Source organism: Haliotis rubra, unplaced genomic scaffold (genome assembly GCF_003918875.1).
Source record: "Haliotis rubra isolate DU_JTF1 unplaced genomic scaffold, ASM391887v1 Scf500, whole genome shotgun sequence".
Lineage (NCBI taxonomy): Eukaryota > Metazoa > Mollusca > Gastropoda > Lepetellida > Haliotidae > Haliotis > Haliotis rubra.
The window spans coordinates 265,025-333,148 of NW_025767192.1; the positions used below are offsets into that span (position 1 = coordinate 265,025).

The window sequence follows — 68,124 nt, forward strand, 5'->3', positions numbered from 1 at the left end:
CTGGTTCGGTTGGTGTTGATGTGATGGTTAAGGCTTTACATCAGCGCCCCGAAATGGAACTGAATCTCATGGGTTGAACTATGTATATTTCACAGTGCAATGTACAGCTGAAATGACATGAATACATGGAAGAGAAAATACCTTACGTCGCGCTTTCCTAAATATTTTGAATTGATGTACCTTGGTTTCAACCCAATGTGTATATTTCATCTTGGGATACGGGTGGACACACAAGACATCATTTATGCAAAGGGTGGTCAGCATTATAATCTGATGCAGCAACCACCACTCAGAACGATTGAAGTTGACATACAAACATGGGATAAACTCTGGCTATAGAATACTAAACTCACTCCCCCGTCAAACCACTTTGTTGGACAGTGAAGTTTTTATTATTTCTGGTATTTTCGCTTTTTCGGTCTCAAATCCTTGCGTTTCATAAAATGGGTAGTAAAAGGGGTCGGAGTTAGCAATGTTCTTTACCTCCTGTTCTTTCAGGACATTTTTAAAAATCCATTCAATTGAGCTAAAGGATCATTAACTCCCGTCATAAAACTTTGCCGAGCGTATAAATACGATATTTCACTGTCATGTGTAAACAGGCTAAAATCAACGCAATCCAAAGTATAGTCCCATTCAACTAAAATAGTCCACCAACACACATTCAACGATCTATCTTGCAGCTCGCAAATGAATGCACACGTCCCAAAATAACGTATTAACACGTAGTAGGAGAATATTTCTTTACAGAAATGATGTAATGGCAGCATGGCAACTGAACTGCTGGTGGTTATGGAATTTGCGTAAACTCCTTTCAGTGATCTATTATCTCCACATGGAATATCATTTAATATGCCAATAGATGCTGGGAGGTTTCAGCATTTGTTGACAGAACAAGATCCGGCTGTGCAAAATCAATCGTTTCGGTATATTAACAATTTGTCAAACCAGGTTATTGTCGTTAAACAGTAGTTTCTGATCCGGGCGGCTGATGATATCTGACATCAAGTTTGTGTACACAATAAGCAAATATACTCTCCAAAAAATGAAACGTACAGGTGTATTTTCACGACTTTTATCTGCTGACCATAAAATGAGATAACACATGTAATTCTGGGTCAGCTGTAGCCAAATTTCACATTATAAAAGATCAAATGTCTATCGACATGTATATCCTATAAACAGTTCAATACGTGAAGGCGTCCGTTCCCACTTGGGCGTTGTCGTCAATATTTGTTCGATTCCCTAAATGATTTACTGGATGTTCCAACCATGTGCTGCAGTGGTAATTCACGGCCGATCAAACGTAGAATTGGTTTGTTTATATCGGTCCCACGTCCAACGGCAATGATTCCGTAAATGAATTACTGGATGTTCCAACCATGTGCTGCAGTGGTAATTCACGACCAATCAAGCGTAGAATTGGTTTGTTGATATCGGTCCCACGTCCAACGGCAATGTGTCGATTTACAACAGTGATTCTTGGCACAACGGTATTCCTTCCTTTAGCAACAAAATGCCAGTGACCTTCTGAAAGCAAAAACGGCCTTATATAGGCAATGTCCCTGCTCACGATTTCCTGGAACTGCAAGGGCATATTGCGAATGTTTTCTCATTCCAAGTCGACACTGTCGAACGTAAAAGTTTATTAAAGTTTCAGAAGACGCGTGTTTTGCACTGTGCATTCGTTCCATGAACACAAACCAATGGCGACATTATAACAATCAAACACTAATTTTGAAACATATTTGAAATTTAATATATCAACACCACCTGTGCGTTTCATGTTTGGGGGAGAGTATATTAGTCTTCGTTCGTGTTCTCATAGACCTGTCGTTTGTGATGCCACATTTTGCTGAGTAGTTTACTCCCTTGGACGAGTAATAGGTATATGGTTGTAGATTGTGATACTTGGAATGTCATAATATCTTTGTCATGTGTTAAACATAGTTAGCAGATGTTGTAACACTCATCTGAACTCACTCAGTCATCAATTTGTTCGAACAGAATATACAATCGTCATATTAACAAGCAGTTCAAATAACTTACGCCATTATTTAAGAGTACTAAAACGGATGCAATTCAATATCAATCTAAAACTATTAATCCAATGTCAAGACTAGTTTGTTGCTTTTTCACATAGTAAAGGGCCAAACATCATATGAATCAATCATATGGTGGAAAGTGGTCTTGTGGGCAGCCCACAATCAGGCACACGTGAGTGACGCTGGCCAGGAAAGAGTTAGTCATCTTGCATCAGTTGAGTGAGTGAGTTTAGTTTTACGCCGCACTCAGCAATATTCCAGCTATATCACGGCGGTCTGTAACCAATCGAGACTGGACCAGACAATCCAGTGATCAACTGCATGAGCATCGATCTACGCAATTGGGAACCGATGACATGTGTCAACCAGGTCAGCGAGCCTGACCACCCGATCCCGTTAGTCACCTCTTATGACAAGCATGGGTTACTGAAGATCAAAATATTCCGAAACAAACATATGTACAAAAGACAATTATTACATGATATTGCGGAATCTTCATTCAAGATAACATTTTGTGTGATGGGGCCAGGTATCAAAGTTGGTATCAATCATCAAGAGGTTCCTGTACAACATGCAAATTTTACAACCTTGGATAGTTTTGAAATGATGTTTCTCAGTAAACATGTAATTAATACTGATGCAAAACCGCCAACATAAAACAACGCTGAAATTTAATCCACTTCCTTCAAATGAGCTGAATGGCTCAGAGAAAGTATTGATTTGATAATGTCAAAATTATGATAACAGTTAATCGTTTACCCTCAGCAACTCGGCAAGAAATATTTTCAACGGACAATATATTTCTAGCAACACACTTGTTTTATGGATTATTTTGTAGGCGGAAAGTATTTTTATCCTATGAGACTTGACGCATTCGTGGTTTTGTCCATTCTGTCCATTCGTCAATTACGAAATCATTTAGCGGTGAAATATATTTTGGTTCGACATCAGGCATGTGAAAATAATGATGCATGTAATTACCTAGACGCGACAAGACTGTGATGAACCACTTATTCCCTGCATTATACTCGGCTCAAGCATAATTACCGGTCCCCTTTTATATCAAAAAAGGGAAATATCGAATTATGAGAATCAGTATTAAAACTTGTAGTTTTCCCCCAAACAGTTTATGGCATCCAATAATGATGTTACGTACATCAAACAAAAATGGACAGACACGGATTTATGAAGCTCTCGGTTAATAAACAACGATTATCATGAAGATATAACTTCTGAGAAAAAATGGGGCCATGAACCTGATAGCTGCATCATGCTCTCATAAAACTTTCCAATCCAGACAGGAGGCAAAGTTTATGACTGAGCCCATCCGCAAGTCTAACCCTAATTTTCAGCCAAGATTTATTTTCCCATTTTGAATGTTTTAACTGTTCGATCGTGCTGACTTGAGGAGTAAGGCATTTTGAGCCCGTTACGTTATACTTTGGTCTACTGAAACCTTCTACAGCTATTCCCTGTCGATTTAAGGGACTCGGGGGCCTCATGGAAGAGATAGCCAATATCCTTTCCTTTTCGGAGTGACACCTTAGGAGGTTTAACATCTCCCCAGAGCCATCATCCGCACGAATCAGTCGTGGAGACATCAAGTACGAAATACGAAACTTGTCTACTGCAGTTGCCTTAAAGAGTGTCATCAAATTGGTATTCTGTTAATGACCGTGCGTGCACCATGAAAGAAACGCTATATTCCTTCCTGAGATTTTATTAAACGGATCTATTTTATGTACACTGGGTTTAAGAGCGCTGTAGATTCTTGGTGCTGAGGTACACGGACTCCCAATTAAGGAAATGCGTGGAGCGTTCAATGATCCATCGATGGCGCTGGTGTAAATCTCCCGCAAAGACAGTTTAGTCACGACTTACAAAGAAGTGGTTCCCTGAAATGGTGAAACAGCATACAAATCGCACAGGACATTCGCGATTTGAAAAAAGGGATGGTGTTTAGTACAGTGAAATCCTTTTTCCTTTGATGTTGAAAATGCACAGAAATAGAAGCTTAGCAGGTGCCATGTAGAATACTGAACCAATATAACAAGGTGCAGACTTCCACCCAACGACAATTTCATCGGGAGACTGGTCTAACAACACTGTCATGGAAGGGGAATCATGTTACATACCTCAGTTCTGTGGACAAATCAGCCAGCATCCAGTGACAGTGTACTTGACACCAGTGAAATTTCTTCTTTCGTGCGACATGTCTGAAATAAAGAACCAGTCTGTTTGTTATCATAGGTTATCATAGGTCATATAGCATATGTTACATCTGACCATTTTCTAAATGGCCTTATGTATTCAAAGGGTTTCCAGGTGAGTAATGATCCTTAGCGGGAGCTTAATGGATCGGATGGTCAGGCTCAGTGATGTCGTAGATGTCATGTCATCGTCATCTGACGGATTTGTTCTTGGTATCAATCACTGGATTTTCCTATCCAGACTATTAGGCCCTGTTAGTTATCTAAAAGAGCAATATCACGGCTGGGGACACTCGAAATTGGCTTCACACATTTTGGGAATCGAACCCGAGTCTTCGGCGTGACGAGCGGACGCTTTAACCTATAGGCTACCCCACCGCCCCGCGACGGTTGAAATCAACCCCTGTGGTGGTCCTATTTTCTCGCAAACAGTCATGTTGTTTCGGTCTGTGATTATGGAACAGAGACGACTTGTGGGGATTGCAGTGTTCAATGGGTCCCCAGAAACCTATGCTGGAAAATAAAACCAGACCGAAAGGATCAGATAATAATAATAAATAATAAGTCATCTTCTGTAGCGCACAGTCTCCAAACACCAAGTGATTGCTCGCGGCGCTTAATCAGAATCTGATTCTTATTACCCCGGATAACCCAAGCTGCCTGTTAGGTTATAGTCACATGACTTTATCCAACCGGGTACCCATTATCTGTTGGGTGAACAGACGCAATTTGGAACAAACTCACTTGCCTAAGGTGATACCACATACATCACATGTGCTTCGTTGCGGGCAGGACGGAAGTCCTAGAAACTCTCAGGAGTCAACATGGTCAAGCTGCCAAACACGGTCACCCATCCAAAGACTGTCCGAGCTCGACGTTGCTTAACTTCAACTGATTCGTGACCTGAGCTCTGTGCACAGGACCACACGCCACCGCAGGATGGTACGGATCTGTGACATGCCGACGTCGTGAATTGTTACTCACAATATCGATCACTGAATTGTGTGACCAGGTCTCGATTTTTTAAGAGTTTTTCAACCGAAACATTACTGAGTGAGGCCTAACAATACAACTAGATTTAGAGACACGTTTTACTGGATTCCCCAGACCTAACCCAGCGTATTACAAATGATCAATGCTATTTCGGACCATCCCATAGGAGCTAACATTACAAGGAGGAGCTGTCATTACTTCGTGACCACAGTGTTTGCTCACTGCCCAGACGTGGACATTCATATTGTCAATATTATTGATTATGAATACAACTATTGCCCAACGACATCCACAACATACAACTGTCCGTCCATCACGATGTGTGGAGCTCATCGTGCGTCGCAGTTTTTTTGTTTAAACATATTTTATTCACAATGTGAAAAGGATCGGGGACAAGTTCTTTCAACTTATTAAACCCCTCTCCGAAGATATTTACAATAACAAATTACATCACAAGCAATTATTAGAAACAGAGACAGAGAAAGACTGAAAGATAACAGGGGGAAATGCTATAATACAAAAGGTGTGTAGAGAGAAGACTACTGGAATCGTTTAGATTTGCATATATATTGATGTACATTTTTGAATATAATTTCATTTTTATGATTTGTCAGATCTGCAAAGCCGTTTAAAATAACAGATAATGTCATCACAGAATTACTACCACATACATCTTGAATAGCTTTAAGCATGATCTTTCTATGTTGATTGTATAAAGAACATTCTAAGAAGTAGTGATGAGCATTTTCGCATGGGTTTCACATGGGTTTCAACGTCGCAGTTGTAGCTCCTTATACATACGATGGGTGGTCATGTTATTACGCAAATAAGTCATAATGTAAGTGGGACAAGAGTGAGGTTAACGATTGATTGATTGATTGACTGATTGATGGAATGCTGTTTATCGCCGCACCCAGCAATATTCCTGCCATATGGCGGCTGTCTGTAAATAATCAAGCCTGGACCAGACAATCCAGTAATCAACATCATGAGCACTGATCTACGCAATTGGGATACGATGACATGTCGCCTCTTACGACAAGCACGGGTTGGGGTTAACGGCGATAAGACAGCAGTTGAATTGTGGCACAATAAGCACAAAGTATGGTGTGGTAGATATTTATCATTCTTTATAAACCAATGAAAACAAGTGATTTAATGTATCCAAATATAAAATACTTACGAAATATGAATTTGAAACTGTTTGGATGGCTAGTTATGTAGAGTTAATTACTGGATAAAGTCATTCTAGGGACCGGAAAATGCATCCAGTTAGACAGAATGACCAACCACCCGATGTCCAATTATCAGGACTTGATAAATGATAAAACATGAAGGAGTTTGCCTGGACACTAGAGTTAAAAGATGCATAATATTTTTGGCTTATAAATGATGTGCTTTTACACTGGTTCACTTCAACTGACTATTGACTACCTATTATATGCAAACTTTGGACGCTAGTTTACTTTGTATAGTTTCAGGTTGGTTCGAATTAAAAGAAATATTAGCATATCCAACCTTTTCATTTGTCACTGTTAGGGGAGGTAACTTTATTTTCACAATGGCACTAGGTGACGTGCGCAAAGATGCAAACTGACAATACTTTACATGTAATGCTTTTTTACCGCCCGTTAGAGACGGTGACAAATGAATGGGCATTCGCAATACTCTTAAATAAATAACTCCATTGAAGAATATTCATAAACCACTTTGATATTTCATGACCGTCAAAGGAATTAGTTAATGATTGATTTGGGACTTCTGTAAAATATTGGAGTGTCAGCTAAATGAGGTAGGGAAGCACGCAAAACAAAGACAAATTCAAGGATGACACGAACATCTCTGATTTTGCACACTCCCAGAGGAAACATTGAAGATGCTTTTGGAGACGCCCACATCATTAAGGAAGCTGATTCATACATTATAAGACATCTTTACGCCGCCAAATCCAGCAACATGCGGGGACACCGAAAAATGTTGAAGTCTTCGGCGACGAAAATATTGAAGCAACATATTCGACAAACAGAAACTCATAACCTTCCTTCCAGTTTAGAGTGTAAACCAGCGTGAAGTCAGGATCCAGATTAATGGCGTATGGAATTGAACGTCAGCCCTCATTAATGAATCTGTAAAGATTGAAGCGACTTATAACTGAAGTTTACTGATGACAGGTATATATTGCATTGATAGGAGGACCAAACACACTGACAGGCCGACACGGATATGTGACCTAGCACGTGTGACCTTACTCATGATGCACTTGCTGAGCAACGGTAGTTACACATCGGCACGCGGTATTTCCTGAAAGAGCTGATTCTGTGCATGTTGCCCTTGTTATCTTGATGCATGACATTCCCTCTGGGCTGTGGAGGGTATCATGTGATGTTCCTCACAATTCTGCACATGTTTGGCAGCTGAATATAATCCTAGACAACTGCAAAACACGTGCAACTAATTACAGCAAAGACATACACTAACGGTGGTTACATATTCGTGACCTCTTCTCCAATTATTGTCTCTATCTGACATTACGAGGGTATGTAGACATAGACGAGAATAAATTGAATGGTATTTCGCCCTTTCAAGGACCTCTAGTCGCTGTTTTGTAGCAAAGGTACTGTAAGTCCCCATGGTCCCTGGTATGGTGATCTACCTTCAGTTGTTGGTGATCTATGGCCCGTTTTTATTTTGTACTGTCTATAGTGATTATATTTTACGTTAGCGTACTAGTTATAAATTTATATAGCTGTGATGTTCTAGTATTTTTACTGTCCTTCGATGACAGGTATTTATGTTCTAACCTTATTGATTTTCATATTGATATAAACTAGATTGTTCTCGTCACGATATGGCTGAAATATTGCCGATGTACGCTAAATAATAACTCACTCACTCACTCTAGTCGCTATTCTGTAACAACCTTGTTTCATTTATGCAGGCGTTTTATGCCATGTGGTTTGTATTTTAGCTTTCTGAATATTGCCACTGTTTCGTCATGGAATACTATGCAATACAATGTCATATCATATTGTACACTTTCTTTTTCTCCATGGTATAGAAATGACATTATAACATCATTTGTTGTATTCATGTTTGTGTACAAGAGATTGGTCGTTGACGTAGCAAATGTATAATGATATTGCGAGTAAGAAACGTTGTGTCACCACTAGGAGTGTTCCCATTATTTGTGACGGGATATGTCACTGTGTACAGGACATCATATATCCATGAACATATCAGTTATAGAATGGAACGGAGGGGTAGCCTAGTGGTCGCCCTTCATGCCGAAAATACGGGTTCGATTCCCCACACAGGTACAATGTGTGAAGCGCATTTCTGGTGATATTGGTGGAAAATTGCTAAAAGCGGCGTAAAACTAAAGTTACTCACTCACTTTCATAGAATCGCAATACCAAATTTTATAATCGATGGTTGCCAATAGCCGGTTGCATCAACAATCAACATGGTATTACAGAAAGTGATTCCTAAACACATGGTCATACTATAGTCGAAACCGTACAATCGACTCTGGTTTTAGAATAAATTTCCTCTGAATATGGAAAGAGGTTTGTTCATTGCATGTAGTCGCATATAAATGATAACCCACTCGATGAAATCTTGACAGAATGCAGTGTCCCTTTGACATACACACACACAAAAGAGTGAGTTAGTTTTGTTTTACGCCATATTAGCAATATTCCAGCAATATCACGTCGGAAGACACCAGAAATGGGCTTCACACATTGTACCCATGTGGGGAATCGAACCCGGGTCGAGCGAACGCTTTAACCACTAGGCTACCCCATCGCCCATATATTATACAAGGTATCACGTATGCCATGTACAGTGAACGGTAACAAAATCTTGAAATATCTTAATTCTACTAACGAGAGTTGATTATCCTATTGGCGTCATGGCGTGAAGTCTCACTTAGGGTCATTAATCACGTTCCGCCCCGCTTCACGAGTGGTCACGCTGATAGCCATACCCCACCATCCCTTCAAAGACAGCTGTTGGTCATTATGGTGAGGTGAGGTGAAACTGGGTTTAACGTCGTGCTTGAGAATATTTCGCTCATATGACGACGTGCATGCATGTGTATGTGCGGCTGCTTGTACTAGCCCAGACTGAAGCTGGTTTAATAGTGCTAGCCCACTGAGATATCATGCCGCAGTGAAGCATGAATACCCCACTCAGACACATTATACTGACTCCGAGCCGACCAGTCCTTGTTGTACCCATTAATGCCGAGCGCCAGGCTGGGACCAACAAGTACCATATTTTAACGTCTTTTGGTATGTCGCGGTCGGGGATCGAACCCGCGACCTTCCGCTCTCCGGGCGGATGTTCTAACCACTACACCACGGAGGCGGTCTGGTCATTATGGGATAATGGAGAAATATAGTATTTCTTTTCACCATGTGTTCGAATCCCTCATTTCATGAACCGATATATATCCGGACTGTGAGATATATTCAAGGAAACTGAACATGTACAACCAGAGCCACTTTGTTAACCTGATACCCTCATTAAACTGGCACCAAACCCTCCATGGAACACAAATGACTTGAAAATGAACCGTTTCTTTATTTTGGGCGTTAAACGAAATAAATGGAGAGAAATCCGAAGACTTTCATTTTCGTATTTTGTTCTTTTCCAATCGTTATTGGATTCGATCAATCGGCACTCTCAGTCTCGACATTGCATCAATACAGCCGTTAACACCACAAAATGGAGAGAATTTTCAGAGTATCAGATCAAAATAAGGACGTTACATCCGTGACATCCCGAAGTGTTACAATATAGAATATCAGTAAGAACGTGCCTATACAACAAACATCCCCCAACACCTATCTATAAGACAACAAACTTGACTTGCAAAAACATTCACACAAAAAATAAAATAGTATCAAGGGAATTGTTCAAAAGCATTTCTGTCATATCAGAGGCACACACGCCTCGTGAGTATTGATATATTCCTGATATGCATTTTGGTCTGGTGCCAAGCACAAAGCACCAGTTCCAGCACCGTGTGATATGTGTGTTATCATAAGCATCTTCAAAGCCTCACCACAGGCACCACAGTGTCAGAACAAGGTAGGTCTTGTAACAAAAACAAGTATATCTGCAACATGTTATATGTCAAGCTCTAACCAGGAGCCAGGGTATGGTACATTAATGCACTGAGTTTGTTCTGGCGCTGACGTGGAGCGTTGGGAAATCAACCGTTGAATGAGGAGGATGCAGTGTGTTCGTGGTCTTGGTTGAATGGATCCTTATCTTCATCACAGAGCATCCTCCGGTTATGGTTTTGGAAACAGGCTCTGATGTTAATTATATTTTGTCTTTCATTATTGCTACCTTGTCTGGGTTAATCAAGAAATAACAACATCACGCACAAGGTAATACAGGAGTGAGATCTTGTCTGATCCGACACCTTTATCTTGAATAACACTGGAAAAATGAAAGAACCAAAGGATCGTGGACATATGTATTTGTTCTTCAGTTCTTAAAGCTGTTGTTTCTTTGGAATATCGCATTCCACCTCAGAGAAAGGTCACTTAGTCTACGGTTCTCCGTACACAATTGCAAGAATCGTCCCAATTTAGGTCATTGGATTATCAGCATCATGCATAATCATGTTCACTGGTTTCATATAACTTAATACGTTACACACCGGATAAAATAATTTGCAGTTATTGAAACATAATACGTATTACCTTCCTTTATGCAAGCACGATGCCAATGTTGTAGCTATGAAAATGTTGTCATGTGTTGATCATTAACGTGGGAAAATGTTCATGTCAGATCAGCATGATACTCTATGCATATTCCTGTTCAGTAATTGGAAGTGAATCAGTCATGTGGTGATAAGCAGAATGCCATATTCCTAGGGTGAGTAAGTGAGTATTTACGTCGCCTTTAGCAATATTCCCCCACGATCGCGTCAAGTTAGCCTAAAGTACAGTAATCCTTTAAAGAGGCAAGTCTAGATAAGTGGAAAGACGCTTGTCTCTTAGGGGGTTATTTGTATGTATATTTTTAAATTATCATTTAAACTATTAATTATTACCTTAGAGACTTGTACAATTCTAACCTCAAGGGTACGCCAAAATTAACATTACATATTGCACTCTTGGAGCGTTTTTGGTGATCTTAGAAACAGATGCCTACAACTAGTACACAATGGAAGTGCAAGAAACAAAATGTGGTCCAAGATATTTACTGGACGTTAATGTTATAATTTCATGGCTTGCACAATTCCATTGTAACAATCAGCAAAGGTTTTATTTCTCACTTATGTAAAATAAGTGCTTGAACACTGCTGAAAGTGAAGGGCTCCTTTTATCAGAGGTTTTATCATTATCAATTTCGTGATGTCTGCATTTTACTGGACTATGGATTGATATGGTAACACCAAGCTTAAAAACGTAGCATGCCATATAGACAACAATCTAATCTCGAATTTAGTGGTAAATTAACATTCCATACCTGGAAAAAACAACTTCTAAATAATGCCACTCAAAGAATTTAATGTATATTGGTTATTTGAATTGAGACTCATTACATCACGACATCTGACGAACCAACATCTCCTCTCCAACCACCGTCGGCCTGAGTTGAAACAACATGTCGCCACGATATCTTCCACTTTCGTGTTTTGATGTCTGAAGATTTGGCTATACGACATTGGCCCCATTCTTTCACACTAACAGGCTCTTAAACGTTTTAACCAGATAACCAGAGCACCATAAATACACTGGAAGTGTCGTGAAGCTGAAAGCCAGACAGGAGTTTAATGCCCAACATCCACAGAAAGCGCATAAGCCCATACAACAGTGCGATTCATCTACATTTGATGACTAAAACTTAAGATACACAATTTGAAATGGAGAACCTGAAATACACGGGAAAACAATTCAGAGGGACATCACAATAACCGTAAGGGCACTAAAACATACTTTAGAAGAGAGGGAAAACATGAAAGGAAAAATATGCAAACGGTTTCAAAACTTTATCAAGAAAAAACATGCTTGTGTTAAATAGTTTGTAAAAATAAATAATAATGTGTCTACTTATATTGCACTAGACTCTTTAGACAAGGTGCATGGTCAAACCGCTGGAGTATAGTATTGGAGTGTAGTGGTGAGGTGAGGTGAAATTGGGTTTAACGTCGTGCTTGAGAATATTTCGCTCATATGACGCAAGTGTGTATGTGTATGTGCGGCTGCTTGTACTAGCCCAGACTGAAGCTGGTTTTATAGTGCTAGCCCACTGAGATACCATGCCGCAGTGAAGCATGAATACCCCACTCAGACACATTATACTGACTCCGAGCCTACCAGTCCTTGTTGTACCCATTAATGCCAAGCGCCAGGCAGGGACCAACAAGTTCCATATTTTAACGTCTTTTGGTATGACGCGCTCGGGGATCGAACCTGCGACCTTCCGCTCTCCGGGCGGACGCTCTAACCACTACACCACGGAGGCGGTCGGAGTATAGTGGAGTATACAAGATGACTGAGTGCAACAAGTCACACTTTATGTTGATAACATATAATACCTATGAAGGCCGAACGTTGAAATGAAAACTGGCACACAGACAATTAAACACGACACATTTTCGAATATCTGCCCCCACCCACCACCCCAGAAAAAAAATAGTATAAAAAATAAATAAAATAAATAAATAATTAATTAATTAATAAATTAATTAAAATAAATACTGTAGCAAGTCTAGATTACTTCGACTTCGTAACAAGAAGATCCTGTGTGGGCCTCCACTCAGAAATCAACAGGAAACATATTTCAAATTTCAAATATTTACTGATTAGAGACTAAATACTAGTCTAGTGGGACTGAAATCAATTAAGAACAGGAGTATTACCTGGAACATTAGTTCAATGTCAGCAAGATAGCATTCTTTAAGCATTGCTGCCGAATCTGTTGTATATCAAATGAACTAAATGCTCCAGAATCATGGGAAATAACTAACACATGTTTCTTATTATGAGACTCCATGGTCCACCTTCGACTGAATGCTAGTGCAACAAAAGGTTAAAATAACGCCCACGTTTAGCCACTCGTTTTTTGACTGAAAGGTCGCAAGTGAAAGTTAGACTATCTTAAAATAACACATGTGGGCGTGTGTGCGATTACATCTGTCCTTGATTAAATGAGGCTGACTACAGTACACCTCTTACAACATACGATATTTTTTCACAGAACAGCTAGGACATGTACTTCCTGTGGCATGCGTTAATCGATGTGTTTTAAGATAAAGGAGTTATTGACGTAACGAAGACGAGCTTCACGAAACACGGGTATTAAAACCAACCATATGTCCTGAGTAATCACGACTAACAGAAATATCGTTTAGAAATGCTTCTACAGAAAAAGAAAAATGAAACGGAGCCTAGACCAAGGATTAATTTATCCCTATGCCAAGGCAATCTTGACTTGCAAACGCATTATAGGCATAGTTTTGAACTTTTCATTAATGTATTCGCTAGATCCTGGAAGGACGAAAGCCTGGATAACGGTGGGTGACTGTAACAGGCTCATTGTAACGTTCATTTGGGTTCATGATATATCTATCAGTTGATGCATATGAAAAACGGAGTGTTCGGTAGTTGAACTGTTTAATAAATCAAGTTCTTTCCTGAACGTATATCGCGCAGGTACTTGTAGCTTGACACTTAAAGGTTGCCCAATCGTCGAAGGCACAGCAATTTGTTATGTAGAGTTTGCGGCCCTTAGGTGAACCAGATTGCACTGATGCTATGTTCGAACCCTAGATTCAGACTGATTACGAATGTTACATCCTGATTAAAGGTGAGGTGGCAAAATTACTGTACGTACATTGCCATGGTCATGCTCGTATGGCTACGTGTGCTTGTGCTTGTCACGACTTTGCTGGCGTTGCGATGTTAACCGTTCTGAAGTGTGACATTGATAACAAACCCAGACTCAGCATACTGATTGTGTTATGGGAGTGTGTTTTTTGTAATTTGTAATTGTAATATCACATTGATTAGGCGATAGTTTTTATGGGTCACAATGTTTTAAGTTTTGAGTGTAGGTTGTGGCTCGCATCTCGCATTATATGTGTTCAATGGCAACAGTATTTTTAGCGGTACGCATTGATAGCACTTCAGAGTTGCCTCCCTTGGCTGCTTTATTTTGTTATGACTTCAGGGTCTTGTCACGTCTTGTGTTTACGATGGCTTTCCAGGGCTCGCAAATTCCACTCGTCCGCTCGTATTGACGAGTAAAATTTGTTTCGGGCAAGTGAAAAACATAATTTACTGACCCAACTAATTTTCAAAACAATAAGTTCAAGTTTTAACATATCGTCATTCGCGAGTAGCAGTATTTTCAAATTTCCCCAAAACTAACCGCAAAGTTTAGGTCTTGATGTGCGTTTGGTATCCATTTTAACAGACATCATGCAGCGTGGTTTCGTAACCTAAAATGCTTCGATCGGATATCGTGATTGGCTGCTATTAATAAACTGACCAATGAGAAAAGTCATCACAACATGAATGGTACTGATGTCGAATCAGAATAAGCTCTATAATAGTGAATTCCCTGCGTGTTATTACCGATCGTTTATTGTAGTCAACTTTCTTTTGGGTGATTATTTGTTTTTATTATTATACATAGGTAATTTCCAGGTTAGATAAAATACTTGATTTAATTTACCACGTACACTAAACTGCAAATTAGATTAAACAGACAACGAGATGGAAAGCTTAATTCAGTCTAATGTTTTGAAAATTCTGACATTTAGTAAACGCACTTGCCAGGTGTCATTGATATTTTCAACGAGGTAATATAGTTCACTAGTTCATGCTTTGTTGGGTTTCCAATATCCATTACATTGATTTGTAATCCGCTGTTTTCTCAAATATTTCAAACCTTAACTGTACGTGTATCGTCTTGCAAAGCCAAGGGAAGTGACTAGGGATAGTTTTGATGTTGTAAGCGGCCTGTTGCTATTCACGCTGAACTGTCACTGATAACGATGTCGGATATTAAGAAGTTTCTTGTTGGCGGGAGTGATGCAGAGAGGAAAAAGGAGAGTATGTCTGCTAAACATAGAAAACAAAGAAAACTTAGTCAAAAGAAATATGACACTGGAAAACGAGAGCGTTCTGTTCAAACAGCATGGCTGACTGAGTTTGACTGGGTGGAGATGAATGAAGATGATGATGGATGCGAACTGTTTTGCACTGTGTGTCGCAAATATCCAAAGTTATCGGATCCAAAATCAAATCTTGTAGTGGGATTGAAAGGCAATTTCAGGAAAGAGAGTTTGAGATTTCATGATAAAAGCAAAAAACATACTCAATGTTGTGAACATGATAGAATTTTGGAAAAACCTGAAAATGCACAATATGCCATGGTTATGCACAGAGTTGACGAAAAAATACTGTGGCTTATGAGAAACTTTTCACAACTGCATACTATGTGGCATTGGAAGGAGAGCCATTTTCAAAATGTGAACGATTTTGTCAGCTGCAGTCTAAAAATGGTATAAATCTTGGTGCCAATTACATCAACGACCTTGCATGAAAAACATTTACAGAAAATATCGCACAGGTTTTGAAAACAGAAGTTGCCACAGAGTTGAGAGAAAGTAGGTTCGTCAGTGTTTTGTTAGATGGTTCTACAGATAAAGGAATCATTGAGCAAGAAGTTGTGAATGTGCGATATGTGAGTGCTGAAGGTGAAGTGAAGACAAAGCTTGCAGATATAGTCAACCTTGAACATGGTCATGCTAGGGTGTGAAAGCAGGAATTCTAGAGGCATTACCTACTGTAGGTCTGTCAGAAGACAATCTCTCCCAAAAACTTGTGTGCATGAACATTGATGGCGCAGCTGTGAATCTTGGAAAGAAGGGGGAGCTGTGAAGTTGCTCATTGACGACCTGAAAGGTAGACCTGGTGCAGAAGACTGTGACAAATATATCACTGGGGTACACTGCATTGCACACAATTTGGAACTGGCAGCGTGTGACACGAAAAAAGATTGCAAATATCTCAAAAAGTTTGAAGAAGTTTTGAAAGGAATTTTCAAACTCTACTACTATTCACCTAAAAGGAGAAGGGAACTTTATGCAATTGCTGAGAGTTTGAACTGTGATCTGAAGCATTATTGGGGAGTGAAAGAAGTTAGATGGGTGGCCAGTCAAAGTAGGGCCTTGAAGTCAGTGCATGGGAACTATGATGTCACGCTTGTTAACTTGGATGAAATAGCTACTGGGAGGGATGATGCTTCTGCTGGAGCAAGAAACTACTTGGCTGAGATGAAAACGCAACGGCGGCTCCTAAAGATGTTGCACTTTATGATTGACTTCACAAATCTCGTAAAAGACGTGTCCAATGTATTTCAACTAAAGAAGACCGTCATATCAGAGGTTCAGAGACGGATAGAATCTCTCAGGCAGAAACTCATGAAGATGACAACAAAGAAAGGCAAGGCATTTCAGGCATTCTTAGAGGATAGCAAAGGTGGGAAGTTCTAAGGTCACGAAATCAGAGCTCCAAAGCAAAGAGCAGCATCTGCACTACAATCAGAAGATCAGGATGTAGATAAAGAACCTTGACAAGGACATTGACAGCATCTTGGACACGACAGCAGTTGTTCTTCAAGAGCGATTTATCAAACATCTTGGTGGGGAACCACACTCTTTGTTTAATGTCTTCGACTTCAACATGTGGCCAAACTTGGCTACACAACCAGACGAGTTCAGATGTTATGGAGACCTAGAGATTCAGAAGTTAGTTGAAATCTACAGCCCATAACTCACTGAAGAGGAGAAAAACAATGCTCTTGACGAATGGCTTGACTTGAAGATGTATATGAAAGACCTTAAGGCAGGCCAATGGTGGATGCATATGGGTTTACCAGTATGTCACAGACAGCTATGAAGCATATTCTGCCTCTAGTGTCAATCATGTTGACAATTTCACCCAGCACAGCTGACTGTGAGAGGGGCTTCAGTTTAGAACAGGTTGAAGACAAACCTCAGAACCAGTATGAGCCAAGATACACTGAGGAATCTGATGAGGATTACCATGGATGGTCCGTCATTGGAAGACTTCCAGCCCCAGAAATATGTTCTGCATTGGCTGCAAAGCGGAACAAATAGAAGACATATTGCAGGCCACAAATGCACAGGACCAAGAGTTTCACCACACCAGAAATTGTCTAACCCAGAGATAACTGGACCTTCCAGTGCACCACCTGCATCATCAGAATCAGCATCATCTCCAGATCTTGCCATGATGAGTGTCGAGTAGAAGTCCTTGAAGTGTTTACGTTAGTTTTACCACTGACTCTTAAAGTAACCAGTTTGTTCCAGTCCAGACTAAAAGTAACATTTTTCAGCTTTATTACATGGTTAGCAAATTCAATTTTGTCAAAGATTTTGTACAGAAGACAAAGTAAGTAATTTTATTGTAGTTTTATTCCAAGCAAACATTTTGAAATAAGGTAATTTACATTTACATTCATTGTGTTCCATGATCTATAAGGCAAGTACAATTTTAGAAGGACGAGTGGAAAGTTCATATTACTCGCCCTGCAGGGCGAGTGCAGATTTATTAATTTATCGAGCCCTGCTTTCGTGAACATCCTGAGTGGATAATGATGCTGCCTAGTTTTGCTAGAATGCTCTAACTGTGTAAGAGCTATATAAAGGCTGGTTGTTGCGTTGTGCGACACGGATTTATCACATGACTGTCTGCATCTGCATACATCTGTCTGCCGTCATCAAGCTGATACATACTGTCGGCCATCGTCAAGGTTGCTCAACATCGTAAAGACTGACCGTGCTTGCCTATATTCAACTGTTGTCATTGCAAACAACCTTCAATCAGTATATCTGTTCTTATCGTGAATGTTAAGACTCTGGTGAATTAATATTTTATATTTGTGACCCAATATTTTAGATTTGTGACTCAACTGCATTGTACTAGATATCTGTTTTGTCATTCATTGTAGTTTGCTCATTGTTTGCTCAATATATTATTAAATATTTTAGACTTGTCTGTGTTCTATATTGCTGGTTCAAAAGGGACTTTTAAACCTTTTGTCACGGCAAATTATTAACCGTAACAATTGCTAAATGACCGACAGTACTCTATTTTCAACTACTGCCAAGTGCCAGGCGAGGTCACAACAAACATCGACCTAAAGGTCTGTTTGTATGATGCGCCCCGGGATTGAATCAATGACTTTCCGTTCTAGTAACACTATTCACTTGACCATGGCGGCCCTCTTACCGTTTGTGGGTACCATATCCTTTGTTTGAGCAAGAGCTACGTCCAAGGATCATCCGCTCATTCAAGTCTCGCGGAAATAATTAATCTTGTGTTTTCGTGTGTCATCAGCCTGATGATTGGAACGTCACACAGAAGACCCAGGTTCCATTCTCCACATTGGAATAATGTGTGAAGTCCATTTCCACTAAGATATTGCTGGACTATTCCTAAAAGCAGCGTTAAACCATACTCATTCGCTCGCTCAGTGATTTCGCCAAAATAGTGAACATGTACCCTTCTGGTGACCTTCCTCCCACATCAAGCTGACATCTGGTGACATAATCATCACATAATGTTCAAAGCGAGCCCAATTGCTGTTTTCATAGGAATCAGCGCTGAATGGCTTGTATGTTTTTGGCAAGACGTACTGAAGGAAAACTTCTTCTCAAAATATAACGTCGGATTGAAAACACTCTCTGTAATTTGCATGTCCTAGCATAAAGCGTAACAATACTGAAATTGAAAACGTCCACCGGAAGGATCAGAACGAGGCTGCTGAAGAGGGAAATTGAAATGGTTCTCTCTGATTGGAATTCTTGCTATCAGCGCTATTAAAGTTTCTTTGAAATCTTCCTGGAGTTGGGAATCTTGATTACAAAATCTTACAGAATGCATTTTTTCATGCATTTCTGAAAATGTTCTTCGTTCGTTGTTTCTTTCAATTGCATGTGATGGAATAAGATCACAAGAGCTGGAAACAGCCATGAAAATATTGCTGTCGAGAGCAGTGGAGATCTATCACAATATTTTTCGAAGGCAGCTATTACGTAAAAAACACCCCAATATACCTGATGCGACCAACGTGTAGTAACGACGTCAATATATAAAGGACATCGAGACAGCAACATATTACTTAAAGAATACATGGAGCATGTTTTAGTTTTTAGTCTAAATCACGCTTCTTTACCGCAAATTCATTAAGGTGCTTCGCTTCACGCAGGTTGCCAAATCTTTTAGCAAGACGAAACGTTATTTAATGCTTATTAATTAAAGAAATGATTTTACCTGTGTCAGATGTTTTTGTTTTTTGGAGCTACTTGATTTAAAAATAAAAATGTTAATGTAGGCATGGATTTGAAGCTGCTTTCAACAGTATTCCAGTTACATTTCGACAGCTAAAGTGGGTGCAGGTCCCAGGCGTTCAGCGTGAAACCTATAGGATTATGGATCGGACAAACCCAGAAATGTAATTGGTGTGAACAGATATTCGCAATGCTGATAAATTGGACCATAGGTAGGTCATAATAAAGTTTGTTTTGTTTTGTTTATTGTTTAACACAGCACTATTCCAGCTACTTGACGGTGGTCTGTTCTGGACCAGACAATCCAGTGATTGACATCATGAGCTTCGATCTACGCAACTGGGTTACGATGACATGGGTCATGCAAGTCAGCTATACTGATCACCTGGCCCCTCTTAAAACAACCATAGATTGTCGATGACCAGTTCTACCAGGATCGTCTCGGGTAGAACAAGTTATCACGTATTTGAATAAAAACAAGGGCTGCCATGAAGAAGTTTGCATCTCACATGTTTGACGTCTTTTTAACTTTGTTTTTCTTAAGTATAGCCATACTTCACTTCTGGCATTTTATTCAAATTACATGAACTGAGTGAATATAGTGAGTTTTAAAGAATTGTTTAATGTGTAATATGCATGGAGCTTTACAAAATGATCTGATGTGCTAGTAGTTAACGGGTACTAAAACGATTTGCGAGTGATGTTTGACACTTCATTATCTGACGGCTTGCTTGGATCCCAATAGATTGGAATGGTAAAATGTTATGAGCTCACGTATTTCAGTTATCGTAAGTTAGATCTTTTCAAATATTTATCGAGTAAGCAGGCTGAAAACTAGTTCAACTGTAGTGCAACCTAGAACGGTGGTATAAAAGTAGGAGTTTGATGTGGGTTGTTCTTAAAACCCGAGGACAGATTGTTTATTTCAAGCACCATCGGAAACAGATACTGAAGACATTATACCGTTATCCATTAAGCGCCCAAGAATACTTGCCACATATCTCAGTGTGAAACCTACTTTCACGAGTATGGTTGTTCAAAGGGTGAATCATGAATTTGGATGGCATATTCTGAAACAATGAAAGGAGGCAACTATGAACCGCTAACTTATCTTATATAACCTCCCCGACGGGTTGTGTTGAAGGTCAGAAGGTAGGACGTAGCAGTGAGTGAGTGAGTTTAGTTTTACGCCGCACTCAGCATTATTCCAGCTATATGGCGGAGGTCTGTAAATAATCGAGTCTGGACCAGGCAATCCAGTTATCAACACCATGAGCATCGATCTGCGAAACTGAGAACAGATGACATGTGTCAACCAAGTCAGCGAGCCTGACCACCAGATCCTGTTAGTCGTCTCTTACGACAAGCATGGGTTACTGAAGATCAATATTCTAACCCGGACCTGCCTCCGACATGGGTGATATGACGTTGAGCCTAATTGTACATAAACTGATTTCCAGATCCTTCAAGCCATATTAACTTCAATATCTTCTCGAGATCCCAGGTGACAGTTACTGTCTCGCAAATCCCATTATCCTACAGACAGGATCTTGCGGCGACTCTAGACTTTAACAGAGTATAATAACAATTCGCGGTAGTGTCATCATATTGATCAGATTGAATCCAACAACAGTTTCGAATAACAGAACAAGCACAATAGACTTACAGTCCTGTAAGTACCATGATACGTCATACATGTACGTCTGTGATATTATCAGTAAATGCTTTCTGTAAATATTGTAGTGGAAAAATTAAATCGAGGCGACAAAACAAGCTACTCTTAAATGTAATTAGTGACTGATATAAAAAGCAACACGGATGAACTTGTCAATCATCTTGGTCACCTGAGCAAATTGGTCGCCTCTTGGACAAGCACAGATTGATTGGGTGATGTTGGTCTGTCTGCATCATGCCTGTGAAATTAGCTGAGATCGATGACAGTTTGGTTTTTGTTTGGTTTTTGTTTTGTTTTTTAAAAATCACTGGTAAACTACTTCAGTCAGACTGTACATTCGTCTCCTGCAAAAACACGTTTTAGTATGTTTTCAGGTAGAGACGAAAAACATGTTCTGTATCTTACAAAACTCTCCTTGATGTAGTGCCAGCACGACACAAAACTTAACTCTATTAAACTGGTAAAAATAACAGAAAAGGATAGATCAATTGATACACATGTACGCTAGTGGGGTTTACCTAAACAGGAAAAAGGTATTCGTTTGGTTCCTTTGTTAAAAAATAACATTTTGTGTCTTGATTGATTGAGTGAGTGAATTGGCTTTAAGAACATGAACAGTATTCCACTTACATCAAAGCGTGTTGGCTTCCTGTGCATGGAAATCCGAAGTGATGCAGGCGACAGGTGTAAATCTTTGTTGTGAACTATTGTTGGTTTGTTGTCTAACGCCACACTCAGCAATATTCCAGCTATATGGCGATGGTCTGTAAATATTCGAATCGGGACCACACAATCCAGTGATCAAACGTATGAGCATCGATCTAAGTAATTGGAATACGATGACATGTGTCAACCAAATCTGCAAACCCGATCGTTAGTCGCGTATTGCGGTGAACACATCGAGCATGGTTATGGTTCAGGCAAACCTAAAACCTCAACCGCATATTGAACACGTGATTCAACCCACAATTAAAAGTTTCTTGGGTGCACAAGGAACGCAACTCTGAACAGCGAGATGCTGTGCCTTTGACGACTGGCCTGTGCCCCTTTAGGTTTTGAAGCAATGGTAAAAAATGATTCCTGTCTGTCCAACATCCAAACCGGTCGGTGCCACACAATAATCATGAGATACATGGGACCTGGCATTTCGCAAAAACTACTTACGATGACCAGATATCTGTCAAGTTGAAATGCTCATTATCTCAATTGCCTAATACACAAGATGAGGTCTTTCACCGCAGCCTTCTTCAAAGGACACTGGCTCGATCACCATGCATATAGTTCAGATAGGCTCCCGACCAGGTCTGTGTACGTACTGATTACCCACAACATATCCCGATCCCAATAGTTCATTTTCATCACGCTCAATCAGTCTGCTTATTTGCATATTCATGAGTTGAACGCTTGCTAAACGTGCCTTGTAGGTTTTTCTCTTGTCTTAATCCTCCCGGTCAGAGCTCCGTGATATGGGGCAGCTCCCATGGGCTTGTGGGTTATTGAACATCATTGAAACAGGAGATGGTTCACCGGCAGCTGTCACTGAATGAAAGGACCTCCATTACAACAGGATTATTTACCGCACCCGAAGTAGTTGCGTGCCAAGGCGTTAACTCTCTGTCATAAATTTACTTAGTACCTCACCATGCCCGAAGACTGTCTGCACAGAATTAATCACAGGCTTTCCAAATATACTAGAAACCAAAAACAGGCTAGTCTGCCAAGTTAAATGGATATATACGCATTGGGACAAAAACGTTAACTGGGATGCTGTAGGTGCAATGACATATGTTTTGTTCGGATATTTAAAAAAGACATATTGAAAGATTGTGTCGAAGATGAACGGACCAACGTAAATACTTCGAGTTATCCCTGGTTCGACACAATAATGAATAATCAGTCTAAGATTTTACTTGGAGAAAACAGTAAGTTCGACAAGTCCATAAATATTCGACACAACGTTTTTTACTGTATTGATGTTCAGGTGTAATAATAATGATAACAATAGTGCATATTTATAATGCGCACATATCCACGCTCGTAGGCATGCTCAAGGCGTGGAAGCATTATTACCCCGGATATGGCATTACATACCATTTCTGTAAAAGATTAAGATTTCACAGCTCTATAAAATTGTATTCTTCTCTTGAATTGTATTCGTCACATATGACATGTTAAGGTTTATTGCTAAGCTTGGTGTACATTTAGATTTAAATATCACGAGCTAATGGTCAAAGAATGTAGAAAACAAAATATATCAACTTCAGAAGGATCATATCTAAGACACACTGCACCCAGACGGGAAACAGAAAAACGGGTGAGTCTTGGCGCATTGCCCGTTGATATACTTGATTGATTAGATATTTACTCATATACAACTGAACAACTATCAGTAAAACTTTCGGTGACTTCATGCATAAAATACATTTACTTCATGCGGAGAAAGATAGAATGTATAGAGTGGACGAATGTAGCTGAAGGAATCATCTGGATATATTCTGGGGAAGGTTGGAGAAACATTGACAGTGACTAATTATACCCCATGTTTCGAAGGGGAAAAAGTAATGATTTATTTACTTGTTCTTACGAAGTAGCATTTGTTTAGCTTCCGTCATTATATAACTGTGTATCCTGAAACAGTGAACAGAAACATACTGTTTTCAACGAAACTCTCAAGAATACCAAATGATTTATCTAAAGCATGGCGCAATAAACATAGTACGAAAACGCCAGAGACAACTCGGTTTCTTTCTTCAAATTCAGTTTGTACTGGGCTTAAACCGGTAATGTGTTGACCAATATCATGTAAACATTATTAGAATATAGTGAACATGAATTACAAGATATCTATGCATCTTATGACGACCATCAAAAAGCATGTACAAGATCAACTGTGACGTCACAGGTAAATGACATCACATGAATCCGTACAGAAAGGCATAACAATGCACGGCAACTGTCCCTCCAGACTGCAATTTTCTTTTACGAGAGATGACAAATGGTTTCAAATGCAGAGAACAATAAGATGCCAGTCTTTCAAATACGTCTCAGAACCATAAACTTAAGGTAGTGCTTAGACAATCGTAAATCTATTATAAACAATACAGGGATGATTGTCATGGCATTTTACAGGCTTTGCTGATTGGGGAAATCATTATCCTTCCGGCAAATATTTGTCATCATGGTTTGTTTTGCGAGCCCTTCAAATTACACAAATATCAAGAGCGATGACAAGAGTACATAATTGAAGAACTAGATAATGTAACTTTCCAGACGGCATATGAAATTGAAGCTGCTTAACGCCGGGTATTCAAGGTTTATAAATTGTAAGAAGAAAACCGTATCCATTTGAATCATTCATGAATCATTGTGGAAATTGCTTTTCGAAACCCTTAGTCCTTTCTGATATGAAAGATAAATGTTGCGGCTAAATGATGGAATTAATAGCATCTCTGACTATTTCCTTTCATCTATAAACACCTATTTTACAGAAAAATACACCATCAACGTGTCTATGAAATAGTCGTCGTTCTATGCCATGGGCCACAGGTGCAAATACATCAGTCCCATTAGGAAACTCTCTAATATGAGTCTCATAAATATGCATACAGCTCTCATGTTACACGTGGCCAAACTCTCGTTCCGACGAGATTTAGTATTTGAGTTGATGGCACGTGTTATCTACTTGGGCAAGGATCGATGGTGATAAGACGCCATTCTCTCCTTAGGAGGAATTCTTGAAAAGTCAAGTAGAATACTCTGTAGCTGGCCCAGAAAGAGCTTCCTCTATGAGATGTGATTCTGTGTCTAGTGAATGGTAATGTGACACGGTTATTGCACCGTCATTTGATAAAATCACTCCTTCGGAGGCTATCTAATCTTTGCGACTTTAAATTGATATTTTTCACATCCATACCTCACTACGATCATAAGTTTTACGATTGAAAAATATCAATAGCTGCATCTTTTACGGAAGCAATCTTTTATGACAGGTTTGAAAATCTATGAATAGCAAGTAACATTTTTAAAACGTCAGGCCTTTAGGTAACATTGCCAAGTCAGGTTCAGAATTAACTGACCATTCCCCATTTTTAAACAAAAAGAAAGGAATTCAATTCCACGAAAGTTAGGACTATCACACATCAGATTAGCATGTGTATTTCATTGGTCACATTTGATTAGTGACCATTTATCGTGTCCCCACCGTTGGACATGTATTCACACCTTTACAACATATTTATCAAACCTTTCCATTTGTCAAAACACGTGAACCCCATAAAATTTATTCTGAACCCGCATTCTTAAATGTCACTACCTCTTTGAGGAACGGATTCATATCTTGTGTGAGACATTTATGTAAACTGCGGCATCTTATAACTTTCGCCTGAGAATTTATACATACTAATACGATTCTGACACTCGAGACGTGCACATTTTGTAATTACAATGTAGATATTCATGGCCTATATCCAATGTCATGCCGCCAGTTCGGATGTTCAGGAACGTGCTATCAGCTTCATCCGTAGTCACTGTTGGTTTTCAGAAATGATATATTGATATTTTTTTTGCCAAACTGATAAAATGCATTGACGTATTTGATAAATGATCTACTTGTACGACTTAAAGGTAAAACATGTGTGCCTATCCGTTGAAAGACTTATGTTGCTTTCGCGCACTGAAATCAGCACAGCTATATACATGTCTCTGATGTTTACGTAGAAAAGTTTTCACCTACTCAACTCGATAAAATTGTTTCATTTCTTCTCGTTGTATTTTTTTCGCCATGGTATGTGATATTTTAAGGTGTACTCAGTCATTGCACTTCTCAAATAGAAGCCAGTTCATCTGGCCTTCTCAAAGATGATCGTAAATCCCCGGCAGGTCTACAGCAGACTAATAACTCGGTCAAAGTTGATGATAAGTACTATAACAGACATACACAATTAGACCGGCTTTTTCCGCGGAACCAGATTTAATTTCGGGTTACCTTTCAAACCAATATCCATCCATTTCAAATGTGTTACTTTTGGTTTAGTGGTGAGATGTTCCAGCAGTTTGGTGAGACTGATTACCGTGGTTGTTGAAAAAGTAAAGACTTAATTTTAGACCTGGGTTTAAAAATACACTTGAAAGCCAGTTTATTACTTTAAAACGGGAAGCAAGAAACATGACATCTTGTAACTGTAAACATGCTGCGTTTTATGGTGTTCAAGAGTAAAGTTAAACTGTTGAGCATGTGGTTTGGAAAGACCTTTGACACAGGGGAGAATCCTGACCAATCACAACCTACAAACACATATAAGTCTGCAGAGCTCCAGATAAGATTTAGCTCATGTGGGTACTGTACCCACTGTATTTTTTTGGAGTGGGTATTATGAATGTTGAGTGGGTATTTTTATTTTCCGTTACCCACTGCTTTCAAACATGTGCGTATTTCAGTCATTTACTCACCTAAGTATTATGTGACTGAGTAAGTTTACTAAGCAGGTATGTTCTGCCTTATGACTATGTCATACCTAATCAAAACCAACTTAAATATAATGGAAATGAGTTCATAAAAAAACACTCATCCTAAATGGACAGTACAGCACTTGTCCTATACTAACAGTACAACTTGATATGTCGATGTTTTCATTACGCAAGCGATTTTTATAAATATATTCCGTACGCATTTGTTTTAAACTTTTTGCGTATCTAACATTTTAAATGCGTAATTGGTACGCAACAATTATTTTTCAATGCGTAATTGGAAATTTTATATGCGTATTTTACCCGGATACGCAGCTTATCTGGGCCTCTGATTAATTTAAGTAATAACACACGTGGAAGAGGAAACAATCTTACACACTGCGTGCGATGATGGTAACTCTGTGAAGAGTGGACGTACCTGCAGGCGATTGGTTAAGGTTGTCATGGTATGTACGTCTTCAAGAAAGCCGTTCTACTCGTGTGTGGGACGTCCAATCCAATGGTTGAAGGGAAACGCTTGATGATATAAATATGAGTCGGTACTAAGGAATTTCTATTGAAAACAACGTTTAACACCTGCTCAATCCCCATCTATGTGCTGAGTAATTCCACCTACATCGTAGGGATATGCATATGTTTCTAACTACTGGAAGTCTATGCTGTCAGTACTGTCAAATAAGCGAATCAATTATATAGTGTTTATTCAGGAGGCTTGACTAAATAGTATATCTCAAACAATTTACATTTACATAATTACAAACGACATAAAGTTATTTATACCCACCAAACACATTTGCTAAAAGAAGAGGTCATTGTAGGATTTATACTATATCATGAGCATGTGTTTAGGAATCACTATCAAATAGTGATGATTCCAGGTGTTCGTGAAAGGGTAGGTGTGACTGCCTTGTGTCACCAGTGATAAACACATGCAAATGCAGAGCAATAGTTTAAAAAGACAACGTTACATGGGGAATGGCATCGTACGCCATATAATTTGAGATGCCCTCCACGCGTCTATCTTGAAGCTTTATTAAGTTTTACAAATAAAATAATTTAATCTCAAATTGGTATAAAATTCCTTGGTTTCCCGAACTTAATATATAGTTGTAAGTGTTAAACGTTGGGAACCAAGCAATATATATCCAAGAGGGATGAGACGGATAAGTGAGTGGAAGGCCCATTAACGACATTGTTGCATGTCTTTCAAGGATCTCACGAGGACAGATATATATTACCGACAGATCACAAAGTATTAAAGATCATATGATCCCGTCACGAAAAACGGACACAACCGTGAAGTCATATGTCTATATATCACATTAACCATACTACCATACCGATAACCTCTGACAGGACGAACATGTTTAACGGACTTGCAGGCAGCTCTACATTCAATGCGTTAGACCAATAAACCGATCTGAACACTCGCTCCGACCATCATCAAAGAAACGATTCCTAAAGTACCAGGACCTTACCATTAATATGCACTAGACCCTACACTAAAACGCTGACGAATGGGCATATCATTTACAAGTATGGGGACATGTAATCACCTATGTGCAAATGCTTACGCGATACCAACGCAGGATGCTTCTAATTGTAATGCTTCCCGAGGGAGAGATGTTACATGTTCTGGTTTCCATGTTACAAACGCGTTTACTGTGTTCAAGACATTCCCAGGTTTCGGCACAAGCCTGCCATTATATTATATAAGCGTTATCGTTTGTGATTGCACACAGGAGACGAACAGCCGTTATGAAGTTTCTTGGAATAATATATATGATTCTCTTGTGCGTAATGCTAAAGTGTTGATGTCAAATAACATTAAATAGCTTGTGTTGGGTCGTGTGTGGGTGTAAATAGTTTTTGTTATGCATCGTCCTTTGAAGCATGTAATAATATTTGCATATCGCATATGGACACCAAACCAAATTCATGTTGAAATAAAAATGAAACATTAACAATAATGAATTTAAGTGTGTTTTAATCGGTATGGTAGTTTGGATGACATACAAATAACTTGCACGAATTAAACCTCCCATCCTCTCTAATATTTTACTGTGTGACCAGCCTAACAATTCCCTCCTTGCCCCATTGAATAATGTTCGCAGTTTACTTAAACTTGTACACTGACCTGGGGAACGGAAAGATGATTGGAATATAATTCAATTTTATGCCTAGGTTTGAAATTATAGGTCGGTGAATACCGAAAACATCGATTGTTGTTAAAACACATCAATCGTAAATGTTTCTAGTTGTGATAATATCATCCCATGGGGTTTAAAACTAATGTTTAGACTTAAATAATGTTCTCCAAATTCAGATAACGAATAATTTCAAATATTGGCAGAACAATCATGTTGTCTTTATGTTGCGGAGTAAGATGTCAGATTGACAACTGTAAGCCACGTAAGCAAATTTACATCCCTTTTAGATCTTAGTTAGAATGATGTCATATTGGCAATTTATCAGCCATGTGGTTCAGAATTTGATAAAACTGCCATAGCATTACATGTGCACATGGCCAGTGTGGTTTGATAATAAATACTCTATCGTCGGTTTGATTTTGTATTGAGGAATTCTATGGTTATAAACGCACTCCCTCGGTATCTGTATTATAATATTGTGTTTAATCGTCTGGACGAACGAATGTCCGAGTTGGAACAGACCCGTCAGCATGTCCGAATGTCAACTTACCCAACTATCAGTTGCGGATACATGTACAATGTCTAAAACATGTTCTACATAAGATAAAATAGACAACAACTTTATAACTAACGAAAAATGGATTCATACATTTACGCAACGTAAATTGATTCGTCAGACCCAGAGCCTATTTTCAATAAAAACTGATAGAATATATATCACTATGACAAGCATAAACTATATGCATGGAAATACACATTGTAAAGTATTTTGGCCGTTCACTTTTCTTTTAAGATACTTTTTTTTCTTTTAAGAATAAAATATGAATCCACAGTTTCTGATATCTATGGGAATACACGCAATGTGCCGGAATCTTGGGTCTCCGTGTCGTCACAGAGATTGCGGAAATGTCTATCAGCAAGACATCACGACCGTGACTGAAATCAAGGAATCCTGTGACATATATCCGTATAACAGAAAACGTTTCCTCCGTGTCAGGGCGGGTGGGTTAGTCCAGTAGTTAAGGGTATTCCTCATCACGAAGACAGGTCTGGTTTGATTCCCACAAATGTTCAATGTGCAAAGCCATTAATGTTAGGCCCACCGTGACATTGCTGGAATATTGTTATAACCGGCGTAAAACCACACTCACTCAGTCATACTGTAGACTTAGGTCACTGATTTACACTGCATTAATCAAGTCTGTTCAATAGAATTCAGTTGAAGGGCAGCTAAAAGGTAGATCAATTTGTCTGGATTATATTACTGTACAATTGACTGCAGGGACAGAAAATACGTCGCCTGAAGTGGTGTCGGATCTGATGTCTGGTAAATACCAGTTAACTAGGGATAATGGCGAGAAGGATTCCCAAAGACCTGATAGGTATGTCCACCTAATGATGATGTCTTCTATTCTAACCTTCTGGTTATTCGCAGTAAATGGTTTGAAGGTTGTACACAGCAATTGCTGATAACAGATGTTTCCAGGAGGATGTTGTTCGTGTTAACCGGGTTTGACTGCCAGACGCTCTTTCTCTCTTATCGTGATTCCTTGACGTCGTGACAAAGACGAAACCAAGGTGTGACGAAACTGGGTTTGACGCCATGTCCAAAACAAATGCATTCATTTAACAGCGTGCATGCACGTGCATGTGTTTTGCACGAGTCCGCTGACGTATCATTTCGCAATTTTTCGTCCCTTGTAGGGCACTCCAAACTCAACAGACATTTTCCCTATTGTATCGAAGGTCTTTTTCACACTGCGATCACAAGATCGAACCTACCGACCGCTCTTGTGGTGGACGTTCTAACCACTAAACCACGGCCTTCCAAAGTATGCATGCCAACGACGTGTGACAATGTAGTGTCGATAATGATAGTTTTCTGCGTGCTGTTTTTAGCTTAATGAAAGACGTCCATGCGATATCATACACGGTTGGTTGGTTTGTTGTTTAACGCCGCACTCAGCAATATGCAAGCTATAGGTCTGTAAAAAATCGAGTCTGGACCAGACAATCCAGTGATCAACAGCATGACGACCGATCTACGCAAATGGGATACGATGACGTGTCAATCAAGTCAGGGAGCCTGACCACAAGATCCCGCAAAGAGCGTTTGGCGACACGTATCGGTTACTGAAGATCAATTCTAACCCGGATCTTCACAGGTCCGTTATATAGGGTTGTTAAGAAGATGATTACGTAAATACATGTAGATATATAGACAGACAGATAGACTGACTGACGGACCGACCGACCGATAAACAGACGCACACAGATAGATAGACAGACAGACAGACAGACAGATATGCAGGTAGGCACGGAAGCACAACATATGTAATCCCGTAAAGAAGATTTGAGAATCTGGACAAGAAACTCAGTCTATATCAAATCGGTTGAACAATCGTTCCACACCATCAGGACATGATTATTCGACATCAGCCAAAACATTCACCATGACCACATTACGACTGTAAGTGCCAACAGAAGATGCATATAATATTGTTGTCTCTCTTGAATGAAACCAAGCACTTGATAGCTGGTCAAGGTTGTTTATACTAGAAATCCAATTAAACATATTCTTAAAATTCTCAATAATTTCTGGTCATACTATACATTAGATTATATACAAGGAGCCTGCGAGATAATGTAATAACAGTTCACTGTTCAAAACACGTTTCTGTAGACTTTGAATATAATTGTACCGTTGATACAATAATACGGAATTAAATGATAGCTGACATTCACGTGGCATCGCAGAAGCATCAATTCATATAATTTTCTTCACGGTGTTTGCCTCTTATGACCTCTGGAATCTGTAGCGACAGATACCCGCGACTCATATTACCCGGAGCAGACATTTTCCATTCATAATTTGGGACCTTGTAAGGCTTGATTCAAATATATCAGAAACAAAACAAATCTTCTTGACCACATGAATTCTTTGTTTTCTTCAACCTGAGTGCGTGGGTCGGTGATTGATTAATTGAGCGAATGCGGACATATTCGTGTGGTTTTAGGTCATGTGTAAAACGATATAGCAACATCACGGCGGGAGAGTGTAGAAAGGGCCATGTGCGGGGAACAAACGGGGTTAGTCCGCGTAACGAGTGAACGCTGTAACCTTCAGGTTACCCCACCGCGATCCTGCAGCAAAAAGACGCCTCATTTCGACGTGCAGAGTTACGCCCCTCGTCTGCGCCAAAAATTTGTTTCGATTGTGTTTTGCTTTGATGTAATTGGACGCAAACTTAAATCCAAACCCTACAATGGTGTGTTTAATATCGTTTGTTTAGCTTTATTGAAAAAATCCTCCTTAGACAGTGAAGAACTTAAGAATTTCAGACCAGTGTCCAATCTGCCTTTTCTGTCACCACTCTGCCGACTTCTGAAACACTTTCTCCCTAATCCGACAGATGCTGTGGAAGCTCTGGAACAAACACCCCTCTGTTCTCAGGACATTAAGTCCTGGATGTTGAGAAACAAACTCAAACTCATCGATGACAAAACGGAGTGCCTCATAGTTGGACCCAAGCTGAGGCGGTCCAAAGTTGATACCACTTCCATACCTTTTGGGAGTTGTCTCATTAAGGTAGCAGAGGTAGTCAAAGATCTAGGTGTCCATCTTGATTCTGAGTTATCCTTGGAGAACCATGTCAACAACTTAAACAAGAACTGCTTCCTCCAGCTTAGAAACATTGGAAATATAAGGAAGTATCTCAACAAACAATCGGCAATCATTCTTGTTCTTTAGTCAAACATTTCCAAGGTAGATTACTGCAATAGCCTACTCTGGGGGGACTCCTCAGACAACAATAAATAAGCTCCAGAAAATAAAAAATACTGCCGCAAGAATTGTGACTCTCTGCCGAAAATATGACCATATAACCCCCATTCTCCAACGTCTTCATTGGCTTCCTGTGAAAGAACGTATTTCCTACAAAGTCCTGTGTCTTGCGTACAAATGCATTGCTCAGTGACCTACTGCAGCCTTACAGACCACTCACTCACTCACTCACTCAGATCCCAAGCACAACATCTCCTCTGTGTCCTGAAAACTAAGACTGAAAGCTATGGGCATCGCTCTTTCTCTTACTCGGCAGCAACAGAATGGAATCAACTTCCTATCGAAATAAGACTTGCTCCAACATTCAAATCGCTCAAAACATTTCTGAAGACCCGTTTGTTTAAAATAGCATTCCTTAACTAGACTTTAACTGTGCGCTTCGAGCATGCATTGAGCGTGGAGTATCAGCGCTATATAAATGCACTATTATTAGTTGTTTAACGAAGCAGTCAGCAGTATTCCAGGTAATGGCTCCGTCTGTAAATACTCGAGTTTGGTCCAAACAATCCAATGATTCACATATTGAGCTCCGGTCTAAACAATTGGGATGCGATGACATGACAGCGAGCCTGACCAACCGATCCCGTTGGTATTTTCTTACGACAAGGGCGGTGGTTAAAGCGTAAGCTCGTCATGACAAAGACCTGGGTTCGATTCCCCACATGGGTACAATGTGTGAAGCCCATTTCTGGTGTTCCCCGCAGTGATATTGCTGAAAGTGGTGTAAAACCATACCTACTCACTCGAGAACAAAGACACGTCAGCCGAATATTTTTGTAATGATATATGAGCTATGAAAATAAATGTCATTGTCTAGATGCTATGCACTTTATATCGACTATTGAATAACCAGCTGATATAAGTCAAAAACATGCATATCTCAAGATACCAAGTACAAAGACATCTGTCTGTTCCCTCCACATGAACTTCCTCTCTCGATGGCCATCTTTACAGGAGGTTGCATCCAACCGATTCCAGAACGAGACCCATGATAAGTTTGTCCGTCATTCAATCGGCAGGCGAAGATCTTCAAAGGCAGTGCACTACACGTGTCGGCATGCCTGATCGACGGATTATAGCTATGCTCTGTATGTTTATTTTTACAAGTTACATTATTTGTAGAGTTTTGACTCAGCAAACAGCAAGGGTTATCCACGGTCAGAACGACTGAGGCAGCCTAAGCAGGATCGTGCACTTGTTATTGTAACAAGGTGTGAGTCTTTCACAGTGCAAAGTGCTTCAGGAATTTTGGGGGTGTTAAGGTCATTGTCGAAAACTGGTGTTGATCTCGGTTGAAAAATCAAACAATAGCTGTTGTTAAGCACAGAGCAGGCACACTTTCCTACATGTTTATATACAGTAACAGAATTGCCGTCGCACAATGGGTTACAGAGAGGACACACCGTGTTTATGAGGGTCGACAAATGAGATCAACTGGCAATTACTGCGCTATAACCGCACTTCAATCCTAGCTCCTTCCATCGATCACTGATTTGCTCGCTCAAGACCACCGTGACATGAAGGGAATAAATTTCATTCCACAAATTTCATTATAAATATATGTGTGTGTGTGTGTGTGTGTGTGTGTGTGTGTAAATATAGATGAATATAACTTTATCTGTACGTGTTGTGTGCACATACCAAGCAATCATATAGAGATTGTTTCCAACCTCATGACGTTTATGTCCAACTTGACAAATCTAGTATTCTTTGTATTTGAATTGTATTTGGTTGTGGCACGTTGATGCAGAATAAACGCAGGCGAAACCTGATCAGAGTATATCAAAAATGTCCCTTCAACTATACATCGGTTTGTGCCAATAATGCCCCCATATTTCACAGTTTCTATGAGTTAGAACTTCAATGTTTCCATACCCTGAGACCTACTTAATGACGTTTGCGGCGCAACGTCGGAAGATGAATGGATGTTGTGGGAGCACTGTTTGTTCAGGAAATTATCGTGCCGGTGTTTGCGACTGGTGTAAGAGTCTGCAAGGAGGACACTGGTGAAACGATCTGCTAGTGTTGAAATAATTTCTCTTAACATGTTATTTACAACATGAAAAGATTTATGCATGAAACAAATGGACTATAATTACACTGTCTTCATCAACCCACCCTTGTCGTAAGCCAATACCTTGCAGTTACAGACCAAGACTGAAAGACTACAGACTTGAGAATAAATAGAGATTATTACACGAGCAAGTGTGTCATACGACTTATACGAAATGAGTGTGAAATTGTGTATACACAAATTTTGTACGAGTTTCGTATAAGTCGTGTGTGGCACACTTGTGAGTGTAATAATTTCGTTATTGACCATTATATTCATGTACATTTGTGCAGTAAAACACGGTAAGCAAGTGTGACTGCCCTGTTCATTGAGGTCACGTTCAATTGTGTAACGACGTCACAGACAACGAAATACAGAAACAATGGTTGCTGGGCAAAAGCGATATGTGCACATATGACACACATGACACTGGCTATGTTTCACCATATGGATAATAAATATGATCCACGTCGTGTTCCAGATTACTGTGACGTCCGCGGACAGAGAGAATGTTTGTATGCGCTTGTCCATACCGATGCAAGTTTTATAGTGCTATCTCATTGGGAATCCATGCCACAGTTTGGATCGTGCACTTGTTATTGTAACATGCCACAGTTTGGCATGGGTATCCAACTCAGACGGAGCATACTGACTGAAATGCGATTCATTATATCACCCACCTGAACCTAGACGAACCAACACTCACTCTCTCTTCTACAACCACCGCTGGCCTCAGTTAAAACAACATGTCGCCACAATATCTTCCACTTTGGTGTTGTCTTGTCTGATGATTTTGCTACAGGAGATTGGCCCCGTTCTCTCTCACTAAAAGGCTCTTAAACGTTGTAACCAGATAACCAGTGCTCCATACATTCACTAGAGGTGTCGTGAAGCTGAAAGTCAGACAGGAGTTTAAATGCCTAACATCCACAGAAAGCACATAAACCTAGACAACAATGAGGCATCTACATTTACTTACTAAAACGTAAGATACACTAGGTTTAATGGAGAACATGAAATACACGTGTAACCAATTCAGGGGGAGCAACACAATAACCTGATGGGCACGAAAACATACTTTCGAAGAGAGGGAAAACATGAAAGGAAAATAATGCAAACGGTTTTAAAACTTCATCAAGAAAAAACAAGACCTATGTCCTTTGAAGCGAGGCTTGTGGTAATGAAAAAATAAGAAATAATGTGCCTACTCATATTGCCCTGGACTCTTTAGAGAAATTGCGTGCTCAAACCGCTAGTGTTATTACCCCGGTCAATGGTTCAGCGTGCAGTCCATTTTCTTTCAAAGCTCCCAGTAAACATAATATATTTGAAGACTGAGATTGTTGAAATGTATACTGGCATGCAGATCCTGAAACATAAGAAATATTCTAGCATCCCCTGCAAACCATCCCTCCCCTAAGTAAGTAGTCGATACTATAGCAGGTCTAGATTACTTCGGTTTTGTAAAATCGATATATTCTTTGGTCCCTTAATTATTATGTATCCGCAGACAATTCAACAGAAAATATTTCAAATTTTGAATATTTTCATATATGAGACTTAATACTAGTAAAGAAACAAAATAAGGGTATTATCTGAAATATTAGTTCAATGCCAACGAAATAGCATTCTTTAAGCATTGATGCCGAATCCGTTGTACATCAAATGAACTAATTGCTCCAGAATCATGAGGTGTAAGAACACACATTTCCATAATGAGATTGAACGAAAGCATTTACTTCCTGCATGGCACTCCTCAACTGAATGCCAGTGCAACAAAAGGTTAAAATAGCGCCCACGTTTAGCCACTCGTTCTTTGACAGAAATGTCGCAATTGAAAGTTAGACTATCTTAAAATAACACATGTGGGCGTGTGTGCGATTACATCTGTCCTTCATTAAATGAGGCTGACTGCAGTACACCTCTTACAACATCCGATATTTTTTCACAGAACAGCTAGGACATGTACTTCCTGTGGAATGCGTTAATCGATGTGTTTTAAGATAAAGCGAGTTATTGACCTAACGAAGGTGAGCTTCATGAAACACAGATAATAAAAACAACCATATGTCCAGGGTAACCACAACTAACATTTTGTACCAGAAATATTGTTTAAAAAGGCATCTACAGAAAAACAAAATTCAAACGGAGCCCAGATCAAGGTTTAATTTATTCTAAAGCTGTGGCAATCCAGACTTGCGAACGCATTGTAGGCTTGAGTTGCACTTTCCTTTAACGTATTCGCTTGATCCTGGAAGGAAGAAAGCCTGTATAACGGTGGATGACTATAGCAGTCTCAATGTAACGTTCATTGGGGTTCATGTATATCAGTTGATGCTTATGAAAAAGGGATGATCCGATAGTTGTATTGTTTAATCAAATGTTGAACATGCACCCTTCTGGGACCTTCTTCGCCCACCATGTTGACATCGTATGTTCAAAGCGAGCCCAATTCCTGTTTTCATAGAATCAACACAGAATGGGTACTTGTAGGAAAATTTCATCTCAAAAATACAACGTCTTTGAATTAATTGAAAAGGTTGTCCTAACAATTGTCAAACTGAAATTGAAAACATCCATCTGAAAAAGAAACTATTCAGAACGAGGCTGCTAAAAGGGAAATTGAAATGGTTCTCTCTGATTGGAATTCTTGCAGAAATCTTCCTTTGAATCTTTGATTTACGAGAAATATGGGTTGCATGGAGTGGAATGAAGACCAGTTCTAGATACCTAATGCGACCAAAGCTATATCGTCTATTTCATAGGATGGCTTTGTTTTCTTTTAACATTACTCTTATTTACAGCAAATACATTAAGGTGCCTCGCTTTAAAGGAAACGCTCAACCGATTTACTTGTGTCAGACTTTTGATTTTCAAAAACTGTTTTTGAAACAACAACAAAGAGAGTAAACGTTTTGACAAGACGTACACCTATATCGTCACGGATGGCCACATAAAAGAAAAAGACAACAAAGAGAGTAAACAAGACGTCACACATGTGAGATGCACACTGCATGCCAACCCTGGATTTAATTTCAAATTACATGAACGGTCCCAGCGTGAGTTTGAAATAATACTTCCCGTGTGCTTCGGGAAAGTTCTGATGCGTTCATGGATGCTCGTACGATTTGCTGAGAGATATTAAACACTTCAGTACCCAACGGGTAGCTTGGATCCCAATGGATCGGAAATATACGAACTGTTACGAACTTTCTCATGTATTTCAGTGATCGTAAGTTAGATCTTTGCAAATATTTATTGAATAAGTAGGTTGAACAGTAGTTCAACGGTGGTGCAACCTAGAAAGGTGGTACAAACCTGAATGGGAGCTTGATGTGGGTAGTTCTTAAAACCCGAGGACCTCAAGCATCATCGGACACAGATCCTTTTCAAATCTCAAGAATACTTGCCACTTATCTCTGTGTAACCCACAAAAAAGGGTACGGTTGTTAATAAGGCTAATTATGGTTTGGGATCTATGGATGACGTATTCTGCAACAGTGAAAGGGGGCAAGTATGAACAGCGAACTGTCTTTCCTATATAACCATCCCGAAAAGTTGTGTTGATTGATGATTCAGAAGGTAAGATGCAGCATTTGTGATATCGATTGACATATGATAAAAGACGCCCGTGATGTGTGATGTGACGTTCAGCCTAATTGTACATTAACCGATCTCGGGATCCTTCATGCCATATAACCTTCAATATGTTTTTGGGAGATCCCAGGTGACATTTACTGTCTCGCAAATCCCATTATCCTACAGACATGATCCTGCGGGCGACTCTAGACTTTAACAGAGTATAATAACAATCCGCGGTAGTGTCATCATATTGATCAGATTGATTCCAACAGCAGTTTCAAATAACAGAACAAGCACAATAAACTTACAGTCCTGTAAGAATCATAATACAGTATACTTGTACGTCTGTGATATTATCAGTAAATGCTTTCTGTAAATATTGTAGTGGAAAATTTAATTCGTGGCGACATAATAAGTCACACTTAAATGTAATCCGTCATTGATATAAAAAGCAACGTGGACGAACTTGCCAATCATCTTGGTCACCTCAATCAATTAGTCGCCTCTTGGACAAGCATAGATTGATAAGGAGATGTGGGTCTGTCTGCCTGTGAATGTTGCTGAGACAGATGTCAGGTATCTTTTTTTCCTCAAAAACACTTGTAAAGTATTTAAGTTAGAATTTGACTGGACATTGGTCTCCTGCAAAAACACGTTTGGTATGTTTTCAAGTAAAGACGAAAAACATGTGCAGTCTCTTACAAAACTCTCCTTTTAGTGCAAGCACGAAACAAAACTAAACTATTGTCGAAATAACTCTATTAACATGGCAAAAAGAAGTAATAGATAGGGGATCGATCAATTCATACACATGTGCGCTATTGGGGTTTACCAAAAAGGAATATTCATTTGGTTCCTTCGTTGAAAAATAACACCGTACATCTTAATTGACTGAGTGAATGAATTGGGTTTAAAAACCTTTGAACAGTATTCCACTTACAACGAAGCGTGATGCAGGCCACAGATGTACATCTTTGCTGTGAAACTATTGTTTGTTTGTTGTTTAATGTCATACTCAGCAATATATCAGATATATGGCGGTGGTCTGTAAATAATCGAATGTAGACCAGACAGTCCAGTGATCAACAATTTGAGCATCGATCTACACAATTGGAATAATAATAATAATAATAGCATATTTGTAACGCGCATTTGTATCCATGCTTATGCATGATCAAAGCGCACAAATAAAAATGCAAGTAAGGCAAAGAGCTACAGTTCAAAGGCTATCTTGAACATGTGTGTTTCTAGATTGGATTTAAAAGTATGAAAGTCAGAACAGTCTCTGATACTCTGTGGGAGACTGTTCCAGGCCATTGATCCTACGTGGACAAAGGACCTGTTTCCATACTGCACTGTCTTTACTTTGGGTACAACAAGCACGTTCTTATCCTGTGAGCGAAGAGATCGGGAAGGCTTCTACACAGTTAGAAGGTTGGATATATAGGAAGGCGCAGTTCCAGTGAGACAGCGGAAAACAAGGCATAAGAGTTTAAACTTGACCCGGAACTCGACTGGAAGCCAGTGGAGAGTGTACAGTATAGGAGTAATGTGTTCATATTTTCCAGAGCAAGTCATGATGTGGGCGGCGACGTTCTGCACTCTCTGTAGCTTGGCTATATGGGTCTTTGATGCACCGGCCAGTAAACAGTTACAATAATCAAGCTTACTCATTACAAGTGACAAGAGTCTTGGCAGATTCAACTGTAAGACATTGGCGAATATGTCCAATGTTGCGTAGTGACAAGAAACAGGTTTTGACAAGATGAGATACATGAGGATCAAGTGACAAGATTGAATCTAAGAACACGCCCAAGTCTTTGACTTGATCAGCAAAGTAGATACATGAATTGTCAAATTCCAGTGAGTTGACTCCACACTTGGACCTCTGCTTGTTTGGACCAAGTAGAATGCACTCTGTCTTGTTGCTGTTGAGCTTAAGTTTGTTGTGGGTCATCCGGGATTTAACGTCATCACAGCAGTGACTCGTGTCTGTTAGTGCGCTACATGACTGTTCTTGGTCTGCAGGAAAACACTTGTATACCTGTGCGTCATCTGCGTATTGATGATCTATGTTGTATTCAGCAATCACACTTCCAAACTTCTTAACATACAAAGTGAAGAAGACCGGCCCTAGGACCGATCCCTGTGGTACACCATGTTTGAGATAGACTGGAGCAGAGTGATGTCCATCTATGAGCACAGTCTGACTGCGGGAGGTTAGGTAGGGCTTGAACCAACAGAGAGCGGTGCCATCAATGTGAAAATCATACCTGAGACGATGAATGAGCATGTTGTGATCAATTGTATCAAAAGCTGAACTTAAATCGAGGAGTGTTAAGATACCAATATTGCTGTTGTCCAAACCAAGTCGTAGATCATTTATAACTTTAAGAAGAGCAGTCTTAGTGGAGTGGTGAGCACGATAGGCTGACTGAAGATGGTCATACAAGTCATGTTGCTGGAGATGTTCTGACATCCTCATATTCACTGCTCGCTCAATGAGCTTTGAAACATACGAGAGGTTGGATACAGGTATGTAATTACCAAGTACGTTGCAATCAAGGTTTGGCTTCTTCAAGAGAAGTTTTGCTAGCGCAGATTTGATAACAGCGGGGATTTCACCGTGTTCAAGACGTGTGTTGATGATTCTGGTGAGTACTGGGAGAAGAACATTAAGATCGTCTAAAAGTACACATGTAGGCAACGGGTCAAGAGCGCAAGCTGTGGGGTTTGATCTCCTGGTCAACATACGTACTTCAGCCTCACTGAAAGGTCTGAAATGTGTCATTTCGCCATTGTCACTGGAGTCTCCAGTTTAGGGACACTCTGGAAACTCCAGGATCTTGTCTGGAGTCACTGTGGCCAAAATGTGGCATGTTACTAGTTTCCACCATTGAATCATGGATTTTGGCTATTTTATGATATGTCAACCAAGCCAGCGAGCCTGATCAATAGTCGGCTGTTGCGGTGAAACCAACGAACATGGTAAAGATTCTGGCAAACCTAAAACTTTAATCGCAGATTCAACCCGTGATTCAACCCACAATCAAACGTTTCCCGGGTGCACAAGGAACGCAACTTTGAACAGAGAGATGTTGCGCCTTCCACGACTGGCCCATGCCCCTTTAGGTCTTGAAGCAATGGTCGAAGAAATATTCCTCTCACCGCAGCCTTCTTCACAGGACGCTGTTTCGATCACCATACAGTTCAGATAGGCACCAGACCTGATCCGTATGTGTACTGATTAAACACAACAAATCCCGATCCCAATAGTTCATTTTCATCACGCTCAATCAGTCTGCTTATTTGCATATTCATGAGTTGAACGCTTGCTAAACGTGCCTTGTAGGTTTTTCTCTTATCTCAATCATCCTAGTCAGAGCTCCGTGATATGGGGCAGCTCCCATGGGCTTCTGGGTTATTGAACATCATTGAAACAGGAGATGGTTCACCGGCAGCTGTCACCGAGTGAAAGGACCTCCATTACAACAGGATTATTTACCGCACCCGAAGAGGTTGCGTGCCAAGGCGTTAACTCTCTGTCATAAATATACTTAGTACCTCACCATGCCCGAAGACTGACTGCATTGAATTAATCACAGGCTTTGCAAATAGACGAAGGTGAGAAGTTGTAGGTGCAATAAAATAAACATATTTGGTACTGAGGTTAAAAAAACCCAGATATACTGAAAGATTGTGTCGAATATACCGTGACTATCAGAAGTGCTTTGAGGTGTTCTTGCTTCGACACAATCACAAAATAATGACTAAATAATGAATAAGCAGAGCCCCAAACTCAACAAGCATGAGCTAATAATAAAAGAATGCAGGAAACAAAATAGATTAACTTCAGAAAGATCATGTCCTAGACACATTGCACATTGACCGGAAACAGGAATTCGGGTGAGTCTTGGCGCATTGTACGCTGATGTACCTCATAGATTAGATGCATACTGCCGGAAATGCTTTGAAAATGCTTTTTGGCTTCAATATCAATATGATGAATTTGACACAAGATAAAAGCACATATATGATACATGTACGACTCTACCTAGTTGGATATTAAAGCTCAGTTGAAAAAATGCACCTGAGGGGTGACTTCACAGGAGGAAAGGTTGACGTTTTAACAACATTTGTAAATATTCTAAGTACAAACTGTAGTTTTGAAATCAAAACCAGGTAGGAAACACAAACTGGATAGCTTTGATAAGGGTGTCAAACGCCGTGTAGTTTATAAACTGTATGAACGCAAAATCCCACTGACGTGTGCTAAAATACAAGATGAGATCAAAGATACAATACATGATTCGAAAACAACACTTTTTGTAGCTCTGGTAGAAATGGGGTTCAGGTACACCAAAAGGGGAGATGACAGAGATGTTTTTAGAGAAAAGTACTCAATCCTGTCCATGCGATCAGCTTATCTCAGAACAGTTGAAGAATACTGCAATTTGGGGTTTCAAATTAAAATCACTCAACCGATCGGAAAAGGCTTCCTTCAGATTGTTTTAAGGCACGAGTGTTACCATCAGGCAAAGATAGACGCCTGATCATCTTGCATACTGGTACCCGTAGCAAGGGACTGATTGGGGGTTGTGACTTTGTTTTTAAGGCCAAGAAATCTGATGGTGACTACCATAGCGAAATGAATGGGCAGGTATTTTTGGATTGGTTCGAACATCAACTTTTACCGCAGCTGGACGAACTAAGCGTTATTATTTTGGATAACACCAGTTACCATAACCTGCCTGTCCCTGGTACCATCACACCCACTATGAGCAATCTCAAGGCTCATTTGCAGGATTTTCTCACTTCCTGTAACGTGCCTTACAGGCAATCAGAAACAAAGCCCCAGCTCATGGAACAAATCCGGCAGTACAAAAAGCCAATCAAGTACATCATTGACGAACTAGCTGCAAAACAAGGTCACATAGTTCTGCGTACACCAGTACGGCACTGTGAGTTACAAACCCATCGAGCCGATCTTGGGTAACTGTAAGAATTTTATTGCTCGCAATAATACCACATTCAAGCTTTCAGACGTTAAAGAGCTTGTGTATGTTTCTTTTGCGAGAATTACCCCAGAAGTGTGGCAAAAGGCTGAAGACCGTGTTCTCAAAATCGAGGACGACTACCGAATGCGGGACGGCGTTAACGTCAGCCGAGTTGCACCTGTTGTAATTCCGCTAGAATCCTTGACCAGAAGTGATACTGACACTTAATATTTTGAGACGGTCCCTGACATGTACTGCCCATGCGTTACATGAACGCTGTCACCCTGTCTGCCTGCCAGGTGGGTCACAGTATCGTTTGTTTCTTAGAAGTGTTTCTACCATGGAGTTTTTCGATATTTTACGAGTAATCATTATGATTAGGGAATGGTACATCGTGATTACTCATATGCCATATTAGGTCGAGGTGGTATGAATGATTATATATGAATTTTGAATCTCGAATATCAACCATTATCAAATAATTGCCAAAAAGCATTTTCCAAGCATTTCTGGCCCTACTTTACTCTGCAGAATTGCAATGGCAAACTGAACGACTATCAGTAAAACTTTCGCTGACTTTATGTATAAAATACATTTACCTAATGCAGAGAGATATAGAATGTGTACAGAGAACGACTGTAGTTTAAGGAACGATTTAGAAATAGTCTTCTGGAGGGAGACAATGACTGATTTCACCCCATCTTTTTGAAGAAAGAAAATTAATGATTTATTTACTTGTTCTTACAAAGTAGCATTTGTTTTAAAAATGAACAGAAACATACTGTGTTCAACAAGACACCCAGGGATACCAAATGGCTTATCCATAACATGGTGCAATAAACACAGTGACATAGCATTGTAACGAAAACGCCAGAGAAAGATCAGTTTCTTTGTGCAAATTTAGTTTCACTGGGCGTAAAAACGGTATCGTATTTATCATTACCGTCGAAACATTACTAGAAAATAAAGAAAATGAGTTACAGCATTTGTATGTATCTTATGACCTCCATCGAAAACGTGAACAAGATCAATTGTGACATCACAGGTAAATGACATCACATGAATCCGTAATACAAGCATAACATTTTACGGCAACTGTCCACCAGATTGCTATACTCTTTCACGAGATATAACAAATGTTGTCAAATACAATAAGAGAACAATAAGATGCCTTTCTTTCCAGATAAGTCCCAGATCCATAAACTTAATGTAGCGTAAATATGTTTTAAACTATACAGGTATGATTGTCGTGGCATTTTGGAGCCTTGGTGATTGGGAGATATAATCATCCTTCCTGCAAATATTTTTTCAGCATGGTTTCTTTGTACGAGACTTTCAAATTCTACAAATATCAAGAACGATAACAAGAGTGCATAATTACCGAACTAGATAATGTACCTTCTCAGAAGGCATATGATATGAAATTGAAACTGCTTAATCAAAGTTTATTGATTATTTGAAGAAAACTGTATTCCTTCTTAAATTACTGTGGAAAATGCTTCTCGAAACTGGTAGTTCTTTCTGATAGGAAAGATAAATGTTGCGGCTAAATGATGGAATCGATAGTAACTCTATTTCCTTTCATTTATAAACACCTCTTGTACGGAAAAATACATCATCAGCGTGTCTATGAAATAGTCGTCGTTCTATGCCATGGGCCACAGGTGCAAATACATCGGTCCCATTAGGAAGCTCTCTAATATGAGTCTCATATATATTCATACAGCTCTCATGTTACACGTGACCAAACTCTCGTTCCGAGTAGATCTAGTATTTGAGTTGATGCACGTGTTATCTTCTTGGGCAAGGATCGATGGTGATAAAGACGTCGTTCTCTCCTTAGGAGGAATTCTTGAAAAGTCAAGTAGAATACTCTATAGCTGGCCCAGAAAGACCTTCCTATTTGGGATGTGATTCTGTGTCTAGTGAATGGTAATGTGGCCCGCTTGTTGCACCGTCATTTGATAAAATCACTCTCCGACGACTGTAATGGGATATCTAAACTTTGCGATTTTAAATTGATATTTTTAACTTCTATACCTACGACTACGATCATAAGTTTTCGACTGTACATCATTTTACTACATCTATTGTGGGAAAACCATATTTTTATAATAGGTTGTAAAACTAAAATTTGAATATCATAATACAAATTAACATTTTCAAACCGTAAGACCTTTAGGTAGCATTGCCACGCAAGGTTCAGAATTCATTGACCATTTCCGATCTTCAAACAAATAGAAATGAATTCAATTCCAAAGTTAGGACTATCACACATCAGATTATTATATATATTTGATGGGTTACATTTGATTGGTGACCAATTTGACGCACATATGAAACCTCTCCCACTTGTTTGGTCTGCGGATGCGTCTAAAACACGTGAACCCCATAAAACGTATTCTTAACCCGCATTCTTAAATGTCACTAACTCTTTGAGGAACGCATTCATATCTTTCTGGAGTATTTTTACATAACTACGGTATCATATACACGTAATTCGCCTGAGACACAATAACCCTGTTCTGACACTCGATGCGTGCACAAATGGTAATTACAATGTATATATTCATGGCCTATATTTAATGTCATGACTCAGGTTCGAATGTTCAGGAACGTGCTGTCAGCTTCATCTGTAGTAACAGTTTGTTTTCAGAGAAATGATATATTAGTATTTTTTGTCAGAATGATAAAATGCATTGCCGCATTTGCTGAATGATCTATTTGTACGACTTAACGGCAAAAACATGTGTGCTTATCCGTTGAAAGACTTATGTTGCTTCGCGCACTGAAATCAGCACAGTTATTTACATGTCTCTGATGTTTACGTAGAAATGTTGTAACACTGGTAATACGATATTTAAATATGGAATCTTTGAAAAACAAGTGTAAAAACAAATACGCCAATTGCGTGCATTTTGTGTAAAGATCAAGGAAAATGTTAAAACATTTTTTAACCTACACAACTCGATAAAATTGTTTCATTTCTTCTCGTTGTATGTTTTTCGCAATGGTATGTGATATTTTAAGGTGTATTCAATCATTGCGCTTCTCAAATAGGAAGCGAGTTCATCTGGCCTTCTCACAGAGGATAGTTAATCACAGGCAGGTGGACGGCAGACTAATAACTCGGTCAAAGTTGATGATAAGACATATACACCGGCTTTTTCCGAGGAAACAGATTTAATGTCGGGTTACCTTTCAAACCAATATCCATCCATTTCAAATGTGTTACTTTTGGTTTAGAGGTCAGACGTTGTAGCAATTTGGCGAGATTGATTATCGTGGCTGTTGAAAAAGTAAAGACTTCATCTTAGACCCTAGACGTTAAACGGAAAGCAAGAATTATGACATCTTGTAAACGTTGCTTGCGTTTTATGGTGTTCATGACGTAGTAAACGAACCTGAGTGTGTTCAACAGAATAAGTTGTTGAGCATGTGTTTTGGAGAGACTTCGACATAGGATAGTCTCGACCAACCACTTCCTACAAACACGTTATCAATTTACTTGTAAACTATTTCATTACCTCATGGTTTTCTATGGCAATGCATCAAGCCCTACATATGAGCAACATTTAATAGTCAATTTCCATCTGATTGTTTGCTTCATGGCGAATAATTGTGACTGTGTATTGTTTTCAGAAGAAATAATGCGAGATGTGAGTAAATATATGATTGAGTGTTTGTCCTATGTAAATCCATAATGCTTGAGTGTAGGTATGGTCAAGTATAACCAGACATGGTTTTGGCCTTGGTTTCTACACACTGTGGTTTCGCCTGAGTTTTTGTTTTCCAAGATTTGGCTAGGCGTGTCTACACAATGCACCTCAATCAGCTGGCATTATCGGTACATCCCAGGTGGTCCTAGTAAAGTAAATTCTTATACAACGCTTTTTTCATGTCTATTTTACTAAACTTGAATGTCAACACGAGCTGTACATCCCACAGCTGCGTTAATAAATAATAACACACGTGGAACAACATACACTCATACACACCGCGGTCTGAGAAGTGGACGTACCTGCAGGTGATTGGATAAAGTTTTCATCTAAGTACGTCTTCAAGATAGCAACAAAACTCGTGTGTGGAACGTCAAATCCAATGACTGAATGTGCAAGTATCAACCATTGCCGTTGGGGGGAACACGCTTCATGATATAGATAAGAGTCGGTAGAACACCTGCTCAATCCCCATTTATTTGATGGGAAATTTCACTTATATTATAGGGATGTGCACATTTTCCTACATTGCAGAAGGTCTATACTGTCAATACCGAATCGACCATAGCTGTCAAATATACAAATCTATAATATATTATTTATTTAGAAGGCTGGACTAAACAGTATATGTCAGACAATTTACAATTATTCATATGCTATCGGCTTATTTCGTTTAAAGCAAAATATATTCTTTGGAGGATAGTAGGGATAAATGAGCTGGAGGTCCATTAACAATATCATTATTGCGTGACGATCAAGACTCACACTAGAACTGACATATATTACCGACAGACCACGAAGTATTAAAGGCCAGAAGATCCAGGCACGAATAGGGGACACAACCTTCTACATGACATATTTACCACACTACCCTACCTATAACCTCTGACAAGACGAGCATGTTTAACGAACTTGCGGACAGTTCTACATTCATTATGTTAGACCAATACAACCGATCTAAACACTCGTTCAGGGCCCCGTTCCACAAAGCGATCGTAGAACTGGGATGATCGTAACTCCCATACGTTACCATAGACTTACGGCTGTCGTAGCGCTACGATCACTTTGAGGGATCATCCTCCCAGAAACAATTCCTAAAGCACCACGAACTTAACTCTGATATGCACTAGACCCTACACTAAAAACGTTAACTGATGGGGATATTATTTACAAGTATAGGGACATGTAATCACTTAGGTGTAAAGGCTTACGCATGATGCTTATGCAATGCTTCCCGAGGGAGAGATGTTACATGTTCTGGTTCCCATGTTACAAACACGTATACTGTGTTCAAGACATTCTCCGGTTTCGGCACGAGCCAGCTGCCATTAGTATAAACGTTATGATCGTTTGTGATTGCACACAGGAGACGAACAGCCGTTATGTAGTTACTTGGAATAATGTATGTGATTCTCATGAGTAATGCTAAAGTGTTGGTATCAACTAACAGTAAATGGCTTGTGTTGGAGCCTGTGTGGGCGTATATAGTTTTTGTGATGCATCGTCCTTTGAAGCATTTAAAAATACTTACATATTGCTTTCGGACAAAAAAATCCATGTTGAAATAAAAATATAAAATTCACAATAAATGTCATTAAGTGTTATTTTCGGTATTGTAGTTTCGATACAAATAACATGCAAGAATTAAACCTCATTTCTAGTATGTAACTGTGTGACCAGCCTAACAGTTCCCTCGTTCCCGTATTGATCTACTTTTGCAGTCTACGGAAATTTATAGATTGGCTTGTGGAAACGGCAAGATGAATGGAATATAATTCAATTTTATTCCAATGTTTGAAATTATGGGTCGGAGGATTTGTTGGTGAACTACTAAAAAACAGCTAACAGGATAAAAATTACTCTATCATCGGGTTAATTCTGTATTCGGTATCAGTAATATAATACTGTTGTTACATCGTCAGGATTAACGAATGTTCCAGGTAGAATCCAACATAGAAAATATTTCTCTTGAATTATATATAAGTAACTCAAAAATAAATACATGCAATCACAAAGGTACAACTAATACAAAATAAATGTATTAATATACATTATGTAAATACATTTGACAGGTCTCACTTTCTTTCCATTTTTTTAAAACAGATAAAATTTAAATCCACAACTTCTAATATCTATAAGAATGCATGCATGTGAACGCATAATGCCAATTAATGTGTCAGGTCTTGAGTCTTGGGTCTCACTGTCGTTACAGAGTGTCAGGAAATCTCTATCAGCAGGACATCACGACCGTGACTGAAATCAAGGAACCCTGTATAATGCTGTTATATATCCATGTAACAGAAAACATTTCCTCCGTGTCAGGGCGGGATGGGTTAGCCCAGTGGTTAAGGCCTTTGGTCGTCATGAAGACAGGTCAGGTTTGATTCCGACAAATGTTTAATGTGAGAAACCAGTATTGTGTCACACACCGTGACGTTGCTGGAATATTGTTCGCGCAAAACCACACTCACTCATTCATATTCGTAGACTTAGGTCACTGATTTACACCCGACTAGTTAACGCTGTTCAGCAATCAGAGGTCAGAGTAGCATTTACCTGAAGGGCAGCTAAAAGGTAGATCAATTTGTCTGGATTATATTACTGTACAAATGACTGCACGGACAGAAAATACGTCGCCTCAAGTGGTGTCGGGTCCGATGTCTGGTAAATACCAGTTAACTAAGGATAATGGCGAGAAGAATTCCCAAAGACCTGATAGGTATGTCCGCCTAATGATGATGTCCTATATTCTGACCTTCTGGTTATTCGCAGTAAATGGTTTGAAGGTTGTACACAGCAATTGCTGGTAGCAGGTGTTTCCAGGACGATGTTGTTCTGGTTGACTGGGTTTGACTGCCAGACGCTCTTCCTCTCTTCTCGTGATTCCTTGTCGTCGTGACAAAGAAGATACCAAGGTGAGACGAAACTGGGTTTGGCGTTGTGTCCAACTTAACTGCATTTGCTTAGCAACCTGCATGCCCGTGTGTGGCTTCTTGTACAAGTCCGCTGACGTATCATCTCGAAGTTTAACATGTCTTCCCTTGTCGGACACTTTATCCAAACTCCGAGCCAAACAGACTTTGTTTTTCAGTTATACCGAAGGTCAGGCTGTACAAGGGTACAACCTGTTAACGTACTTTTTCACGACGCGATCAAAAGATCGAACCTACCGACCGCTCTTGGAGCAGACGTTCTATCCACTGCATCTCGAATGTAGTGTCGATAATGATGGTCTTATATATATTATTGTTAGCTTAATGGAACACGTCTCCATGTAACATGATATAGGCTTGTTAAGAAGATGATAGATAGATGGATAGATTCATGGATAAACAGATAAAAGATGGAAGGAAGGACGGACGGACGGACAGACAGACAGACAACAAACAGACAGGCTTGCACATATATATGTATGTATATTCATAAACAATAGATTTCTGCGGGTGTATGAGCAATAAAGAGCCGTTGAACGGTGAAAGATCTTGTGCAGATAAAGGCGTTATGACAAGAAACATCTGACTCATCTATTATATATGGATATGAAACAGTCTTAAATTGGTTGAACCATCGTTCCACACCATCAGGACATGATCCGACATCAGCGAAGATCAAATTAAGACTATAACTGTCCACAGAAGATGCGTATAATATTGTCCTTGAAGAGCATGTGTACTGATCTTTGACATCGCGAAAATAGAGGGCGGAATTCTATATATGTTACGCAGACACTGACATACAAGCCATAGAGGATATTAGATTATATACATGAGGCCTGCGAGAAAATGTAATAATCACGCACTGTTCAAAAGACGTTTCTGTATACTTTGTATATAATTGCAACGTTGATACAATAATACAGCATTAAATTACCGCTGACATTCACGTGGCATCACAGAAAAATCAACTCGTATAATTTCTGCACGTTTTTGTACCTCTTATGCCCTATGGAATCTGTGGCGTCAGATACTCGCGACTGATATTACCCGGAGCTGACGTTTCGCATCTGTAACTTGTAACCTCGTGCGGCTTGGCTTCATTATAACACATCAGACACAAAAGAAATCTTGATCCCAACACTTCAACCTGGGTGTGGGGGTGTGGGGTGTGGGGGGTGGGTTTGATGAGTAGCCTAGTGGTTATTAAAGCGGTTACTCGTCACGCCGAAAACCTAGGTTCGATTCCCGACATGGGTAAAATGTGTGAATCCCATTTCTGGTGTCCCCCACCGTGATATTGCTGGAATATTGCTAAAACGGCGTAAAACCACACTCATTCATTCACTCAACCTTGATTGATTGAGTGATGAGTACGAATGGGTTCACGCTGCGTTTACAAAGACCCAGCTGCATCAAGGTTGGAGAGACCAGAATGGGCCTCACACACGCGGTGAACTAACCGGGGTGGTCGGCGTAACGAGAGAAAGCTGTAACCACCAAGCTACCTGCAGCAATAATCGTTTCATTTCGACGTGCAGAGTTACGGACACCTGAAATTTATAATTGTGGGTACAAATGCCGGTTCCGCCCGATATATGTTTCTAGGTTTGTCAGCAACATAACCCAGCTCGTAGGTTACATCAAACTAGAAAACATGTGAGACTTCCATTATTTCAGGCTTTCTTCCATAAGTATACTGACACACTGTGATATAATTCGAGCACTGCTCGTAGCAGCCACAAATCCAAACCCCACAATGGGGTGATTTTAGTTTGCACTCAGCAATATATGTCCGCTATATGGCGGAGGTCTACAAACAATTGAGTTTGGAGCAGACAATCCAGTGCATGTGTATGTGCAGAATTGAGGTACAAATAAATATTGATTAAATCTACTGTTTCTGCTGTTTGTTTGCTGTTAAACGCCTCACTCGGCAATATTCGAGCAATATAGCGGCGGTCTATAAATAGTCGAGGACCAGACAATCCAGTGATCAACAGCATGAGCATCGATCTACGCAATTGGGGTACGATGACATGTGTCAACCAAGTCAGCGAGTCTGACCACCCCATCCCGTTAGTCGCCTCTTACGACAAACATGGTTTGCTGTTGACGAATTCTAACCCGGATCTAAGCCACAAATGATATCAAATGATCTAATGCACTCTCACAGCGTGAAGTTGCCGAACTGAAATATAGTTCTCAGTGGCATTGATCAATTTAACGCGCTCATCTATTGGTTTAGTCAAACACAAGTTGTTGATATTGATATCATGCAAAGAACAGAGTTCCCATATCATACTACTGCTGTACTTACTCAGATGAGTTCTGAACCAACGACGCAACAGCCAGGTATGATATATGAGCTATGAAAATAAACGTCGTTGTCTAAAAGGTACGTGTTAGATATCGACTGTTAAATAACCAGCTGATATAAGTAAAAAACATATCTCAAGATATCAAGTACAAAGACATCTGTCTGTTCCCTCCACATGAACTTCCTCTTGCGATGGCCATCTTTACAGGAGGTCGCATTCAACCGATTCTAGAACGATATAGCCTCGTCATAAATTTTTCCGCCATTTCATCGGCAGGCGAAGATCTTCAAAGGAAGTGCCCTACACGTGTCAACATGCCTTGCCACATGACGGCTCATAGCTATGCACTGTATGTTTATTTTTACAAGTTACATTATTTGACTTTTGAAGGATAAACTTCAGCAAACAACAAAAGGGTTATCCACGGTCAGAACGACTGAGACATTCTAAAACAGGATCGTGCCCTTGTTATTGTAACTTCAGGAATTTTGGGGTTGTTTGTCATTGTATTAAACCTGGTGCTGATTTCATTTGAAAAATCAAACATTTGTTATTGTAACAAGGTGTGAGTCTTTTGAGATGCAACGTGCTTCAGGATGTTTGGGCTGTTTAAGTTCATTGTAGTAAAACTGGGGTTGATCGTAGATGAAAAATCAAATATTAGCAGTCGTTAAGCACAGGCAAGCTCTCCTACATGTTTATATACAGTAACAGAATTGCCGTCGCACAGTGGGTGGTAGGCAAATAGTAGCTCATTCCGTCGATCACTGATTTGCTTTGTCAAGACCACCGACACGTGAATGGAATAAGTTCCTTTCACACATTTCATTATACATATCTGTGTGTGTCCGTGTGCATAAGCGCGTGTGTGAGTAAATATACATATAGATAAACAGAAATTATATAGCAACCAATCATATGTAGATGTTGTCCAATAATATGACGTTTATGTCAAACTTGACAAATGTTAACAGTCTTCAAGATTTGGATTTGCTTGTGGCAGTTTGATGCAGAATAAACTCACGAGAAACCTGATCGGAATACTTGAAAAACGTTTGTTGCAACAAATAAGCTGGTGTCCCCGCCGCGATATTGCTGGAATATTGCTAAAACAACTTCAGTCAGTTTGAGTTGAAAAAGCTTGTGCAAAAAGCTCCCATACTTCTTCTTTTAGTTAAAGCTTTAGTCTTCTCTTGCCAGATAGCGATTGAGAGGAGACCTAACTAATGACGTTCTTCTATGACGTTTGTGGCGCAACGTCAGAAGATGAATGGACGTTGTGGAAGCACTGTATGTTCAGGAAATTATCGAGACGGTGTTTGCGACTGGTGTAGGAGACTGCAAGGAGTACACTGGTAAGACGATATGCCAGTGTTGAAATCATTTCTCTTCACGTGTTATTTACAACATGAAGTAATTTATGCATGAAACAAAGGATTGTAAAAGCACTGCCATGTCTTTCAGTGATGGACGACGACTGAAAGACTACTAGACTCTTGAGGATAAATACGGTTTACGTTGTGTTCAATATTACTGTGACGTCCTCTTACATCTCAGAGAATGTTTGTTTGCGCTAGTGGGTACCGATGCCATCTGTATAGTGTTTTCCCATTAGGATACCATGCCGCAGTTTGGCATGGATACCCAACTCAGATGAACCATACTGACTGAATTGCGATGCATTACATCACCTACCTGAACCTAGACGAACCAACACTCACTCTCTCTTCTACAACCACCGTTGGCCTCAGTTAAAACAACATGTCGCCACGATATCTTCCACTTTGGTGTTTTCATGTCTGATGATTTTGCTACAGGAGATTGGCCCCATTCTCTCTCACTAATAGGCTCTTAAACGCTGTAACCAGATAACCAGTGCTCCATAAATACACTGGAGGTGTCGTGAAGCAGAAAACCAGACAGGGGTTTAATGCCCAACATCCACAGAAAACACATAAGCCTAGACAACAATGCGATCCATCTACATTTAATGATTTAAACGTAAGATACACTACTTGAAATGGAGAACATGAAACATACGGGAAAACAATTCGGAGGGAACAGCACAATGACCTTAAGGGCACGAAAACACGAAAGGGAAATAATGCAAACGGTTTTAAAACTTCATCAAGACAAAACAAGACCTATGTCCTTTGAAGCGCGGCTTGTGGAAAATGGTAATGAAGAATAAGAAATAATGTTCCTACTTATATTGCCCTAGACTCTTTAGAGAAATTGCGAGCTCAAACTACTAATGTTATTACCCGGTCAGTGGTTCAGCATGTACTCGATTTTCTTTCACAGCTCCCTTTAAACATGATATCTTTGAGGACTAAACATTGAAATGTATATTGACATGCAGATCCTGAAACACAAGAAATATTCCAACATACCCTGGAAACCACCCCCTTCCCCAAAGAAGTCGCCAATACTGTAGCAAGCCTATCTTATTTCGGTTTCGTTGAAAAAGATATTTTCTTTAGGCCTTACCTCTTTATCTATCAAAAGACAATTCAACAGTACAATATTTCAAATTTCAAATATTTTCATATCAGGGACAAAATACTAGTTTAGTGGGATTGAAATCAAACAAGGGGTGTACCTTGAACGTTATTTCAATGCCAGCAAAATAATATTCTTCAAGCATTGCTGCTGAATCTGTTGTACATCAAATGAACTAATTGCTCCAGAATCATGGGGAATACATAACACACGTTTCCAATAATCAGATTGAATGAAAGCTGTTGCTTCTAGCATGGTGCTCCTTTCATTGAATGCCAGTGCTACAAAAGGTTAAAATAACGCCCACGTTTAGCCACTCGTTTTTTGACAGAAATGTCGCAAGTGAAAGTTAGACTATCTTAAAATAACACATGTGGGATTGTGTGCGATTACATCTGTCCTTCATTATATCAGGCTGACTACAGTACACCTCTTACAACATCCGATATTTTTTCATAGAACAGCTAGGAACAGCATGTACTTCCTGTGGCATGCGTTAATCGATGTGTTTTAAGATAAAGCGAGTTATTGACAGATAATGAAAACAACCTTATGTCTAGGGTAATCAGAACTAATATTTTTTTTACCAGAAAATTGTTTTAAAAGGCGTCTACAGAAAAACAAAAAATCAAACGGAGCCCAGGTCAAGGTTTAATTTATTCTTAAGCCGTGGCTTTACGAAACGTAGGTATTAAACACAACCATATGTCTAGAGTAATCACGACTAACATTTTGTGCCAGAAATATTGTTTAAACATTCATCCACAGCAAAAGAAAAATTCAAACGCAGCCCTGAACAAAAATAAATGTACCATTATGCTGGGCACTTGAGTTGGACGTTCCTTTAATGTATTCTCTTGATCCTGGATGAAAGATTATGAGTCGCCTGGATAAGGGTGGGGGGACTTAACAAGCCCATTGAAGCATTCAAGGGGGTTCATGTATATTGCTGCGTATGAAACTCTGAGTTGCTGAGAGTTAAATTTAACAAATCAAATTCTTTTCCGCACGTATATCGAGCAGGTTACCCAATCGCTAAAGTCTCCGCAATTCGTTATGCACAGTTATGGCCCTTAGGTGAACCAGGATGCACTGAGTCTTTGTTTGAACCCCAGATTCAGACTGATTATGAATGCTATATCATGGTTAAAGTTAAGGAGTACTGTACGTGTATTGTCAAGCTCATGCTCGTATGTGTGTGCTTGTACGTGGTGTCCCGATTCTGCTGGCGTTATAGTGTTAACCACTATAGTGAAATACCATTCTGAAGTGTGAGAAAGATGATAAACCCAGATTCAGTATATTGAATGCTAAACGACCATTTTGAAAAACATTCTTCGTTCGTTTTTTTTGCTTTCAATTGTATGGAGTTGAATAAGATCACAAAAGCTTAAAATAGCCACGAAAATATTGCTATCGAGAGCAGTGGAGATCTATCACAATATTTTTCGAAGCTTTAATTGCATAAAAAACAAGTGATAAGACCTTACTCTATTTTCAATTACTTGCAAGTGACAGGCGCGGTAAAAAACAACCATCGGCCTAAACGTCTTTTTGTGTGATGCGGCCGGGGAACACACGCAGACGTAGTAAATTGAATGCAAAACGATCACACATTGTTGAATTTTCAGTTACTGCCAGTCGTCGAAACAACAAGTGTCAGGCACGGTAACAACAAATACCGACCTTTACGTATTTCGATGTGAGCGCCCGGGGATCGAATGAACGACTCTCCATTCTTTGAACACAATCCACTAAACCACCGTGGGTTTGGCAGTTTGTGGATAAAATGTCCTAGGTTTGAGCAACAGATTTGTCGTGATAATTAACCTCGTGTTTTCACAAGGATATAATGGTCTCAATGATTTAAGGGCCGGTGAGATAGCAGAATGGTTAAAGCTCCGGCTTGTCATGTTGAAGACCAAGGTTCAATTCCTCAAATGGGTACATTTTGTGAATTTCTGGTGCCCCCGCTGTGATATTGCTGGAATATTGTTGAAAGCGGTGTAAAACCATATTCACTCACTCACTGACTGGTTTCGCCAAAGCGGTGAACATGTACCCTTCTGGGACCTTCCTCTCCCACCATGTGACATAATCATCACATAATGTTCAAAGCGAGCCCAATTGCTGTTTCCATAGGAATTAACACAGAATGGCCTGTATGATTTTTTGGCAAGACGCACTGAATGAAAACATCTTCTCAAAATAACACGTCTGTGAATCTGGGATTGAAAACACTCTCTGTGATTTGCATGTCTTAACATAAAGCGCAACAACACTGTAATTGAAAACATCCACCGGAAGAAGAAACTAATCAGAACGAGGCTGCTAAAAAGGGAAATTGAAATGGTTCTCTCTGATTGGAATTCTTGCTATCAGCGCTATTAAAGTTTCTTTGAAATCTTCCTGGAGTTGGGAATCTTGATTACAAACCCTTACAGAATGCATTTTTCAGACATATTGAAAAACATTCTTCGTTCGTTTTTGCTTTCAATTGTATGGAGTGGAATAAGATCACAAGAGCTGGAAATAGCCACTAAATATTGCTATCGAGAGCAGTGGAGATCTATCACAATATTTTTCGAAGCTACAATTGCATATAAAACACACTACAGGATACCTGATGAGATCACAGTTTATAAGGTCAAGATATAAAGGAAATGGAGACAGAATCATTCTGTTTAAAAGATACAGGGAGCATGTTTGTTTTGTCTTTCTTTTTTAACTTACGCTTATTTACAGTACATACATATAGGTGCTTCGCTTGACGCAGGTTGCCGATTCTTTTAGCCAGATGAAACGATGTATAACGCTCATTAAAACATCGTGTGTGGAAGTGAAGCTTTTACCCGTGTCAGACGTTTTGTATTTAACTATTTTCGTTAAATCAACAGGATGTTGATGTATACATGTATCCATTTCGTAATATGAAGTAAGGTGTTCCATATAAATCCTGTGAGTGACTTTTTTTGGTTTGAAGCCGTTTTCAACAGTATCCGAGTTCTATCTTGACGTGTCAGACAGAGGTGACACAGGGCCAAGGCATTCTGCGTGAAACCCACAAACACTGGGTGTGGAGCAGACAAATCTAGAAACATAATTGTGGGAACCGGTGTTCGCAATATTGATCATTCGGTTTCTCTGCACAGCGTCGTAGATGACTAGACCATCTGAGTGTTTGTTTTGTTAATTGTTTGACACAGCTCTCAGCGATATTCCAGCTATATGACAGTGGTCTTCATATAACAGAGCCTCGGCATGACAATCCAGTGACTGGCATCATGGGCATCGACCATCATGGGCATCTACGCAACCTGGATAAGATTACACTTGTCAAACAAGTCAGCGAGTCTGACCATCCGATCACGTTAGTCATCTCTTACAACAAAATGGGTTGCTGAAGACCAGGCCCCGATTTCTCGAAACAAACTTAAGTCTGAGTTTCGACTTAAGTTAGAGTTTTTACTCAAATTTGAGAAAATGCATTTCCCAGAATGAACTAAAATCGATATTAAACTCAAACATAGTAGACAAATTGAGTTTGGTGGATATATAACTAAAGTTGTTTGGGCTTTTTTTTTAAAAAAATGCAGTTGAGTTAAAAATTCAGCTGTTTCAAATTGTCCAACTCAGTTTGAAATTTGAGTAAAAACTTAAGTTTGTTTCGAGAAATCGGGGCCAGGTCTGTCCTAGATCGTCACAGATGGCCATATTAAAGAAAAATCAGAGTAATCAAGACGTCACACATGTGGGATGCACACTTCTGCATGCCAGCCCTGGCATTTATTTCAAATTACATCAACCGTCCCATTGTGAGTTCGAAGTAATTACTTCCCGTGTGCATCGGGAAAGTTCTGATGTGTTAGTAGTCAAGGGATACCCGTACGGTTTGCTGAGAGATATCAAACACGTCCGAGGCAGTACCCAACGGGTAGCTTGGATCCCAATGGATCGGAATTATAAAATGTTTCGAACTGTTCTCACGCAGATCGCAGGTTACATCTTTTCAAATATTTATTGAATAGGCAGGTTGGACAGAAGTTCAAAGGGGATGCAACCTAGAACGGTGGTACATAACTTAATGGGAGCTTGATGTGGGTTGTTCCCAAAACCCGAGGACTTCAAGCATCATCGGAAACAGATCCTTTTTTAAATCTGAAGACATTCACCCTTTCATCATACCCATTAATCGCCCAAGAATGCTTCCCATTTTTCAGTGTGTAAACTCCGATAAAGAAATGGGGCTTATCATGGTTTGGGATCTATGGATAACGTATTCTGAAACAACTATGAACGGCTAACTCATATAACAATCCCGAAAGGTTGTATTGATTGTTGATTCAGAAGGTAAGACGCTGCATTGATGATATAAGGTGATAAAAGGCGTCCGTGATAAGTGATGTGACGTTCAGCCTATTTGTACATAAACCGATTTCCAGATCCTTCAAGCCATATTACCTTCAATATCTTCTCGAGATCTCAGGTGACATTTACTGTCTCGCAAATCCCATTATCCTACAGACAGGATCCTGCGGGCGCCTCTTCACTTTATAATAACAATCCACGGTAGTGTCATCATATTGATCAGATTGATTCCAACAGCAGTTTCAAATAACAGAACAAGCACAATAGACTTACACTCCTGTAAGAATCATAATACATTATACATGTACGTCTGTGATATTATCTGTAAATGCTTTCTGTATTGTATTGAAAAATTTACGTCGTTGCGACAAAATAATTCACTCTTAAATGTAATCAATGATTGTTATAAAAAAGCAGCGTGGATGAAATTTTCAATCATCTTGGTCACCTGGGGCAATTAGTCGCCTTTTGGACAAGCATTAATTGATAGGGAGATGTGGGTCTGTCTGCATCAGGCCTGAGAATGTTGATGAGATCGATGTAAGTTACACTGGTAAACTATTTGAGTCAGACTTGGATTAGACATTCGTCTCCTGCAAAAACACGTTTGGTTTGTTTTTAGGTAGTTACGAAAAACATGTTTTGTATCTTTACAAAACTCTCCTTGATGTAGCACGACGCAAAACGAATCTATTGTCGAAATAACTCTATTATCCCGGTAAAAAAATAACAGAGAGGGATTGATACACTTGTACTCTATTGGGGATTACCAAAACAGGAATATTCATTTGGTTCCTTCGTTAAAAATAAGTTTGTAGTCTTGATTGAGTGAGTGAGTGCATTGGGTTTAAAGAAACCTTGAACAGTTGCCAATACCTCAAAGTGTATTGGCTTCATGTGCATGGAAATCCGAAGTGATGCAGGCCACAGATGTAAATCTTTGCATGTGAAACTATTGTTTGTTTGTTGTCTAACGCCTCACTCAGCAATATTCCAGCTTTCTGGCGGTGGTCTGTAATTTATTGATTCAGGACCAGACAATCCAGTGATCAACAACATGAGCACCGATCTACGCAACTGGGATACGATGACATGTTTCAACCTAGTCATCGAGCCTGATCATTAGTCGCCTCTTGCGGTAAAATTAACAAGTTTGGTTATGGTTCTGGGAAACTTAAGATCATAATGGCAGATTCAACCTGTTATTCAACCCACAATCAAAGGTTCCCTGGTTGCCAAAGGTAAGCAAGTGTGATCTGTGAATGGATGAGTCTAAAAAGACTTTACCGCTGTATGTTTTGAACCAGGGGTCGAAAAATTATTGCTCTCTGAAAAACATCCAAACCGGCCTCACTATAATCATGACATACCGGGGACCTGGCATTTCAAAAACATACTAAAGACGACGAGATATCTGTAAAGTTCAAATGCTCATTATCTCAATTGCCTTAGACACTAGATGAGATCCTTCACTGCAGCCTTATTCAAAGGACGCTTGTTCGATCTCCATATAGTTCAGATAGGCACCAGACCTAATCCGTATACGTACTGATTAAACACAACATATCCCGATCCCAATAGTTCATTTTCATCACGCTCAATCAGTCTGCTTATTTGCATATTCATGAGTTGAACGCTTGCTAAACGTGCCTTGTAGGTTTTTCTCTTATCTCAATCCTCCTAGTCAGAGCTCCGTGATATGGGGCAGCTCCCATGGGCTTGTGGGTTATTGAACATCATTGAAACAGGAGATGGTTCACCGGTAGCTGTCACCGAAGTGAAAGGACCTCCATTACAACAGGATTATTTACCGCACCCGAAGAGGTTGCGTGCCAAGGCGTTAACTCTCTGTCATAAATATACTTAGTACCGCACCATGCCCGAAGACTGACTGCATTGAATTAATCACAGGCTTTGCAAATAGACTAGAAAACCAATAACAGGCTAGTCTGCCAAGTTGAATGGACATATACGCATTGGGAACGTGAACTGGGATGCTGTAGGTCCAATGACATATGTTTTGTTCGAATATTTAAAACAAGACATATTGAAAGATTGTGTCGAAGATGAACGGACCAACGTAAATACTTCGAGTTATCCAGGGTCGACACAGTAATGACTAATTAGTCTAACATTCTGACTAATTCGTCTAACATAATGCAGATAGAAAGATAGAATGTATAGAGTGAACAAATGTAGCTGACGGAATTATCTGGATATATTCTGGGGAAGGTTGGAGAAAAATTGACAGTGACTTATTTCACCCCATGTTTTGAAGGGGAGAAAGTAATGATTTATTTACTTGTTCTTACGAAGTATCATTTCTTTAGCATCTTCCTTCTTTGTATAACTGTGTATCATGAAACAGTGAACTGAAACATATACTGTTTTCAACGAAACTCTCAAGAGTACCAAATGATGTATCTAATGCATGGCGCAATAAACATGGTACAGTGACGAAAACGCCAGAGACAACTCGGATTCTTTCTGCAAATTCAGTTTGTACTGAGTTTAAAACGGTAACGTGTTGAACATTATCGTGTAAACAATATTAGAATATCATGAACATGAATTACAAGATATCTATGTATCTTATGACGACCATCAAAAAGCATGTACAAGATCAACTGTGACGTCACAGATAAATGACATCACATGAATGATATTGAATGGCAATTGTCCCACCCAGACTGTTTTATTCTTTTACGAGAGATGACAAATGGTCTCAAATACAGAAAACAACAAGATGCCAGTCTTTAAAATAAGTATCTGGTCCATAAACTTAAGGTAGACAATCATAAATCATGATTAGACAATCATAAATCTGTTTTAAACTATTCAGGAATGATTGTCGTTGTATTTTGGAGGCTTTGGTGATTGGGAGAAATCATTATCCTTCCTGCAAATACTTGTCAGAAGGCATGTGAAATTGAAGCTGCTTAACGCCGGGTAGTCAAGGTTTATAAATTGTAAGAAGAAGACCGTATCCATTTGAATCATTCATGAATTATTGTAGAACTTGATTTCGAAACCGGTAGTCCTTTCTGATATGAAAGATAAATGTTGAGGCTAAATGATGGAATCGATAGTAACTCTGACTATTTCCTTTCATCTATAAACACCTCCTTTACAGAAAAATACACCATCAACGTGTCTATGAAATAGTCGTCGTTCTATGCCATGGGCCACAGGTGCAAATTCATCAGTCCCATTAGGAAACTCTCTAACATGAGTCTCATAAATATTCATATAGCTCTCATGTTACACGTGACCAAACTCTCGTTCCGACGAGATTTAGTATTTGAGTTGATGGCACGTGTTATCTACTTGGGCAAGGATCGATGGTGATAAAGACGTCGTTCTCTCCTTTGGAGGAATTCTTGAAAAGTCAAGTAGAATACTCTATGGCTGGCCCAGAAAGAGCTTCCTCTTTGAGATGTGATTCTGTGTCTAGTGAATGGTAATGTGACACGGTTATTGCACCGTCATTTGATAAAATCACTCCTTCGGAGGCTATAATGGGATATCTAAACTTTGTGACTTTAAATTGATATTTTTCACATCCATACCTCACTACGATCATAAGTTTTACGATTGAAAAAATATCAATAGCTGCATCTTTTTGACGGAAGCAATCTTTTATGACAGGTTTTGAAAATCTAAGAATAGCAAGTAACATTTTTAAAACGTCAGGCCTTTAGGTAACATTGCCACACCAGTTTCAGAATTAACTGACCATTCCTCATTTTTAAACCAAAAGAAAGGAATTCAATTCCACGAAAGTTAGGACTATCACACATCAGATTAGCATGTGTATTTCATTGGAGCATTTGTACGTAAACTATGGTATCATACAGCTTTCGCCTGAGAATTTATACATACTAATCCTGTTCTGACAGTCGATGCGTGCACAAATGGTAATTACATTGTAGATATTCATGGCCTATATCCAATGTCATGCCTCCAGTTCGAATATTCAGGAACGTGCTATCAACTTCATCCGCAGTGACAGTTTGTTTTCAGAGAAATGATGTACTGGATTTTTTCGTCAAAATGATAAAATGCATTTACGTATTTGGTGAATGATTTATTTGCACGCCTTAAACTTAAAAACATGTGTGCTTTTCCTTTGAAAAAGGTATGTTGCTTCGTGCATTGAAATCAACAGTTATTTACACGTCTCTGATGTTTATGTAGAAAAGTTGTAACATTAGTAATACGATATTTAAAGGAAATATCTTTGAGAAACAGGTGCTAAAACAAATACGCCAATCTGTGAAAAAAATCAGGGAAAATGTTAAAATATTTTTTAACCTACACAAATTGATAAAATTGTTTCATTTCTGCTCGTCGAGTTTCTTCGCCATGGTACATCGTTTGTCATATATTACGGCAGGTCATTAAATTATTTGTCTGATATGATGCATTTAATTTGGGTGTAGCATTTAAGCCATACATATATAACCAAACAGTCAAATTCTACCTGATTTATTTCTTTATAGCGAATTTGTATTGTGTATTGTTTTCGGAAGATAGCAAAGAAATAATGCGAGATACGAGCAATTAATCATGATTTATTTGTCCTCCGTGAAGTGATAATGCTTGCGTGTAGGTTCTGACAAGTATAACCAGATACGGCTTTTGCATGGGGTTCTACACTGTGGTGACGCCAGAACCCGTGGTTGTGTTTGGCTAGGCGTGTCTATCTCTAGTAGGTGGTATTTTTCCCAGGTGGTCCTGCTAGTAAATTCGTACACAGTGCTTTATTTCCTGTCTACGTTCCTACACATGGATGTCAACACGTTACAACACACGTGCAACAATAAACTCTCATACACGCCGCGTGCGATGCTGGTAACACTGCGAGACCTGCAGGCGATTGGATAGGTTTTCATGTTGTGTACGTCTTCAAGAAAGCTCAACTCTTCAACTCTACGTACTCCTGTGTGGGAAGTCAAATCCAATGACTGAATGTGCAAGTATCAACCATTGCCTTTGGAAGAACAGGCTTGATGATATAAATAAGAGTCTGTAGAAGATGGATTTCTATTCAAGAAACATTTAACACCTGCTCAATCCCCATCTATTTCCTGGGAAGTTCCACGCTTGTTAAAAAGATGATTAGATAGATAGATGGATGTGGATGGATAGATAGATAAGCAGATTGGCAGACAGACGGACGGACGGATGGACAGACAGAGAGGCACACACACACAGAGATCGATTGATAGATAGATAGACATGAATTTAGGCAAGCGGGCACGGACGCACAATGTATATTCCGGGTAAAGCGGTTGCGGACGGTACATTAGAGAATCTGGATAGGTCGGCTGAAGCATCATCAACACCCATCAGGACATGATCATCCGACATCAGTGAAGACATACACCCTGACCACATTAAGACTATAACAGTTATAGTCTTAATGTGGTGAGGGTGTATGTCTTACTGCTCACAGGGGATGCGTATATCATTGTTCTTAAAGAGCTCGATTTTCCCAAAGTGACATGTGATCTGATCTTTGACGTCCCGAAAATAGAGGGCGTAATTCTATCACGCTACGCAGATACTGACATACAAGCTATAAAATACATTAGATTATACACAAGGAGCCTGCGAGATAATGTAATAACAGTTCACTGTTCAAAACACGTTTCTGTAGACTTTGAATATAATTGTACCGTTGATACAATAATACGGAATTTTATGATAGCTGACATTCACGTGGTATTGCCGGAGCATCAATACATATGGTTTTTATCACGATATTTGCCTCTCATGCCCTGTGGAATCTGTACCCGGACGTTTTGCATTTACAACTTTGAACCTCGTGAGGTTTGATTGAAATATATTAGAAACAAAAAAAATCTTCTTTGGATTCAACATGGATTCTTTGTTTTTTCAACCTGAGTATGTAAGTGGATGGGTAATTGATTTAGAGAATGCGTATGTATGGTTTTAGGCCGCGTGTACAACGATCCAGCAATATCACGATGGGAGAGTCCAGAATGGGCCCACATATACGGGGAACAATATGGGTGGTGGGCATAACGGATGAATGGTGTAACAAACAGGGTACCCCATCGCAATTCTGCACCGAAAGACGCCTCATTTCGACGTGTAGAGTTACCCCCCTTGTTTGAGCCAGAATCTATAATTGTGGGTTGAAATGCCGGTCCACCCAACTATGTGTCGGGGTTTGTCAGCAACATAACCCAGCTCGTAGGTTTCATCTAGCTAGCAAACGTCTGAGACGTACATCACTTCAGGCTTTCTTCCATAATTATACTGACACATTGTGATAAAATTGGAGCACTGTTAGAAGCGGCCATAAATCCAAATGTCACAATGATGGGCTGGATTTATTTTGCTTTGTATTATCTTGTGTTTAACGCCGCACTCAACAATTTGCCAGCTACACGGCGGTGGTCTGTGAGTAAGAAACTCAGGACCAGACAATCAAGTGATCAACATCATGAGCATCGATTTATGCAATTTGCGACACGATAACAAGTCAACCAAGTTAGCGAGTCTGACCTCACGATGTCGTCTGTCACCTCTTATGACAAGCATGGGTGGCTGAAGACCAATTCTAACGCGGATCTTCACGTGTTTTGTTTTGTAAAGTCACAAAGAATATCAATCGGTCAGATTCACTCCCCCAGCAAGAAGCTGACAACCTGAAATAGTGTTCACAGCGGAGTCGATCAATTTAACTCGCTCTTTCATTGGTTTAGCCAAACATAAGTTGGTTAATATGGATGACTTGCAAAAAACAGGGATCCCGTACCATACGCCATGCTCTTCTGTAATTATTCAGATAAGTTATGACTTCGAAAACAAAGACGCGTCAACCGGATATGATATATGAGCTATGAGTCTAAAAGGTTCGCACTATATATCGACTATTGAAGAACCAGCCAATATAAGCCAAATCATTTCTTAACATAACAAGTGCAAAAACATCTGTCTGTTCCCTCCACGTGAACTGCCTCTTGCGATGGCCATCTTTACAGGAGGTCGCATTCAACTACTTCTAGAACGATATAGCCACCAGATAAGTTTGTCCGCCATTTCATCGGCAGGCGAAGATCTTCAAAGGAAGTGCACTACACGTGTCGACATGTCTGGCCATATGACGGCTCATAGCTATGCACTGTATGTTTATTTTACAAGTTACATTATTTGTAGAGTTTTGACTCGTAGGATAAACTTCAGCAAACAACAAGGGTTATCCACGGTCAGAACGACTGAGGCATTCTAAAACAGGATCGTGCCCTTGTTATTGTTATCTTTTACAGAGCAAAGTGCTTCAGGAATTTTGGGGTTGTTTAAGGTCATTGTAGTAAACCTGGTGCTAATAACATTTGAAAAATCAAACATTTGCTGTTGTTTAGCATAGAGCAGACATGCTCTCCTACATGTTTATTAAACAAACAGAATTGCCGTCGCACAGTGGGTTAGAGACATGAGATATGGACCTGTGATACTGTGTTTATGATGGGGTACGTACATCGACAAATGAGATCATACATGGTGGTTATTACACACAAGTGGACACACAATTGATCTAACATACACACACACATACATACATACATACATACATACATACATACATACATACATACATACATACATACATACATACATACATACATACATACATACATACATACATACATACATCCGAGTTAGAATTGGTCTTCAACAACCCATGTTTAAAGTACAAGGCGACTAATCGGGTGGCCAGGCTTGTTGGATGACACATGTCATCGCATCCCAGCTGCGTAGATCGATGCTCATGATGTTGATGACTGGATTGTCTGGTCCTCGACTATTTATAGATCGCCGCTATATTGCTCGAATATTGCCGAGTGAGGCGTTTAACAGCAAACAAACAGCAGAAACAGTAGATTTAATCAATATTTATTTGTACCTCAATTCTGCACATACTAACCAGTCATATGTAGATTTTGTCCAACAACATGACTCTTGTGTCAAGGTTGCCAAGTATGAATAGTCTTCAAAGAATTGTAGTTGATTGTGGCAGTTTGATGCAGAATAAACTCACGCGAGACCTGATCAGAACACTCCCGCCAACCATACATCAGTTTGTGCAAAAAATGATCCTATAATTGACAGTTTCTATAAGTCAAAGCATCAATGTTCCCTTTCCCGGATAGCGATTGATAGGATACCTAACTAATGACGTTCTTATATGATGTTTGTGGCGCAACGTCGGAAGATGAATGGATGTTGTGGAAGCACTGTTTGTTCAGGAAATTATCGAGACGGTGTTTGCGACTGGTGTAGGAGACTGCTAGGAGCACATTGGTGAGACTATATGCCAGTATTGAAATCATTTATCTTAACGTGTTATTCAAACCACATGGACTGATTTATGCATGACAAAAATGGTTTATAATCACACCGTCTTCCGCAACCCATCGTTGTCGTAAGCCAATGCCTTACAGTGCCGGACGACGACTGAAAAACGACCAGACCTCGGGATAAATACGGTTTGACGTCTTGGTCAATACTGCGGTGATGTCCTCGTACCCGTGAGAGAATGTTTGTTTGCGTTAGCCCGTACCGATGCCAGTTTTATAGTGCTATCCCAATAGGATGAATTGCCGCTGTTTAGCATGGATACCACACTCAGACAGAGTATACTGACTCAGTCCCGACTAGTCTTTGTTATATCCCATGATGGCAACCAATGAAGGTCAGGTTTAGAATTGGTCTTCAGTCGCCCATGCTTGTCGCAAGAGTCCTATAACGGGATCCTCTGGACAGTCTCGCTAAGTTGGTTGACACTCATCATCGTATCCAAATTGCGTAGATATCGTGCTCACTGGATTGTCTGGTCCAGACTCGATTATTTAAAAACCGCCGCCATATAGCTGGAAT

The 68,124-nt window shown here is 39.6% G+C and overlaps 1 long non-coding RNA gene across 1 annotated transcript; it reads right to left on the reverse strand.

The window, feature by feature from the left end:
- Positions 1-13,062: 13,062 nt before the first annotated feature.
- Positions 13,063-39,747, reverse strand: LOC124291886. The gene is made up of 3 exons (XR_006902307.1): positions 39,480-39,747; positions 26,168-26,173; positions 13,063-13,075 (listed from the first exon to the last, which is right to left on the reverse strand). It is a non-coding gene; the product is annotated as an uncharacterized LOC124291886 (long non-coding RNA).
- Positions 39,748-68,124: the final 28,377 nt, after the last annotated feature.